Source organism: Mobula hypostoma, chromosome 2, assembly GCF_963921235.1.
Source record: "Mobula hypostoma chromosome 2, sMobHyp1.1, whole genome shotgun sequence".
Classification (NCBI taxonomy): domain Eukaryota; kingdom Metazoa; phylum Chordata; class Chondrichthyes; order Myliobatiformes; family Myliobatidae; genus Mobula; species Mobula hypostoma.
Genome location: NC_086098.1, coordinates 132,746,408 through 132,818,496, shown reverse-complemented (window position 1 = coordinate 132,818,496; position 72,089 = coordinate 132,746,408). Strand labels below are relative to the sequence as shown.

Genomic DNA, 72,089 nt, shown 5'->3' with positions numbered 1-72,089 from the left:
AATTTGGATTTCCGGCAGCTGTGGAATCTCGTGTTTATGATCTCACTGATGTATTTGCTTCTCTGCTCTGCTGTATAAATATATCTTCTAAAAGTTAATATAAAAGCAGGTTGTATTCATTCTTTGTGTCACGTATTATACTTTGCAACATTAAATATGAGAATTCATTCCCTGATTAAATATCATAATTTATATTACATTCCTTTTCGAGGTGGTGACAGTTTAAAGGCAAATGAGGTTTCTTGTTTTCAAGGTCACTTGGCTAACTCAGTTAGCAAGAGGCCCTCTTTATGGGTACAGTAGCTTGGCAGGGCTGAGGAGAGGGGTGTTATGTAGAGGGGTCAGTTTGTTCAGCAGTCCACTTTGTGCTCCAGATCACGCTTTCTCTTCCTCCTTTCCCTTTTATCTCTTTGTACCAACCTTACAGCTGTCTGCATGAACCACAGAACAAACAAAACCTTTCGCTTAACATTTATATTGCCAAGACTGTGGTGTGAAAAGGGTTACTTGAAGTTAATGATTAAATCCATGCCCTGTAAAGTAAGCCTGTCTCACCAAGGACTAAGTCAAGACTAAAACACAGCTATTCTAAGCTCTCTGCACAATTCTGTACATTTTTCTCCCCCCCACCCACCCATCCACTCATGAACACGGGTGTCCAGCCTCAGGACAGGCCATCTCTGGTGTTCTAGCCTCCGGCGGGCATGCAGACTTGCAGGCATTGGGCCTCTGACTTCCCCAGTGGGTTCGTGTACCCACAGACCCAGGGTTTCAGTCATTGGGCCGCAACACCCGGGCTCACCGGCTTTGGTCTTTGACTTTCGGGCTTCGATCTTCGGTATCAACCCCAGGACTCGCTGATGATGGGATCCTGAACTCCAGGCCTTGAACTGTGGACTCGCTGACTCTCCAACCTGGGGTTCCCCAGCCCTCATCCTCGCTGGTATTCATCCACAATTCCTGCGAGCCAACCTCCATCTGCAGGGACTGCTGGCCTTTGACTGCGCAGATGCCAAGATATGATTTAAAGAAGATGTGAGTAATCCCTTACTCACTCTTCCTTCAGTTATTCCTGACGAAGGGTCTCGGCCTGAAACGTCAACTGTACCTCTTCCTACAGATGCTGCTTGGCCTGCTGCGTTCACCAGCAACTTTGATGTGTGTTGCTTGAATTTCCAGCATCTGCAGAATTCCTGTTGTTTGCGTAATAATTGTTTCACAAGTTTGAGTATTTCTCCTACTTGTTAATTGCACTGTCCAGACCCAAGAACAGCAAGACTGGTTAATAAGTTGTCTCTCGGCAAGAGTAATCATACCACCTGCGTGACAGGTGATATCACTACATCAATTCACTGCACTTCTCTTTCAGCTAAAAGGATTACGAGCAACACGAGTAACTGTGAATTATTGACAAAAAAACTCTGCTACCTATACCACAGAGAAAACATAACCCTGAGAGGTATTTGCAAATGTTTCATCTGCCTCCAAATGGCTATTATTTTGTGAAGTTGGCATTGCTTGCCCAAGTGGAGAAATAAAGGATTGAAAGAGGCCATTTTGCCATAACTCTTTGAAAACCCATTCCAATTAGCCCTAGCTCTTTTCCCCAGTGCTTTGAAATTACTGTCCATTAATTCTCCAATTCCCATTGGGAAAAAAAGAATTACTAATGTGCTTGCAACTTCCTTCCAGTCAGTGTAGTCAGAATTGGAATCAGAACTAGATTTCTTAACACTGGCTCAGGTGATGTGAAATTGTTGTTTTGTGCAGCAATACAGTGACATAAAATTACAATAAATTACAAAACATAAATAGCATACGGGAAAAGCAAATAATGAGGTAGTATTTATGGATTCATGGACTGCTGAGATGGTTGTGGGGGTGTGAGGTGATGGCGGGATAGAAGCTGCTCCTAAATCATTGAACGTGGATCTTCAGATCCTCCTTGTTGACAAGAGTAATGTGATGAGGTCATGTCCTGGACAGTGAGGGGCCTCCTCAGGGTATCACCACCAACAGGAGTAGATTCATAGCAAAAAGAAGGTGCTATCTGATCCCTCAGGGAAAGTAACCCCGAGAAATGATATTGTATCTGCCTTCAGTTAGCTTTTATTTTGGGAAGTTGATAGTGGGTAGAGGTTGCCAACATGGGACCTACGGACTCCCCGGTTAATGGTAGGGATACACGGAATAAAAAAAGGTTTGGGAACCCTTGATAGTGTGGAATGTTGATGGTGGGAAGTTCTCGATGGTGAGGACAGCTGTGCCTGAGATGAAGTTGCTCCAAATCACAACTCTTCTTGTGAAAAAAAAGCTAGTCATTTGCCCTCTGCTTTGTTGAGTTAAATCTGACCATAGTTTACTAAATCTCCTGGCAACCACTCCTCACGGAGTCACACAGCCGATAAAAAGGCCCTTCATCCCACTAATCTGTTCTGGTCTTCAAGTATCTATTTACAAGACTGTTACACTCACCCCATTTTTAATTCTCCCCACATTGTCATCAACACCCCCCACCCAAAGATCCCACTACTTTAGAAATTTACAGAGGCCATCACAGGGAGAAATTGAAAATTACATACAGACAGCTCACAAGATCAGGATTATACCCAATTAAATGCTAGAGCTGAGAAGTCACAGGTCTTTGAGTTCCACTAATAGGCTGACAATTATCCTCACAACCCTTCAAAGTTCTGGAGAGAAGTTTGGTAACACTAGGCTTCAGCTGGAGTATCACCTCCAGCTCCAGGCATCACAGTGCAAACATTTATTTGCCTTGGTGCTTTTGGGATAATTCTCTGCACTGACTCCCAAACCTTGTTAAACTTGCAATGCCCAGAGTCAGTCAATACTCCAGCCAAGGCCAGGCCAGTGACATAATAAGCCGACAATGTTTGTTAGGCGAGAGACAGCTCGCAGCTGTTGTTGAATGGCAAGCAAGTTTGAAGGGATCATTAGCCTCTTCCATTCAAGTTCCTGAAAGATAAAAAATGTGTATTCAGGCAAAGCCACAAGCAGCAATGTGATAAAGGTCTGATAGCTAGTTTAGTTGAAGCCAGTTGAGAGACGTGTTTCAGGAAGAGCGATGGGAGAGTTCACCTGCACTTGTTTAAAAAGACAAATGGAAAAGTTTTCATCTACCTGAGAAAACTGGTAGGGCTTTGATTTCAGGCCTCTCTGGAGCTGCCCTTTACCTCTTGATGTCACACTAGGTAGCCAGACACGATGAGGCATTCTCTGCCTCCCTCGTGAAAAGATTGAAGTTGCAAAAAAAAGACTTAAAGTAGTAGTTGTGTACACACCTTCCGAGGTGGATAACATGGAAGCAGAGCAGCACAGCACAGGAATAGGCCCTTTGGCCTACAATGTCGTGGCCAAACCTGAAGCCAATTAATCCCTTTCGCATGCGCATCATCCATATGCTTCCATCCCGGCATTATTCATGTGCCTGGCCGAATGTCTCTTCAACACAACTATCCTATGCCTCCACGAGCAACTTTAGCAACTAGCTCAGGCACCTATCAGTCTCTGTGCAAAAACAGTTGCCCTGCACATCTTCCTAAATCTTTCCCCTTCTCACTTTAAAGCTCTACCCTCTATGATTTAACATTTCTACCCCGGGTAAAAAGATTTTCACTACTTATCTATCTATGCCTCTCAATCTTATACATTTCTGTCAGGTCTCCCCTCAGTATCTGATGCTCCAGAGAAAATAAATCGTTTTTTTTGTTCACAGTAAAATTATTTACAATAAACCATTCAATAATTCTAAACACATACTCCTGCAGCCTAGAAGGTGCCAGTGGGCAGCATTCTGCCACGGACATCTTGATGTGCTGGTAGACCATTAAGTTTCGGGCTGACCAAAGAGTGCCTTTCACTGAGCCGATAATCTGCCAGCAGCACTGGATTTTGGTCTCCGTGTGCGTCCCCGGGAACAGACCGTAGAGCAGAGAGTCTTCTGTTACGCAGCTGCTGGGGATGAAGCGTGACACCAGCCTTTTCATCCTCCTCCATACCTTCCCCGCAAACCCACAGTGTGGAAAGAGGTGGGTTACTGATTCGGCCCCACTGCATCCTCCCGTGGGCAGTGGGATGTGGAGATCATGTTCCCGGTGTACAGGAGGGATCTGACTGGGACGACCCCTTTCACCACCAGCCAGGCTAAGATTTGGTGCCTGTTGATGAGGTCTAGCGATGAAGCATTTTGCCAGGTGACTTGGACAGTCTGCTCAGGGAACCACCCCACTGTGTCCATCACATCCTTCTCCTGCAGTGTCTGCAGGACATTCCATGTTGCCTGATGTAAACTCAATTTGTCCAACTTCTCCTCCTGGCTACTGTTCTCTAATCCAGGCAGCATCCGGTAACCATTTCTTGAACCCTCTCCAAAGCCTCCACATCCTTCCTGTGATGGGTGACAAGAAATGCATGCAAGCAAGACTCCAAGTGCAGCCTTACGGAAGTTTTACATAGCTGCAACATGAGAGGATTAATAAATAGACACACAGTCAGTGGCCATCTTATTAGGGACACCTGTATACCTCCTTGTTAATGCAAATATCTAATTGGCCAATCACGTGGTAGCAACTCAATGCAGAAACACATGCAGACATGGTCAGGAGGTTCAGTTACTGTTCAGACCAAACATCAGAATGGGGAATAAATGTGACTTTGTGACTTTGACTGGGGAATGATTGTTGGTGCCAGATGGGGTGGTTTGAGTATCTCAGAAACCACTGGTCTCCTGGGATTTTCATTCACAAAAGTCTCTAAAATCTACAGAGAATGGTGCAGAAAACAACATCCAGTGAGCAGCAGTTCTGTGGGTGAAAACACCTTGTCCATGAACGAGGTCAGAGAAGAATGGCTAAATGAGTTCAAGCTGACAGAAAGGTGACAGTAACTCAAATAACCACACGTTACAACAGTGGTGTGCAGAAGAGCATCTCTGAATGCACAACATATTGAACCTTGATGGGCTACAGCAGTAGAAGACTGCTGTAGAAGTTTGGTGTCTGAAAAGAGGATGCTGTCCAAGTTGCATGCCATCTTGGACAATGCCTCCCATCCACTACATAATGTACTGGTTCGGCACAGGAGTACATTCAGCCAGAGACTCATTCTTCCGAGATGCAACACAGAGCATCATAGGAAGTCATTCCTGCCTGTGGCCATCAAACTTCACAACTCCTCCCTTGGAGGGTCAGACACCCTGAGCCAATAGGCTGGTCCTGGACTTATTTCCTGGCATAATTTACATATTACTATTTAACTATTTATGGCTTTATTACTATTTAATTATTTATAGTGCAACTGTAACGAAAACCAATTTCCCCGGGATCAATAAAGTATGACTATGATGACTAAGACCACACTGGGTTCCATTCCTGTACATAATAAAGTGGCCACTGAATATATGTCTTCTTGCAAAGTTCAAAGTAAATTTATTATCAAAGTATGTACATATTTCCGTAAACTACATGAGATTCATTTTTGCAGGCATTTACAGTTAGAAATTAAATATAGTAGAATTTTATGAAAAAATTGTCTACGAATATTGGATCTCCTATTAGGAAACGAGTTAGGACAAGTGACGGAAGTGTGTGCAGGGGAGCACTTTGGTTCCAGTGATCATAACACCATTAGTTTCAATTTGATCATGGACAAGGATAGATCTGGTCCTAGGGTTGAGGTTCTGAACTGGAAGAAGGCCAAATTTGAAGAAATGAGAAAGGATCTAAAAAGCGTGGATTGGGATAGGTTGTTCTCTGGCAAAGATGTGATTGGTAGGTGGGAAGCCTTCAAAGGGGAAATATTGAGAGTGCAGAGTTTGTATGTTCCTTTCAGGATTAAAGGCAAACTGAATAGGAATAAGGAACCTTGGTTCTCAAGGGATATTGCAACTCTGATAAAGAAGAAGAGGGAGTTGTATGAAATGTATAGGAAACAGAGAGTAAATCAGGTGCTTGAGGAGTATAAGAAGTGCAAGAAAATACTTAAGAAAGTAATCAGGAGGGCTAAAAGAAGACATGAGGTTGCCTTGGCAGTCAAAGTGAAGGATAATCCAAAGAGCTTTTACAGGTATATTAAGATCAAAAGGATTGTAAGGGATAAACTTGGTCCTCTTGAAGATCAGAGTGGTCGGCTATATGTGGAACCAAAGGAAATGAGGGAGATCTTAAATAGGTTTTTTGCGTCTGTATTTACTAAGGAAACTGGCATGAAGTCTATGGAATTGAGGGAATCAAGCAGTCAGATCATGGAAACTGTACAGATTGAAAAGGAGGAGGTGCTTGCTGTCTTGAGGAAAATTAAAGTGGATAAATCCCCGGGACCTGACAGAGTGTTCCCTCAGACCTTGAAGGAGACTAGTGTTGAAATTGCGGGGGCCCTGGCAGAAATATTTAAAATGTCGCTCTCTACGGGTGAGGTGCCGGAGGATTGGAGAATGGCTCATGTTGTTCCGTTGTTTAAAAAAGGATCGAAAAGTAATCCAGGAAATTATAGGCCGGTGAGTTTAATGTCGGTAGTGGGTAAGTTATTGGAGGGAGTACTAGGAGACAGAATCTACAAGCATTTGGATAGACAGGGACTTCTTAGGGAGAGTCAACATGGCTTTGTGAGTGGTAGGTCATGTTTGACCAATCTATTGGAATTTTTCCAGGAGGTTACCAGGAAAGTGGATGAAGGGAAGGCAGTGGATATTGTCTACATGGATGTCAGTAAGGCCTTTGACAAGGTCCCGCATGGGAGGTTAATTAGGAAAATTCAGTTGCTAGGTATACATGGAGAAGTGGTAAATTGGATTAGACATTGGCTCAATGGAAGAAGCCAAAGAGTGGTGGTAGAGAATTGCTTCTCTGAGTGGAGGCCTGTGACTAGTGGTGTGCCACAGGGATCAGTGCTAGGTCCATTGTTATTTGTCATCTATATCAATGATCTGGATGATAATGTGGTAAATTGGATCAGCAAGGTTGCTGATGATACAAAGATTGGAGGTGTAGTAGACAGTGAAGGAGGTTTTCAGAGCCTGCAGAGGGACTTGGACCAGCTGGAAAAATGGGCTGAAAAATGGCTGATGGAGTTTAATACAGACAAGTGTGAGGTATTGCACGTTGGAAGGACAAACCAAGGTAGAACATACAGGTTTAATGGTAAGGCACTGAGGAGTGCAGTAGAACAGAGGGATCTGGGAATACAGATACAAAATTCCCTAAAAGTGGCATCACAAGTAGATAGGGTCGTAAAGAGAGCTTTTGGTACATTGGCCTTTATTAATCAAAGTATTTAGTATAAGAGCTGGAATGTTATGATGGGGTTGTATAAGGCATTGGTGAGGCTGAATCTGGAGTATTGTGTTCAGTTTTGGTCACCAAATTACAGGAAGGATATAAATAAGGTTGAAAGAGTGCAGAGAAGGTTTACAAGGATGTTGCCAGGACTTGAGAAACTCAGTTACAGAGAAAGGTTGAATAGGTTAGGACTTTATTCCCTGGAGTGTAGAAGAATGAGGGGAGATTTGATAGAGGTATATAAAATTATGATGGGTATAGTTAGAGTGAATGCAAGCAGGCTTTTTCCATTGAGGCAAGGGGAGAAAAAAACCAGAGGACATGGGTTAAAGGTGAGGGGGGAAAAGTTTAAAGGAAACATTAGTGGGGGCTTCTTCACACAGAGAGTGGTGAGAGTATGGAATGAGCTGCCAGATGAGGTGGTAAATGCGGGTTCTTTTTTAACATTTAAGAATAAACTGGACAGATACATGGATAGGAGGTATATGGAGGGATATGGTCCGTGTGCAGATCAGTGGGACTAGGCAGAAAATGGTTCGGCACAGCCAAGAAGGGCCAAAGGGCCTGTTTCTGTGCTATAGTTTCTATGGTTTCTATGGAACGGACAAATATTGATAAACGCCAAGGTGCAAAAGAAGACAAACTGTGCAATAAAAATAACGTTGAGAGCATGCATTGTAAAGAGACCTTGAAAGTGAGTCTGTATATTGTAGAACTGGTTCCGAGTAGTAGAGAATGAAGGAGCATGAAAGCTGCAAGGTTATTTCTGTTCCTGAACCTGGTGGTGGCGTGATACCAACAGGCTCAATAAACAGATTAGAAAGGCTGGCTCTGTTATAGGAGTCAAACTGGACACACTGGAGGCCCTGGTGGAAGAAAGGACCCCACGGAGAATCCTGGCAATTCCGGATAATGTTTCTCACCCTCTGCATGCCACCTTGGCTGAACAGAGGAGCACTTTTAGTAATAGACTGAGACAACTGTGCTGCTCCAAAGAGCGCTATGTGAGGTCATTCTTACCCTCAGCCACTAGGCTCTATAATGAGTCAACCTATAGCTGGAGAAGTGATGACCTCCTCTTGTGAGACGGTTTGTGGTAACTTATTCTTTATTCTTTCTTACTTCTCTTCTAATATTCATACCTGTGCACTTGTAATACTACTGTGACACTGTAATTGCAATCAATAAAGTATCTATCTATCTATCTAAGGCTTCTGTACCTCCTACCCAATGGTAGTAGCAGAAGAGTCCATGGCCTAGATGGTGAAGGTCCTCGAAGATGGATCCTGCTTTCCTGTAGCAACGCTGCACATAAATGTACTCGGTGGTAGGAAGGGACTGGGCTGTATCCATCACTTCCTGTGGCCTTTTTTTGCGTCTGGGCATTAGTGTTTCCATACCAGACCTCTTGCACTAGCCAATTATTCCTTTATTAATTTATTTTGGCCACACTTCTTTTTGCGAGGACAGAGATACTTTAAATCCTCTTCCATCTGGTTTCATTCAGCCAGTTCGAACAGGAAGCTCTCTGGTTTATTTATTGAATAATCTGATTGAATTGAAGGAAAAAAAATCCAGAGATAATCAAATTAAATTCCAGAAGCCTATCACTGCAATCTGCATTTCTCAACCTGACCAGTCACATTCCAAGGCTGCAGTTTTCAAGGCCTATCAGTGCCATAGCCCAGTGCACCATGGGAATGTTTTATTGTCTAACAAAGTTTATTTTTTTTAATAGCTATCAACCATTTTTTTCACACAGTGCACATTATTTAAAACTAAAAAATGTTGTTTTTTGGTTGCATAGGCATTTTAAGACATGTTAAGTCATCTTTTATTTATGCATTTCACTGAGATACAGTGTGGACTAGGCCCTTCAAACCACATCGCCCAGCAATCCCCCGATTTAATCCCAGCCTAATCACAGGACAGTTTGCAATGTCCAACCGGTACGTCTTTGGATTGTGGGAGGAAATCGGAGCACCCGGAGGAAACCCACGCGGTTTTGTGTTATAATTACGAACAAACAGCAACAGGAATTGAACCCGGGTCCCTGATACTGTAAAGCGCCATGCATTTTTTTCCTGTTTGGTGGATACCTGTGACGAGTAAGGGTTTCAGGCTCTATACAGTATATATTCTCTGATATTAAATTGAGCCATTGAACCAGTGATGGAATCCTAAAGGGAGGTGCTGAGCAACTAACTTGTGGAGAAAGGGCTTGTTGATGGGGCTACCAGGCTGATGTACAGAGAGATCTTGGTGTCGAAGTTCATAGCTCCCTGAACATGGCTGCGCAAGTTGGTAGGCTTTTATTAGTTCAAGCATCAGTAAGTTATGTTGTAGCTTTATAAAATTCTGTTCAGGCCACAGCAGAAGAATTGAATGCAATTTTGTTGCTCCATTATTGGAAGGATGTGGATGGAGGCTTTGGAGAGGGTGCAGGTGAGGTTTACCAGGATGCAGCCTGGATCAGATGGTATGTGCTATAAGGAGATGTCGGACAAACTAGGGCTGTTTCCTTAGGAGCATTGGAGGCGGAGGGAGACCTGATTGAAGTTTATAAGATTATTAAAAGCATAGATAGGGTACATAATCTTTTGCCAGTACCACATACCTATTACTTGAGTGCAAACATTAATACGTGAGGGGGTAAGATCAACGGAGATGCGCAGGGCAAGTCTTTTTTTTACAATGAGTGGTGAGTACCTCAAATGGCTGTCAGGGGTGCCAGTGAAGGCAAATATGATATACATGTCTAAAGGCTCTTGTATAGACACCTGAATGTGCAGAGAGTTGGGGGGGGGGGGATATGGACCTTGTGTAGGCAGAAGGTATTAGTTTAATTAGGCGCTTAATTACTATTTAATTAGTTTGGCACATCATCATGGGCCAAAGGGCCTGTTCCTGTGTTGTACTGTTCTATGTTCTATAAGATTAAATTCCACCATGTACTAAATCCAATAAATCTAATTGCTTAACCAATGGGTGGGCAAAAAATGTAAAAACCCAGCTGCTTTTGTCCATATGCTGGATAGAAGGCCCAGCCTGGCTGGTTCTATTCAGACTAATTACAAGGTGAATGTCAAGCTGAGGTTATTGCAACTGCAAGTTGACTTTGCTTGCTTCTTTGGTAGTGATGTGCTACCATGTACAGCACTGTGCAAAAGTCTCAGGCATATATATATAGATATATAGCTAGGGTGCCTAAGACTTTTGCTCTGTACTGTAGTAATTTTATGTATTGCACTAGTCCGCTGCTGCAAACAAAAAAAAAACAACTTTCATGACATGTGAGTGATGATAAACCTGATTCTGATGTGGGTCTCTATTGCAGACTGAGTGGGAAGGGGGCAGGGAGAGGAAGAAATCTTTACATGGCCTGAAAACTGGGCGACACTTTAAATGCTCTTTTTTTGTAATAACATACAATGAATTTTAGAATGAAAATGGAAAAATCACATACTTTTGATTTTATTTATTAATTGAAAAGTATAATGAAATACAGTACAACAAAGAAATTATTTCATGTTTCATAAATCTTTTCTCATCTGTCTTTACTACAAATCTATTGTCCATAAACACTGTCCAGATTAATTTTGCATCCAGATGAAAGATGTGTCTTAATCAGAATCAGAATCAGGTTTGATATCACCGGCATATGCTGTGAAATTTGTTAACGCTAAAGTAGTAGTACAATGCAACAGGTAAATAAGTGCAGAGAAAAAAACTGAATTACAGTATATACAGTATATACATGTTTATTAAATAGTTAACTTAAAATAAGTAGTACAAAATAAAAGGAATAAAAAAGTAATGAGGTAGTGTTCATGGGTTCAATGTCCATTCAGAAACCGGATAGCAGAGGGGAAGAAGCTGTTCCTGAATCAATGAGTGTGTGCCAATGGTAACAATGAGAAAAGGGCATATCTTGGCTGGTGGGGGTCCTTAATGATGGACGCTGCCTTCCTAAGGCACAACTCCACTCCTCGAAGATGTCTTGGACACTACAGAGGCTAGAACACATGAGCTGACTAATTTTACAATTTGCTACAACTTTGATCTTGTGCAGTAGCTGCCCCACACCAGACGGCGATGCAACCAATCAGAATGCTGTCCACGGTACATTTGTAGAAGTTTTTGGGTGTTTTAGTTGACAAACCAAATCTCCTCAATTTATCAAACCAAACCTGAGGAAGGACATTCTAGCTATTGAGGGAGTGCAGTGTAGGTTCACGAGGTTAATTCCCGGGATGGAGGGACTGTCATATGTTGAAAGATTGGAGCGACTGGGCTTGTATACACTGGAATTTAGAAGGATGAGAGGGGATCTGATTGAAACATATAAGATTATTAAGGGATTGGACACGCGAGAGGCAGGAAACATGTTCCCGATGTTGAGAGAGTCCGGAACCAGAGGCCACAGTTTAAGAATAAGGAGTAGGCCATTTAGAACTGAGTTGAGGAAAAACTTTTCCACACAGAGTTGTGGATCTGTGGAATGCTCTGCCTCAGAAGGCAGTGGAGGCCAATTCTCTGGATTCTTTCAAGAAAGAGTTAGATAGAGCTCTTAAAGATAGCGGAGTGAAGGGATATGGGGAGAAGGCAGGAAAAGGGTACTGATTGTGGACGATCAGCCATGATCACAGTGAATGGTGGTGCTGGCTCGCAGGGCTGAATGGCCTACTCCTGCACCTATTGTCCATTGTCTATTGTCCTCAAACTCTAATGAAATATAGCCGCTCTCTTGCCTTCTTTATTGCTGCATCAATATGTTGCATTCTGGTTAGGACCTCAGAGATATTGACACCAAGAAACTTGAAACTGCTCACTCTCTCTGTTTCTGATCCCTCCACTACAATTGGTTTGTGTTCCCCCGTTGTACCCTTTCTGAAATCCACAATCAACTCTTTGGTCTTGATGTCATTGAGTGCCAGGTTGTTGCCGCGACATCACTCAACTAACTGGTATATCTTGCTCCTGTACACCCTTTTGTCACCCTCTGAGATTCTGCCAACAATGGATGTATCATCAGCAAATTTATAGATAGTATCTGAGCTACACCTAGCCACACTGTTATGGGTGTAGAGAGAGTAGAGCAACGGGCTAAACACACATCCCTGAGGTGCATCAGTGTTGATTGACAGCGAGGTGGAGATGCTAATTCCAATCTGCACAGATTGTGGTCTTCCGGTTAGGAAGTTGAGGATCCAATTACAGAGGGAGGTAGAGAGACCCAGGCTCTGTAGCTTTTCGATCCACATTAGATTATCCAAATGTTGCACTTCTAGTTTGTTTCTGGATTTACATTTGATTGATTTCATACGACTAAATCTACATTTACAGTCTGCACTAGAAGCTTGAAGTGTTCCAACGATGCCAACAAGAATTGACAGTTCTTCAAATTCTTCATTTCTAAACATATAGTTCAACATAACAGTGAAAATCTTAATTGAACCAGTCTTAACTTTCTCAGAAATAATAAATTTGAAATCACAGTATTGCTACATTATTGTTGAGGCAATGTTTTTGTTGTAGTTCGTAATAATGGCTGAGTATTTTTTTGTCGGTTTTGCAACACGCTTTTTTTCAAATTCAGAATTGGTCATGTTTGCAACAGCAACTGGGTCAAAAGCTTGCCATCCTCTTAATTCATTGTCAGGAAACCTATTATCCAGGTGATTACACACATGTTGAATGAATTGAATAATAGGTGCAGTGTCGATGACAGAACTTACGGATGTAAACAAATCTTTCACTTTGTCACTCGAATAAATGGTATCGCCAAGATACTGCAGCCATGACTTGTTAATTTTTGCTTTTGCATACTGCAGTACTTCAATTTTTGGAGGCATTTACAAAGATTTACCAGATCTTCTAAAACGTTGTTAAGAAGAGTTAATGCTACTCAATATCGTGGATTGGAAAAAATCTTCAGGCAGCAGTTGCTGATTGGACTGTTGCATTCACTAACTTGCTCTTTGCAATACTGGATTAAAACTTCCCAATTCCTCATTAAAGCAGTAACGGCAAAATGTCTTACTTTAACATTGACATTATATAAAATAAAATTCATGCCGTTTTGCAACAAGGGCTATATGCGCGGGAACATTACAGTTACTGCACAGCCGCGCACCAGTGTAGCTTAGAGGGGAGTGTGTAGGAGAGTTCCTTAATCAATACTTTGCTTGTTCACAAGGGAGAGGAACATCGATGAATATGTAGCCAACATAGAACAGGCGAATGTGCTGGAGCATCTTGTGATTAAGAAAAAGGTAGTCTTGAAGATTCTTGAAAACATAACGATAGATAAGTCTCCAGGCCGGATGGGATATACCCCGGGTTACTACGGGAAGCCAAGGAAAAGTTTCATGGGGCATTGATGATGATACTAGAGGTTTGGAGGGAGGCAAATGTTCCTTTGTTCAAGAAAGGTAATTGGGATCATTCTGGGAATTATAGATCACTGAGCATTTTCTCAGTGGAGGTCAAACTACTGAAGAGGATTCTTAGGGACAGGATTTATAAGTGTTTAGAAAAACAAACTCATAGTCTGCATGGCTTTGTGAGGGGCATATCATGCCAGACAAACCTAATTGAGGTTTAGAGGAGGTGACAATACAAAATGATGAAAGTAGAGCGGTGGATGTGACGTATATGGATGTTTGACAAGGTTAACTATGGTTAATTCATGTAGAAAGTCATGAGGCATGGGACCCATGAAAACTTGGTTATGTGGATTTGGAATTAGCTTGCTTACAGAAGGTACATGGTGATAGTATATGAAGCATATTCTACCCGGAGGTCAGTATCTAGTGGTTACCACAAGGATCGGTTCTGGGAATTTTATAAATGACTCAGATGGGGAAGTGGAGGATGGATTTGTAAGTTTATAGATGGTCGGAGGTGTTGCAGACATTGTGGAAGTTTGTCATAAGTTACAAAGAGATATAAACAGGATGTAGTGTTGGGTGAAGTGATACAATTTGGAAGACTGAACTTGACAACCGAGTACAAAGTCAAGGCTGGATTCTCAGTCGTGGAGAGGAACAGAAGGAACTCGGGGTCCAGGTCCATAGACCCTTCAGAGTTGCTGAGCAAGTTGATAGGGCGACTAAGAAGGCATATGGTGTGTTGGCCTTCATTAGTTGGGGGATCAAGAGGCACAAGATAATGCTGCAGATCTATCAAACTCTGGTTAGATCACACTTGGAACATTGTGTTCAGTTCTAGACACCTCATTATAGAAAGGATGTGGAATCTTTTGGGAGAGTGCAGAGGAGATTTACCAGGATGCTGCTGGGATTATAGAATGTGTAATGAGGAAAGGTTGTGCGAGCTAGGGCTTTTGTCCTTGGAGCAACAACGGATGAGAGCTGACTTCATGGAGGGGTTTAAGAATATGAGAGCCATAAAATGAGTGGACAGCCAGTGTCTTTTTCCAGGGTGGCAGTGGTCTATCCGTTTAGGGTGAGTGGAGGGAGGAGGTGCAGTTTTTACACAAGGAGGGGCACGTGTCTGAAATTCACTGTGGGAGGTGGTGGTAGAGGATGATGTAATAGGGACATTTAAAAAACTCTTCGATAGGCACGTGGATGTAAAAAAAATGGAGGGTTATGAGCTGTGTAGGAGGGAAGTTTAGATTGACATTGAAGCAGGTTTACGTAGGTCAGCACAGCATTGTGGGCTGAAGGGCCTGTACCATATTTTGTTCTATGAAAAGCAACAATAGATTACAGAAGAGAGTGTTACAGTTACAGAAAAAGTGCAGTGCAGATAGACAAATAAGGTGAAAGGGTCACGACAAGGTTGACCGAGAGAGCAAGATATTATGTTTATTATCCAAAAGTCAAATATTAGCAGGGCAGAAGATGTCCTTGCACCAGTGGTTTGTGATTTCAAGCTTTTGTATTTTTTTCCCAATAGAAGGGGGGCAGGGGGAGAAAAGAGAATGACATGGGTGGGGTGGGGAGGCAGGGAAGGGATGCTTGATTATGCTGGCTGCATTCCCAAGGCAGCAGGAAGTGTAGCAGGCTGGTTTCCTTGATGGGCTGGACTGTGTTCAGAGCTCTCTAGGAACATAGCAGATTGGAGTAGGCTCTCAGGACTTCATGGCATCAGGCCTCCCCCCCATGGGCTCTGTCAAGCTGCCTCACTGAAGTAGGCAGCATGATCAAGGATCCTACCCATTTGGACATTGTCTCTTCTTTCTCTCCCATGAGGCAGAAGATAAAAACAGCTTGAAAGTACTTTCTGCCAGGCTCAAGGACAGCTTTTATCCCACTGTTATAAGACTATTGAACAGTTCCCTAGTATGATAAGATGGACTCTTGACCTCACAATCTACGTCGTTATGATCTTGCACCTTATTGTTTACCTGCATACACTTTCTCTGTAGCTGTACACTTTATTCCGAATCCTGTTATTGTTTTACGTTTTTCTATCTCAATGCACTGTGCAATGATTTGATCTCTATGAATAATGCACAAGACAAGTTTGTCACTGTATCTGTGTACATGTGACAATAATAAACCAACTCCAATTCTAATTCCAGTTCCTTCCATTATGCAATAGCAGATGGAGCCTAGTGTGGAGTCCTTCCCTACGGAGCTTTTGTGTTGAATGCACCAAGATTCAATGTATCCTTCCGCACGTAGTCCTGCACCCTGGAATGTGCCGGTCAGAAGCATTCCCTTATGGACATCCTGCTGTGCTAGAAGATCACCAATTCTTGTGGATATAACGGACTAGGTAATCTTCCAGCAACACTTGGTGTCTGTCTTGGTATGTGCCCATGGGAACAACCCCAATGATCAGAGTTATCTGTTACACAGCAGCTTGGGATGAACCTATCACTTCTCATACAAGAACCCCACCATCCCTGGAATCAGAGTAGTTAATCTTCACAACACTCATTCCATGAAAAGTCCACCTTTTCTTAACTAAGGAGACCAGATCTTTATACAATACTTCTGGTGTGGTCTCACCAAGCAATTGTAATAGACTGTTTACCCACGTATTCAAATTCTCATGTAACAAAGGCTAAAGTTTTCCCTCTTAACCCTTTGCTTTACCTGCACTTTGGTTCCAAAGTTTGACTGGAAAGGGTGCAAAACAGATTTATGAGGATGTTACCAGGATTGGAGGATTTGAGTTCTATGGAGAGGCTGAAGTGGCCAGGACATTTTTTTCCCTAGAGTGCAGTATGCTGAGGTATGACCTTATGGATATTTACCAAATCATAAGAGGTATAGATAAGGGGAATGTCTACCATCTTTTCCTTAGGGTAGGAGTGTCTGAAACTGGAAGGCTTAGGTTTAAAGTGAGAAGGGAATTATTTAAAAGGCATCCAAGGAAAAAAATTTTCACATAGAGAGTAGTGGCTTTTTGGAATGAGCTGCCAGAGGAAGTGGTAGAGGTGGGTACAATTATGACATTTAGAAGACAGTTTGACAGGTAGATGGAAGGAAAATATTTGGAGGGATATGGGTCAAATGCAGGCAAAAGGAACTAGCTCAGTTCGGCAGTTTGGTCAACATGGACTGATTTCCATGCCGTATAGCTGTATGACTCTATGAGATGAACACACAGAATGTCAACTCCTCCCAGTCTCTCACTAGCTAACAAGAACTCTGCTTTTCTGTATCATGCACCAAAGTGGATAACCTCACATTTTCCATATTATATTCTGCATTATTTTGGATTTGAGCAGACAGTTTATACCACGGCGCTGAGGAAATGCTGTATTGCCAGAGGTGCCTCAAGAAGGCACAATCCACCATGTTACCTTCTCACAGCTACCACCTTGCAGGAGGAACAGAAGTCTGAAGTCCAATACCACCAAGGTCAAGAACTGCTACTTCTCTTCAACATTCAGTTCTTGAACCAACCTACACAAATCCTAATCACTACCTCAGTATCGCAACACTGTGACCAAGTTGACCTCCCTGCACTACAAGGGACTTTGTTTTTGTTCTCATGTTTTCTTTCTTGTACAAACTGAATATAATTAATGTTTTAAATTAGTTTATTTTAGCTGTGTATCTGGTTCTATATGCCTGTGAAGTAGCTGCAAGGAAAATTTTCATTTTCAATGCAACATTTAATGCATGCACTTACGCACGTGGCCATAAACTTGACTTTGACTTTCTGAAGGACACACTGCCAGATAGTTTGATTGCTTGCTTATTATAATGAGAGCAAGTTGTCTGGCCAATATTCCGACCAGTTTCCTTCCCTCTCTCATCAAACACTAAAACAGGCATCCCTGAAGCAACTGTCTACATAACAGCCAAACTTAAGCCCAAAATTAAAGCATATTGAAGTCCAACTGGTTTCCTTATCTCTCAGGGAAAAGAGGTCACCACCTCTACCCAGTCTGTTGACTTGATTACCTCTTAATGCCACAGAGTGTAGAATAATCACAACAAAGCTGCCAGTGAAGTGAAGGTTATTTGGAATATGCATGTGAGCATTGCCACTTACTGTGTCAGCCTAGTTCCTGTCGGGAAAGGCTGGCGTCTGCTATTATCAAAGCAGCTGTCAGACAGAAATGAATGTACAATATGCAGGCCTGAGCTGAGATGTGCCATGCAAGGACCTTATTCATGAAGAGTAATGTACTGGAATGACATTCTGATGGAGTAAATGTTTTCATAAATTCTTGATCTTCTGTGCTTTTCTGATGCTTCAGGTGACATTGGGGAGGAGAAGATGGCGGCACGATGCAGCATGCACGGCCACTCCGAAATGATATTGTATTTGTAAGTAGGTACCGTGCACAATCCTGATTTGATGGAAACAGACGTGAGAAGCACAGAGGAACTGGAGAAACTTCTGAAATGCCCACTTTGCTGCCGCTGCTACTGTGCGATCGAGAATCTCCAGAGGGGAAGGCCCCAAATCCTTGGCTTTGCCTATTGCCTGTTGCCGGGGCCGGGGTCGAAGCGCTCGGCAGAGATGGTGCTCGGTGCTCGGTGTCGGAGGGCTGGTCGGAGACTTGAAATTTTCGGACGGACTGTGCTTGGGTGCTGCATCGGCAAGTTTGTGGCGCTGGAAGCTCATGGCAGGGAGAGTTTTTCTTCCTTCTACCATCTGCATGAGATGATGGGACTTTCGAGAGACTTTGAGACTTTTTTTTACCGTGCCCATGGTCTGTTCTTATCAAATTATGGTATTGCTTTGCACTGTTGTAACTATATGATATAATTATGTGGTTTTTGTCAGTTTTTCGGTCTTGTTTGTCTTGTGTTTCTGTGGTATCATTCTGGAGGAACATTGTATCATTTCTTAATGCATGCATTACTAAATGACAATAAAAGAGGACTGCGTGTCCTCATAATCTAATCTAAATTTGTTTTGGAGGAATAAAAAAACATTGAAGTTTGTATTCTGAGTGATTGCCACCACTACTCAGTTTGAACTGTCTCAGGTCATGACCCCTGATGATGCCAGCTCCAGACAGGGGTTAAGAACCGTCCAACGTGAGATATCACATTATAACGCGGATGACTTTACTGCATCAAGCTGGCCAGAGGTACTTGGCTAACTTCTTACTCCACTGTCTGGTCAAGAAAGCAGAGCCCTGGATTTTGGCACCTTTATCTTGCTGAGCGCAAATTGATTTTATGAAACATTGTTTGTTCCCATCGGAAATATGCATGGAAATGTATCTTATGAGTTACATATGGCTCAAACATAAATTCATTCTCAGTCATCAAAATGAGTCATGGAAGTTGAAGGAAACAATTAAAATTTTACATGGAAGCATCATTAATATGGTGAAGGGAGCCACAAACTGCAGTCTGCACCCACCACTGCCCAAACTCAGACCCCACTCTGGGCACTTTAAAAACATTGGGCAAACATGGATCATTGGTAGGAGCCACAAAACAGAAAATCACTGTTATGAGATTCATCAGCAGAGCTGAATACTGGGGCAATGCATATAAAGGGCAGGTATCATAATCAGTTTCAAGTCATCTTCACATCCCATCACTAACACCATTGTGTTCTGTTTCCTTGTATCATCTACTCCTTTAATTCTGACAGTGCAGCTCAACTTTCATATGGGAGATTGTTAAAATTGTTTTGAATTTGCAAGTAGATACTAAGTGGAGTGTTAGGGGATAATCTCTGATAATTAAGCAACTCTTGGCATCCAGGCTGGTGAGATACTGCAGAGTGACACTGAACAGCAAGATTAGCATGTCAAAGCATCACCCGATCTGGGTCTCTAAACTAAACAGAACTGGCTTGGACTCTGGTTTATATATAAATGACATGACACTTGAAAACACAGATATTTTATTGCTTCAAGTGTTTACCAAAGAGTTTTATTTTAATCTTGATTTGATTAAATCCAATGAATCTTTTGTCTCAGGTTCCAGAGTCTTTTAATGACCAAATGGTTACTAACAGATGCTTAGCTTTCCCTGAAATCATAAAAAAAAATCTCAACAAATATGTTTTTGTAGGTGACCCTTATTGTTTGAAACATTCATGATGTGGATATGGGAGACAGGATCAGAAAGTTTGTGGATGACATGAAGACTGGAGATGTTGATGGGATGTAAGATAATTTTAGGTTGCAGAATGTTTTGATGTGTTGGTGAAAGGGGCTAAAAATGTTGGATGAATGTAATCTGGAGGAATATGAAGCACTAATGAGGCCAGGGCATGCACCGTGGACAGTAGGGTACTAGGGAATATTGAGTAACAGAAGGATTTGAATTACATCTATTGATCCTTGAAGATGACAACACAGGTAGACGCCATGGTTAGAAAGGCATAAAGGATAATGTGCTTTATCAGTTGGGGCACATACAGTAAGGATGTAAGTCTGGAGAGTAGTGCAGAGGAGATTCACCAGGAAGTCGCTTGGGCTGAAGCAAGTCAGTTATGAGGGGGGACTTGAGAAACCAGATCTCTTCACCTAGAGCAGAGGAGGTTAAGAGGGGATGTGACTGAGGCGGATAAAGTCATGAGGATTATAAGGTTGTGCCAACTGCAGGAACATTTTCCCATATCAGAGGTGGATAGGGTTAGAGGGGATACAGGTTTCTGGTAAGGGGGAGGGGGAGACATTTATGGGGACCACTTTCACCCACAGAGTGATAAGCCCCTGGAGTGCACTGTTGGAGAGAGTGGTGGAAGCATTTTTTCACAGCATTAATTAAGTGTTCAGGTGAGCACTTGAATTGCTTCAGCAGGGAAGGACAGGGATGGAATTAATATGGAAGGGTGGCCAGTGGTCAGAATGGATGAATTGGGCTGAATAGCCTGTTTCCCTGCCATACTGTTCAATGATTCGTATCTTTGGAATGTAGGAGGAAATTGTAGCAGCCAGGAAAATCCAACACGTTCACAGGGGTCAGGATTGAACTGGGTTTCTGACATTGTTAGGCTGCAACTCCATCACAGACACAGTGGTACAACTAGTGCAAAGTGCCTTTTCATTTGAAAAGATGCTAAAACAGTTAAAAACACTGTGTACATACATCTATTGATGCTTCTGGACACATCTTCAGTGATGTTCCTGGAATCATCGGGTGTTTCGGGTCTTTAAACATCATACAGCCTCCTCCAGGTGACCCAGCCGGGGCTGATCAGACCCCAGCTTGTGTCCAGATGGCTAGCTACTTATGACTCCATGGATCCCCTCTTTTGAGCCACAGCCATCTTGAGGCCCTCTCTGCCACATCGGTGGTACTGCGGATGGCTCTACTCTTCCTCTCTCTCTTAATGCCCAAAATGCTGAAGGCTCTAACTAAGGAACGGGCTGCAAATCCCCTACAACCAGCCTCCACTGGGAGACACCTCGCTCTCCGTCCAGCCTTCTGACAGTTGCTGAATAATTGTTGTCATGGCTTGCAGCTTCCTATCAACCCCTCCCTTCGCCATTGCCTCCAGAGTTTGGTTAACATCTTCATTAAGCTGCTTCCACAGTGAAGTCATGTTAGCTGCAGGCCATTTAATCCGCCTCCTGTTAGACTTCATGTTAGAGGGATTAGTTTGCAACACTTGGAGGTTCCGGGCACTATGGGGTGACTCTGGGCCTGGCCCCTTCTTCGTCTCACCAGGTTGGACACCTTTGCGTTGTGCTGCTCCTGCTCCCTCCAAACACTTCATCCTCGCTTGGTGGATCTTCAAGCCGCGATCGTTCTTGCTAAAGTACCTTCACAGCTGTGTGCCCAATTTCAGATTAGAGTTATCTTGTACAAATAAGAACAAATCCCCTTGTACGTTTGTCATTCTAATGCATTGAGATGGTCCATGTGACAGCGAACTATAACTTGGCCCATTCTTTCATACCAGGTTTAGGGTAAAATGATCTAAAACGATGAACTCTAGCTGAAACAGCCAAGTCTGCAAGAAAAAGTTCTTCATCATATGTGCTCTATAGTATTAAAGTTTCTTGTAATCCACTTGGCAAGCAGAACCTTGATTTTGCATCCTTTCTGAAACACAACCCTTTTAGCACTGGCGAGGCATCAGCTGAGGGTTTAGCTGAAACTTTGATCCAGATAATGTGCTCATGAGTCTGTAGTGGGCTCAGGCATTTTGTGTGTGTGTGTGTGTGTGTGTGTGTGTGTGTGTGTGTGTGTGTAGGACCGAACTACAGTTGACTCTGTCAAAAATATGAAAATAACTCTGTCAAAGCTGTGGGCAGAACACAGGGAAGGCTGAGCTAAACAAATATTGAGATAAGCAGGAGTGGGAGGAAGCAATGAAAAAGACAAGACATAAAAAAGCTCATTTATTTCACTGGCTTTTAATACTTTGATGTATGATAAGGCCATGAGACCATAATACATTGGAGCAAACTTAGGTCACTCAACCCACCGAATGCGCTGCTATTCCAGCATGGCTGATTTAATAACCCTCTCAAACCCATTCCCTTGCCTTCTCCCCTTAACCTTTGATGCTCAGACTTACCCGGAACCAATCAACCTCCATTTTAAATGTACTCAATAGCTTGGCCTCCATGGTCATTCATGACAATGAATTCCACAGATTCACCATCCTCTGGTGAATAAAATTCCTTCTCATCTCTGTTCTAAATGGACACCTTCTATTTTGAGGCTGTACCCTAGACACTGGTCTTCTGGTCTTAGACTCACCCACTATAGGAAAATCCTCTCCATGTCCACTCTATCCAGCCCTTTCAATATTCAATAGGTTTCAATGAAATACTTCCCCCACCCATTCTTCTAAACTCCAGTGAGTACCGACCCAAAGCCATCAAACACTCCTCATATGTTAATGCCCAGAATGCCCTTTAATGCCCAGAATCATTCTCGTGAACCTCCTCTGGACCCTCTCCGAAGCCAGCACTCCTCTTCTTAGATAAGGGGCCCAAAACTGCTCACAGTACTCCAAGTGTGGCCTTACCAATGCATTACAAAGCCTCACTAACACATCCTTGCTCTTATATTCTAGTCCTCTCGAAATGAATGCTGACTTTCCATTTGTCTTCCTTATCACCAACTCAAACAGCAATTTAAATTTTCTCCCCATTTATAAAACAGTCTACACTTTTATTCCTTCTACCAAAGTACATGACCATACACTTCCCGACACTATATTCCATCTGCCACCTCTTAGCACGTTCTCCCAATCTGTCCAAGTCCTTCTACAGATTTCTGTTTCCTCAACAAGTCCTGCCCTTCACCTGTCTTTGTAGTGGTTTCAGACTTGGGCACAAAGCCATCAATTCCATCATCCAAATTGTTAACATATAATGTGAAAAGAAGCGGTCCCAATACCAACCCTTGGAAACACCACTTGTCACTGCCAGCCAACCAGAATAGGCCCTCTCTATTCTGACACTTTGCCTTCTGCCAGTCAACCAATCTTCTATCCATGCTGGTATCTTTTCTGTAATACCACAGGCTCTTAGCTTGTTAAGCAGCCTCATGTGTGGCATCTTGTCAAAGGCCTTCTGAAAATCCAAATAAACAACATCCACTGACTCTCCTTTCTCTAGCTTGCTTGTTATTTCCTCAAAAAATTCAAATAGATTTGTCAGGCAATATTTCCCATTAAGGAAACCATGGTGACTTTGGCCTATTTTATCATGTACCTCCAAGAATCCCAAAACCTCATCCTTAATAATGGACTCCAACATCTTACCAACCACTGAAGTCAGGATAATTGGTCTATAATTTCCTTTCTTCTACCTCCCTCCCTTCTTAAAGAATGGAATGACATTTGCAATTTTCTAATCTTCCAGAACCATTCCAGAATCTAGTGATTCTTGAAAGATCACTACTAATGCCTCCATAGTCTCCTCAGCTACTTCCTTCAGAACCCTCGGGTGTAGTCCATCTGGTCCAGTTGACTTATCTATTTTCAGGCCTTTCAGCTTCCCAAGCACCTTCTCTTTAACTACAATCCCAAATTTCTGGTATACTCCTAGTGTCTTCCAAAGAGAAGAGTGACGCAAAATACTTATTAAGTTCTCCCATCAGTTCTTTGTCCCCCATTACTACCTCTCCAACATCATTTTTCGGCAGTCCAGTATCCACGCTCATCTCTCTTTTACTCTTTATATACTTGAAAAAATCTTTTGGTATCCTCTTTGATATTATTGGTTAACTTACCTTCATATTTCATCTTTTCTCTCCTCATGGTCTTTTTAGTTGCCCTCTGTTGCTTTTTTAAATCATCAATCCTCCAGCTTCCAACTAATTTTTGCTATATTATATACCCTTCCTTTTGCTTTTATTCTGTCTTTGACTTCCCTTGTCAGCCATGGCCGCCTCATCCTCCCTTTAGAATATTTCTTCATCTTGGGATGTATCAATCCTGCGCCTTCTGAATTGCCCCCAGAAATTTTAGTTATTGCTGTTTTGCCATTACCCCTGTTAGTGTTCCCTTCCAATGAACTTTGGCCAGCTCCTCTCTCATGCCTCTGTAAATCCCTTTCCTCCACTGTAATACTGATACATCTGACTTTATCTTCTCCCTCTCGAATTACAAAATGAATTCTATTATATTATGATCAATCTCTCTCAACGGTTCCTTTACCTTAAGCTCCCGAATCAAATCTGGTTCATTGCACAGCATCCAATCCAGAATAACTGGATCCCCTAGTGGACTCAATCACAAGCTGCTCTAAAAAGACACCTCATAGGCATTCCACAAATTCCAAACAAGAGAAGGGTCTCGGCCTGAAACATCGACTATTTATTCTTTTCCACAGATGCTGCTTGGCCTGTTGAGTTCCTTCAGCATTTTGTGTGAATTACTTTTCTACAAATTCCCTGTCTTGGGATCCAGCACCAACCTGACTTTCCCATCTACTGTACCTGCATATTGAAATCCCCCATGACTATTATTACATGCCATTATCACAACGGTCCAGTAGCTTCCTGCACAATAACACTGATGTGACTTCCTTAATTCTGTTTCATTTATTTGACTATACTAAAAATCCCCAGCTATCATAATGAGATTTGAACTAAATTCCCAGGATCATGATTCTTAATTTTTATACATAGAAAGTGTTCTATCTGGGTATATCATAGGTTGCTATGGCACCTGCTCTCTCTGAGACCACATGAAATTGTGGAATTGTAAACGTGGTCCAGTCCATCGCGCAGACAAGCCACCACCCCTTGGCCCATGTCTACACCTCCCATTGCCTCAAGAAAGCAGCCAACATAATCAAGGACCCATCCTGTTCTCTCTACTCCCCTCTCTTGACATTCTCTTTTCTCCTCTGTCCCGCCAGGCAGAATAGAACAAAACTTGAGATCGAGATCCACCAGACTCAACTGTTTTTACTCATTGTCATGAGATTCTTCAACAGCTAAAAGATGAACTCCTGATCTCTTGATCTTTCAGTTTACCTTGACATGGCCCTTGCAATGTACTTGTCCACTTGCACTTTCTCTCTAACTCTAACTTTACATTCAACACTGTTTTCTTGTTACCACTTTGATGTATAGGCTGTGCAAAAGACAGGCACATATATATAGCTCGGGTGCCTACGACCTTTGCCAGGTAATGTATTTGTCAATGTGGAGCAGACAGCAAATGTGCAAACCTGGCGGGAGTAAAGGATATTGGGAATGGTGAGGGTGGAGCTCTGCGGGAAGGACTTGGAACAGGGGTTAGAGAAGGAGGGCCGGGGTGGGGGAGGTTGCTCAGGTGCAGACAGACCCAGCCCTGAGATTCCAGGCAAGGTCATTTAATTTCAAACAATTGGTTTAATGATCATTACAGAATGTCTCTCTGGTGCTTCCTGCTCTCTCCCCTCTCCCTTCCCCTTTACCCAATCATGATTCCCCTCTCCTTGCCCCCTTTCCACTCTCAGTCCACAATAGAGACTCATATCAGAATCAGCTTTATCATCACTTACATATGTCATGAGATTTGCTTTTTTCACAGCAACAGCACAGTGCGAAACATAAAATTACTACGGTATTGTGCAAAAGCCTCAGACACCCTGGTCTCTCTAGCTCTCTCTCTCTCTCTCTCCATCTCTCTCTCTCTCTCTCTCTGTGTGTGTGTGTGTGTGTGTGTGTGTGTGTGTGTCTGTGCGCGCACGTGCATAAGACTTTTGCACAGTACTGAACTTATGTAGGGAATGATCTGTCTAGATATACAAAACTAAAGATTTTCACCATACTTGTGACAATAATAGACCAATACCAATACCCTTACATTACCAACAGGGTGCACAAACTAATATACCTTCTTGGGCTACAGTTGCTTATTATGAAAATATTATGGCAATGGAAGCTACTACAATATTATTGTTAAAAATGTCGTATTATGTTCCTTCTATCCCATCCCTCACCTTATCAGAGGATCTCAAACCAAAGCTGCAATACCCAAAGCTGTTGAAGAAGCTTTGGACTTCCATTCTCTGCTTCATACATTAAAACATGTTATAAAATATATCCAGAATTGTTTCAACCATACAAAAGGAAATGTTTAATGGTGTTTTCTTCGTCTGATTTTATTGTTTCTGAAACCCGGCTTCCCTGTCCCCAAACTCGAATAAGAAATCACCAATACCTGGGCTGCAGTTGGCAAATGATGGACTTTATCAGCTTGACAGCAGAGCAGACTTTATCCTCCAAAGAGATTAGGACTAATCTTCTTAAAAGATAATGAGATGAAATGTTCTCTCCCAGGAGGTTGTCAGTCTTTGGAACTCTTCCTCAAAGGACAGTGGAAACCTTAAACTTTTAAGGCAGAAGCAGATAGATTTCTGTCAAGCAAATGGTGAAAGGTCACCATGGACAGACAGGAATGTAGAGCTGAATCATAGATTTATATATGATGCATGTGTTTGCACTCATTTGTCACCTTATTGTACCCCCTGTACCTAATAGAGTGGCCACTGAGGGTGTGTTTATGGTCTTCTGCTGCCGTAGCCCATCCACTTCAAGGTTTGATGTGCTGTGCGTTCAAAGATGCTCTTCTGCACACTACTGTTGCAATGCCTGGTTATTTCGGTTCCTGAGGATCTAACCTGGTCCCAACATATCGATGTAGTCATAAAGAAGGCAAGACAGTGACTATACTTTATTAGGAGTTTGAAGAGATTTGGCATGTCAACAAATACACTCAAAAACTTCTATAGTTGTACCATGAAGAGCATTCTGACAGGCTGCATCACTGTCTGGTATTGGGGGTGGGGGGCTACTGCACAGGACCGAAAGAAGCTGCAGAAGGTTGTAAATCTAGTCAGCTCCATCTTGGGCACTAGCCTACAAAATACCCAGGACATCTTTAGGGAGCGGTGTCTCAGAAAGGTAGTGTCCATTATTAAGGACCTCCAGCACCCAGGGCATGCCCTTTTCTCACTGTTATCATCAAGTAGGAGATACAGAAGCCTGAAGGCACACACTCAGCGATTCAGGAACAGCTTCTTCCCATCCGTCATCCGATTCTTAAATGGACATTGACACTTTGGACATGACCTCATTTTTTTAATATACAGTATTTCTGTTTTTGCACATTTTAAAAAATCTATTCAATATACGTAATTGATTTACTTGTTTATTTATTATTGTTTTATTTTATTTATTATTATTATTTTTCTCTCTCTGCTAGATTTTGTATTGCATTGAACTGCTGCTGCTAAGTTAACAACTGACCATTCTCCTCTGCCCTCAAGATGGTTTTGCTCAGAGAAGTGCCTCCGACTGAAGTTTTTTTTGTTTTTCATACCGTTCTCTGTAAACTTTAAAGACTGTTCAGGATCAGGTTGTGTGTGAGTAAATCCCAGGAGATCAGTAGTTTCTGAGGTGCTCAAACCATCCTGTCTGGCACCAACAACATTCACCATCAGAATCGCTTAGATCACTGTTCTTCCCCATTCTGACGTTTGGTCTTGACCATGGAGGCACACTTTTATGCATTGAGTTGCTGACACATGACTGGCTGATTGGATATTTGTGTTAATGAGCAGGTGTACAGGTGTACCTAATAAAACAGGCACTGAGTGTATATGAACTTCAATTCTAATCAAGCATCTCTTATCAACATCCACTGACATCTTCACTCCACAAAATATTATTAAGCTCAGCTTTGAGAGTTTCAATTAACCAACCGGTGTTTTGATGAGGTTTGAGGTAGAGTGTTCACAATACATCTGACCCCACCACAGTCTCGTGGGCAGACGGGGTTTAACACTTTGTGCAAAAATCAGTGCTTCTGACTGTACTGCTTGACCCCGGGGGTGGATTTCAGCTTTACATTTTGTGCTCAGCCTCAGGAAGCCTTCTGACCTGAAGGCAGAAATGCAGCAAAGTAAATTCAGCTGGCTGTCCGTCGGAAGAGATGGTCAAAGTTCCAACTTTGATCACTGCAGAGAACTTGACATACATCAAAAAAGCAAAGTTCTGCAAATGCCAAAAAATTTGAAATTAAAACATTTTCTGATTTAACTGATGATATACTAGGGCAGATTCATAGTTATAAGTTACAAAAGAGCTTTAGACTCTGGGTTTCAGTATTATTTTATTGTAGGAATGAGTCATTCCTATAGCAAAAGAGGGCATAATTTCACTCAACTTTATTTCCCCTATCACTGGACTCACTTGTAGGCTCACCGTCAAGGACTGTTCATCTCATGTTCTCAATATTTATTGCTTATTTATTTATTGTTATTAATTATTTATCTTTCTTTCTTTTTGAATTTACACAGTTAGTTGTGTTTTACACACTGGTTGTCTGCTCTGTTGGTGCAGTCTTTCATTGACTCTGTAATGGTTATTGGATTTATTGAATATACCTGCAAGAAAATTAACCTCACGGTTGTATATGGTGTTACGAGAATACACATAAAATTAAGATGTTTGCTGGCCTGGGTTAGCATCAGTGGCATCAGCAGTTGGTCTGCCACCTGCCCTCAGGGGAAGGAGAGATAAGGAACAATGGAGCAGCGTCTGGAGATGTGTAATGAAGGGATGTGGGAGGGAGAGCTGTCTGGAGCGGCTCCCCCCTTTGAACCCTGAACTGTTTGAAGTGATGGACAGGCGATACCCCAGCAGGGGGATAAAAAGGGATAGGTTCGCTAAGGCAGACACACACGCCACCCGAGGTAACGAGACCCTGGAAGCGGTGCGCCTCTCACGAGTGGATGAGAAGTACCAGACAACGACAAGGGTGGAAAGGTACGATCAGCGGGAACCCGGTGTGTGTCCGCCCTTGCCTGGGTGCCGGGTTCACTGCAGAGGATCGACCGCATCTGGAGGAGGGGTCACAGTCGGTGACCTCAGGTGACATCACCAAGGACCCGCCCAAAAGCTGTTTGTGAGCCATCTCGCTGGTCTGTGAGCCATCTTGCTGGTCTGTGAGTGAAGCAGTGTTCTGAATGATCAGTTGTTCCTATTCTATCTCTCTCTTCCCCCACGTTGTCCACCGCCATGGCAACGATTACTGCGAACTGAACTACTAACTGGACTGAACTTTGAGTCATTTTGAAATTGGTCATTTACCCCTAGACAACGATAGAGCTTGATTGATGCTGTTATCTTAATGCTGTGCACATGTGTGTTTATCATCACTGAACTGTTGCATTTATTATCCTTTCGATTAATGTGTTGCTTGTTTCTTTAATAAAACTTTCTTAGTTCTAGTACTCCAGACTCCAACTGAGTGATCCATTTCTGCTGGTTTGGCAACCCAGTTACGGGGTACGTAACAATGGTAACATACATGTACTTTAATAATAAATTTACTTTGAACTTTGTAAGCTTTATCTTTATCTGGTTTATAAGTTACTATCTAAGGTCCAGAGTTATGGTTGTTAGCTGTTCAAAGTTAGCCGAAGATCACTGCCATTGGTTTACGCAATACCAAGCACAGATCAATAAAAGCAAAGGCTTAGCTGTGCAAACGACTTATGGTTTGTTGTCTTAACAAATCCCTCTGATTTCAGTCAGTGGAAGTAAAGTGATAAAGGGTAAAATAAAATTGGGTTGAAGGAAGAAAGATGCATGAAAATAAGAAAGAAAGGATGCAGGGGAGTTATGATGAGAGAAGGAAGCCAGAAAGAGAGCTGAATGTGCCAATGGTTCAGTGTTCTCAAAGGCACAAAGTCCCGATGAAAAATCTCGGCCCAAAATGTCGACTGTTTATTCTCCTCCATAGATGCTGCCTGACGTGCTAAGTTCCTTCAGTATTTTGTGAGTGTTGTCCATAAGACCATGAAATATAGGAGCAGAATTTGGTCATTTGGTTGAATTTGGTCAAAGTCTGCTCTGCCATTTCATCATGGCCGATCAATTTCCCTCTCAGCCCCAATCTCTTGCCTTCTCCCCAAAGGAATAGTTTAGAGCAGGGTTTCCCAGCCTGGGGTCCACCAACTCCTTGGTTAATGGTAGGGGTCCATGGCATAAAAAAAGGTTGGGAACCCCTGGCTTAGAGGGATATGGGCAAAACACAGGCAGTGGGACTCACTGTGACAGTAGGTTGAATGAGTTGGGCCAAGGGACCTGCTTCCAGCCTGTATTTATTTGGTAGAACTATAGCCCACTGATGTAATATACTTCTCCTTAGGTAGTCCCTTGGAACTGGAAGCAACAAACAACCTGCAGGAGGAATTCAGCCTGCCAAGCAGCATCCGTGGAAGGAAAGAATTGCCAACATTTTGGGTCGAAACCTTGCACCACTCCTGACTGGTGATGGGCTAGGTCTGTCAGTGCTGATTATGTTGGTCTGAGAGAGGGTGGTGTCACTGGTTTATATATCCAAACAGTGGATGAGGAGAATTTTGCAGGAACAGTACATGGAAGGCATATGAACAGTTTACAGGACAAACTGCATCTCCACACATGTGACAATGATAAACTAATACCAGTACTAATGGAGGGTCTCGGCCTGAAATATCAACTGTTCACTCTTTTCCATTGATGCTGCCCGGCTTGTTGAGCTCCTCCAGCATTTTGTGTGTATTAGTACCAGTGTTGTTGTGCTCGTTACTGAGGGAGGGTGCAGAGCACCCACCAGCGTGCAGGATACAGGATATTCAGCTGAAATATATCAATAACTCTGCTTGTACAGTATGTGAACTCCTCCTATGTGAGAGTGGTTAACCCAATGGCATAGGAAATATACAACTAACTACCACAACAAACACAAATCATAATAAATCCCCAAGAATGGCCATTGGTATAGTGAAGTTCTGATAATTTGGCACATGATTGCCCATGAGTCCCGGTCGTTTGGTAGCTGGCTCTCTCATTAGCGTGGAATATGAGCCAGGGTCGCAGGGGTTTAGATCCAGAAGGTGGGTGCAGTTGGTGTCTGGGCATTCAGCCAGAGCCAGGTTGGGGTCCGCACACCAGAGATCTGGGAAACGGTGAGGTCTGCAGCCAGAGAATTTTTTTTTTGTATATTTCCCTCTCCCTTTACACTCAGCAGGTCCACTGGAAAATTCATTCTATTGCTAAGTAACATGGGAAAAATGTATAATAAACTGCGTTGGGGATTAAGGGATGTGCCATCCAATAGAACAGAAAATCTGCTGGTCCAGCACCACCAAAATGCTGTGGGTGCCGGATTAGCAGAGTTCCATTCCCTTTTCAATAACTAATCCTTCAGGACAATACATGAGCATAAAGCCCAGCCAGTGTCCATGGCTAAAATCCAAGTGAGTGCCCAATGGAAAAAAAAACCTGTAGCAGTGAGATAACAAGGCCCCTACAGGGTTGATACCAGGCAGTGAAAGTCTGTAACAGGCTCAGCTGGCCTGAGTCACAAACTATAGCCTAAAGTGAACTATAGAGAACTCTTAAGCAAGAGAAAATCTGCAGATGCTGGAAATTTGAGCAACACACACAAAATGCTGCAGGAACTCAGCAGGCCAGGCAGCATCTATGGAAAAAAGCACAGTCGACGTTTTGGCCCTTTGACCCCCTGACTAATGAAGAACCTCTCAGACGCCACCTCAAATATACTTAATGACTTGGTGACCACAGCTGTCTGTGGCAAAGAATTCCTCAGATTCACCAGCCTCTAGCTAATGAAATTCTTCCTCATCTCCTTTTTAAATGAACATCCCTCTATTCTGAGGCTGTGCCCTCTGGTCCTAGACTCACCCACAGTAGGAAACATTCTCTCCACATCCACTCTATCTAGGCCTTTCAATATTCAATAGATTTCAAAGAGATCTCCCTTCCTTCATCTAAACTGCAGTGTGTACAGGCTTAGAGCAACCAAGCACTCCTCATACGTTAACTCTTTCATTCCTGGCATCAATTTTGTAAACCTCCTCTGGACCCTCTCCAAAGCCAGCACATCTTTTTTTCAGATATGAGGCCCAAAGCTGCTCACAATATTTCAAGTGTGGTCAGGTCAGTGCCTTATAAAGCTGCAGCATCACATCCTTCCTCTTATATTCTGGTCCTCTCAAAGTAAATGTTAACGTTGCATTTGCCTTCCTCACCACTGACTCGACTTGCAATTTAGCCTTTGGGGAATCCTGCACAAGGACGCTCAAGTCCTTCTTTGCCATTGTACTAGAAGTTAAAAGCAGAACTACATACAACTCACACAGAACATACAATAAGTCCTGAAGCTTGACACTGCAAAAAGCTTACCTCACAGGCATGTGGGGTGGGGGGAGGCAGTAGATCCGAAGTAATATGAGAATAATGAAAACTTCGCATCGATGAGGATTCATTCTAGAATGAGCGATTGCCCTGTTGGAATCAACTTATAATAATTCACATTATTATAATAATGTGAATTATTTCAGTCTATAATGCCTAAGGTCATAGTCCTGAGAAATAGGCTATGCACATAATCTCCAGGCTCACTCACCAGGTACAATGAATGGATACAATCTTCCAGGGGAAGGCATGAGTGCAATCCCTAGATATACCCCTCTTGCACAATCACTGGTCTAATTTCCACTGGAGTCTGTGTTAATAATCCCCAAACTCATTCCATGGTCATAATTCCCACACAGTTCAAGGGTATTATCCTATCAGTAATCCATGGGAATAATCCCCAGGATCGTTTTATGGGTATAATTCCCTATGGAAGTCCATGGATATAACTTCTAGTAACAGTATAGGGTTATCATCCCTGATGTAGCATATAGGTATCAGCTTCAGGTGATGTCTTTTGTTTAATCTTCAATGATGTGGAAAACAAGGCAATCTGCTTTAATGACTACCGCCCAGTGGCTCTGACAGCCACCATCATGGAGTGCTTCTAGAAGCAGGTCATAACATGCATTAACTAACTCCAGCCTCCCAGACAACCTCGACCCACTGCAATTTGCTTAAGGCCAGAACAGGTCTACGCCTATGTTAGACTATTGTTTATTGACTACAGGTCTGCCTTCAATACTATAATTTTAAGCAAACCCATTTCCAAAGTCCAAAACCTGAGACTCAACTCCTCCCTCTGTAAGTGGATCTTTGACTTCCTGACCAACAGACTACTATCAGTAGGATAGGCAGCAACACCTCTGCCATGATTATTCTCAACTGTGACTTCAGCCCCCTATTCTATTCCCTGTACACTCACGCCTACATGGCCACCTTGGATAGGTTAGGTGAGTGGGCAAATTCATGGCAGATGCAATTTAATGTGGATAAATGTGAGGTTATCCACTTTGGTGGCAAAAACAGGAAAACAGATTATTATCTGAATGGTGGCCGATTAGGAAAAGAGGAGGTGCAACGAGACCTGGGTGTCATTATACACCAGTCATTGAAAGTGGGCATGCAGGTACAGCAGGCGGTGAAAAAGGCGAATTGTATGCTGGCATTTATAGCAAGAGGATTCAAGTACAGGAGCAGGGAGGTACTACTGCAGTTGTACAAGGCCTTGGTGAGACCACACCTGGAGTATTGTGCGCAGTTTTGGTCCCCTAATCTGAGGAAAGACATCCTTGCCATAGAGAGAGTACGAAGAAGGTTCACCAGATTGATTCCTGGGATGGCAGGACTTTCATATGAAGAAAGACTGGATCAACTAGGCTTATACTCGTTGGAATTTAGAAGATTGAGGGGGGATCTTATTGAAACGTATAAAATCCTAAAGGGATTGAACAGGCTAGATGCAGGAAGATTGTTCCCGATGTTGGGCAAGTCCAGAACGAGGGGCCACAGTTTGAGGATAAAGGGGAAGCCTTTTAGGACTGAGATCTTCTTCACACAGAGAGTGGTGAATCTGTGGAATTCTCTGCCACAGGAAACAGTTGAGGCCAGTTCATTGGCTATATTTAAGAGGGAGTTAGATATGGCCCTTGTGGCAATGGGGGTCAGGGGTATGGAGGGAAGGCTGGTACAGGGTCCTGAGTTGGATGATCAGCCATGATCATACTGAATGGCAGTGCGGGCTCGAAGGGCCGAATGGCCTACTCCTGCACCTATTTTCTATGCTTCTATTCCATTTATAAATTTGCAGACAATAGTGGGCTCAAATAATGATAAATTGGAGTACAGGAAGGAGATAAAGAGCCTATTGACATGGTGTCATGACAACAACCTTTCCCTTGGTGTCAGCAAAGCAGAACAATTGGTCATTAACTTCTGGAAGGGGATGGTGCTGAAGTCAAGAGGGTTCTTAGGACCAAGTTCCTATCACCAAAAGCCTGTCTGGGTCTAACCATTTTGACACCACAACCAAGGAAGTTCACCAGTACCTAAAACATAGGAGCAGAATTGGACCATTTGGCCTATCGGGTGTGCTTCGCCATTCCATCATGGCTGATTTATTATCCTTCTCAATCCCATTCTCCTGCCTTCTCCCCAAAACCTTTGATGCCCTGATTAATCAAGAACCTGTCAACCTCCACCTTAAATATACGCAATGAACTATCAAATGCTCCTTATATGTTAACCCTTTCACTTCTGGAGTCATTCTTGTGAACCTCCTTTGGACTCTGTGTAATGCCAGCACAATGCTAGGACCCTTAACGGGCCCAAAACTGCTCAGGAATCTAAAGAAATTCGGCACATTCCCCTTTGACCCCCACCAATCTTTATCAGTGCACCATCGAAAGCATCATCTTCAGATACATCATGGCTTGGTCTGGCAACTGCTCTGCCTGTAATTGAAAGAAACTGTAGAGTACGGTGGACGCAGCTCAGTGCATCATGGAAATTAGACGCCCCTCCATGAATTCTATCTAGACTTCTCACTGTGTCAGTGAAGCAGACAGCATAATCAAAGATCCCACCCACCCAGGATGTTCTCGTTTCTTTTCCCTCGTACCGGGCAGAGGTACAAAGGCCAGCCTCACAAACAGTGCCTACCTCACTGCTATAAGATTATTGAATGTTTCCCTACTACAGTAAGAAAGACTCTTGACCTCATCATCTACCTTGCACCTTACTGTTTGCCCGCACTGCACTGTACAGTGACACTCTACACGGTTTGCCCGCACTGCACTGTACAGTGACACTCTACACGGTTTGCCCGCACTGCACTGTACAGTGACACTCTACACGGTTTGCCCGCACCGCACTGTACAGTGACACTTTATACTGTTTGCCCGCACTGCACTGTACAGTGACACTCTACACGGTTTGCCCGCACTGCACTGTACAGTGACACTTTATACTGTTTGCCCGCACTGCACTGTACAGTGACACTCTACACGGTTTGCCCGCACTGCACTGTACAGTGACACTTTATACTGTTTGCCCGCACTGCACTGTACAGTGACACTCTACACGGTTTGCCCGCACTGCACTGTACAGTGACACTTTATACTGTTTGCCCGCACTGCACTGTACAGTGACACTTTATACTGTTTGCCCGCACTGCACTGTACAGTGACACTCTACACGGTTTGCCCGCACTGCACTGTACAGTGACACTCTACACGGTTTGCCCGCACTGCACTGTACAGTGACACTCTACACGGTTTGCCCGCACTGCACTGTACAGTGACACTTTATACTGTTTGCCCGCACTGCACTGTACAGTGACACTTTATACTGTTTGCCCGCACTGCACTGTACAGTGACACTTTATACTGTTTGCCCGCACTGCACTGTACAGTGACACTTTATACTGTTTGCCCGCACTGCACTGTACAGTGACACTTTATACTGTTTGCCCGCACTGCACTGTACAGTGACACTCTACACGTTTCACCCGCACTGCACTGTACAGTGACACTTTATACTGTTTGCCCGCACTGCACTGTACAGTGACACTCTACACGTTTCACCCGCACTGCACTGTACAGTGACACTTTATACTGTTTGCCTGTACTGCACTGTACAGTGAGACTTTATACTGTACTTTGTCACTGTTTTACCTCTGTGCACTTTGTAATGAATTGAACTACACGGACAGTAACCAAGACACGTTTTTCACTATGCCTCCTTGTAAATGACAATAATAAACTAATTTAATCCCCACATAGAATCCTCTATGCTTTATCTGTTTGGAGTGGTCTCTGGGGCACAACCTTCTCTTCACAATCTGGTGGAACAATACTTAAGCCCGGTGTGTTGATCAGAATCCCTGGTGTTTTGATACCATTTGCTGATGTCCTGATGAAGGGTCTCGGCCCGAAACGTCGACTGTACCTCTTTCCTACAGATGCTGCCTGGCCTGCTGCGTTCATCAGCATTTTTTTGTGTGTTGCTTGAATTTCCAGCATCTGCAGAATTCTTCGTGTTTGCGCATATATTTGGTTGAGCAGCTGTCTGCAGAAGTGTTGGAGTCCGCGGCCACGTCGGTGCATATACTTAGCTGAGCACCTGTCTGTTTGCTGCAGTGTGTGAGGGTGCGCATGTTTGAATATTAGTGCCAGTACACAACCGTGTGTGTACTACTCCATGGTTGTGTTTGTCGATGGGAGATGTGTATTTACATACCTGCGCGTTTGAGAGTGTACTTGAGTGCCTATCCACCTGTGTGTTTATATGTCCCCATGAAGACGTGTTTCAATGCCCGTCTGTATGACTGCTCTGTGTGTGTGTGTGTGTGTGTGTGTGTGTGTGTGTGTGTGTGTGTGTGTGTGTACGAGTATACGCACTTGTCAGCCGGTGTGAATGCCGGCTGCATGAGAATGATAGTTTGTCTTTAGCTGGAATGCGACCGAAACCGCACCGCCCAAGGTTGGGTCGTCAGCCATGCTTGTATTAAGCTTCTTCCTCGTAGCCCTGCACCCGCTGGTCGATGTACTGAGGGATGGTGTGCGAATCCTTCGCTTTGGGCACTGATGGGTTTGGTGAGAAGTAACACATTTCACTCCCCGCCCGGGTTCCTTTCAATTGCTTCGACAGACCAAACCAGATTTAAAAAAACATTTTTTGAATAAATGTCAGCGGATCTAAGAGTTGCAATGTTCCCATGACGAAAGGTCTGTCATTCACACCTTCCACAGAAAAAAAAGGTCAGTGTTAGGTAATCATCCAAAATTGAATTCAAATGAATTCCGTGTAATTGGCGATTAGCACAGCTTCCTGTTGCAATGCAGAGCAAGTAAACTCATGTATAGGATTCTGTAACAAAACAATAGACAATAGGTGCAGGAGTAGGCCATTCAGCCCTTCGAGCCAGCACCACCATTCACTGTGATCATGGCTGATCATCCACAATCAGTACCCTTTTCCTGCCTTCTCCCCATATCCCTTCACTCCGCTATCTTTAAGAGCTCTATCTAACTCTTTTTGAAAGAATCCAGAGAATTGGCCTCCACTGCCTTCTGAGGCAGAGCATTCCACAGAACCACAACCCTCGTGTGAAAAAGTTTTTCCTCAACTCGGTTCGAAATTGTTTACCCCTTATTCTTAAACTATGGCCTCTGGTTCTGGACTCCCCCAACATCCGGAACATGTTTCCTGCTTCTAGCGTGTCCAATCCCTGAATAATCTTATATGTTTCAATCAGATCCCCTCTCATCCTTCTAAATTCCAGTGTATACAAGCCCAGTCCCTCCAATCTTTCAACATATGACAGTCCCGCCATCCCGGGAATTAACCTTGTGAACCTACGCTGCACTCCCTCAATAGCTAGAATGTCCTTCCTCAAATTTGGAGACCAAAACTGCACACAGTACTCCAGGTGTGGTCCCACCAGGGCCCTGTACAGCTGCAGAAGGACCTCTTTGCTCCTATACTCAACTCCCCTTGTTATGAAGGCCAACATGCCATTAGCTTTCTTCACTGCCTGCTGTACTTGCATGCTTACTTTCAGTGACTGATGAACAAGGACACCTAGATCTCATTGTACTTCCCCTTTTCCTAACTTGACACCATTCAGATAGTAATCTGCCTTCCTGTTCTTGCCACCAAAGTGGATAACCTCACATTTATCCACATTAAATTGTATCTGCCCACTCACTCAACCTGTCCAAGTCACCCTGCATTCTCATAACATCCTCCTCACATTTCACATTGCCACCCAGCTTTGTGTCATCTGCAAATTTGCTAATGTTACTTTTAATCCCTTCATCTAAATCATTAATGTATATTGTAAATAGCTGCAGTCCCAGCACCAAGCCTTGCGGTACCCCACTAGTCACTGCCTGCCATTCTGAAAAGGACCCATTAATCCCTACTCTTTGTTTCCTGTCTGCCAGCCAATTTTCTATCCATGTCAGTACCCTACCCCCAATACCATTTGCTCTAATTTTGCATACTAACCTCCAATGCGGGACCTTATCAAAGGCTTTCTGAAAGTCCAGGTACACTACATCCACTGGCTTTCCCATGCCCATTTTCATAGTCACATTCTCAAAAAATTCTAGAAGATTAGTCAAACATGATTTCCCCTTCGTAAAGCCATTCTGACTCGGACCTATCCTGCCAATGCTATCCAAATATGCCGCTATTACATCTTTTATAATTGATTCCAGCATCTTCCCCACCACTGATGTCAGACTAACTGGTCTATAATTGCCTGTTTTCTCTCTCCTTCCTTTCTTAAAAAGTGGGATAACATTAGCTACCCTCCAATCCACAGGAACTGATCCTGAATCTATAGAACATTGGAAAATGATTACCAATGCGTCCGTGATTTCTAGAACCACCTCCTTAAGTACCCTGGGATGAAGACCACCAGGCCCTGGGGATTTATCAACCTTCAGTCCCATCAGTTTACCCGACACCACTTTGTGCCTGATGTGAATTTCCTTCAGTTCCTCTGTTACCCTAGGTCCTCTGGCCACTAGTACATCTGGGAGATTGTTTGTGTCCTCCCTAGTGAAGTAGATCCAAAGCACCTGTTCAGCTCGTCTGCCATCTCCTTGTTCCCCGTAATAATTTCACCCATTTCTGTCTTCAAGGGCAGAAAAGGAACTTGAAAAGAAACTCAATGCCGACTTTGTCTTTCCGTATTCAAAAAGAAAAACTGCAGGATCTGGAAAACAGTAGATCCGGCAGTTCGTGGAGACTGCTGCATTCATGGGTGGAGGAATTTAACTCATTTAGTGTAACCTTGGTTAGTTAAAGCAGGACAGGATTTTAAAAATAGTCGGGCCCTGGAGAGTGTTGTGGAACAGAGACACCTAAGGGTACACGGCATAGAGTGATGGAGAAGTCATTTGACATACTTGCCTTCAACCATCTTTGACTGCAAGGGTTGGGGCATTGTTACAACTGTACAGATTTCTGGTGACACCACACTTGGAGTATTGTGAAAGGTTGGTTACCCATCTTACAGGAAGAATGTCATTAAGCTGGAAAGAGAGCAGAAAAAGATTCATGAAGATGTTATCAAGACTAGAAGTCTTAAGTTAGGAGGAGAGTCTGGGACTTTTCCCCTGGAGCTTAGGAGGTTGATCGCTCTCAGAGTCCAACCCTACATCTGTGTCATGAGAGGTGAAAATGGGTAAGACCAGTCATGGGCACTGGTGAAGCTGTGTAGGCCAATCCGTTGTAGAGTGAATACAATGGATTACAGAAACATTGATGAACTCCAACCATACCATCGACTTTGGACAATGGAGATGGGAGGTCATCAGTGGCCTCTGCTCCAATAGGACCTAAGGGCCCAAGAAGAAGAAGAAGATAGGTTGAAGGGTGAGAGGTTAATAAAATAAGGGGTATTCAAATTGTGAATGGTCCTTTTACCCAGTGTGTGGGGAATCTAAAACTAGAGGACAAATGTGTAAGATGAGAGTGGAAAGAATTAAAAGAAATCACGTAGGCAATACTTTTGCTTAGATGGTGGTGGGTATATGGAACACGCTGCCAGGGGAAGTTATAGAGGTGGGTACAATTACATTATTTCAAAGATATTTAAACGAGGATAAGGGATAGGAAAGGTTTAGAGGAACATGGCCAGGTGGAACTAGTTCAGATAGACATCTCAGTTGGCATGGACAAATTGGGCCAAAGGGCCTTTCTCTGTGTTGTATAAATCTATGAATCTATAACTGTATGACGCCATATTAGTGAAGCTTAGAAACAAAGATTGGAATAGTTACTTTTTGGAAGTGTACTGCAGACATATAGAGTGGGTAGTGGTTCCATATGTCACTACAACAGGGCGTGACGACATTGCCTTACACGAGTCCCGGGCTCAGCTGGCTCTGGCTGACAGTACCCGGTATAGGCCCCTATCCAGGGTTACGGATCCCACTGCCTTGTGGGTATCTTCGGGAGAAGAGAAGGCTAAGGAGTAAACCCTACACAAATCCAGAGTGGAGCCCCTAAGGCGGTTGGATGACATATCACATCACCTCCCGGCAGCTCCTGCAGCCAAGCTGATACCAAATGTGCTGCTTCGCATTCCTTTGGACCACATCTGCGAGGCCGAGAGGGGGATCTTGAGGTCTGGGCAGCCCAGGATCTCCATATTCATCACCCTGGTCTGCGCCCCAGAACCGGGCACATCCGTTGTCTACTTAGACAGACGGAGCCATGATGATGACTGTAGACCTCCAATCAGACAGCAAGAAGTAGAGGAGCAAAGATCTAAGCAAATCACAGAGATATGTAAAAACAACAGTGAGATTTCAACTGCCCAACATTAACTTTAGTGTAAAACGATAAGAGGGGGTGGGAATTTTAAAGTGCATCCAGGAGAGTTTTTGGACTAGTATATTGGTAATCCAAATATGATCATGCACTTTGGAAGGACTAATAAGGCTGGAGTCTTCTGAATAAGGAATGTAGCTGGGCAAGTGGGGGGACTTTTCATGGGACAGCACTTTGGAGATGGTGGCTGTAGCTCTGTAAAATTGTTAAGGATGGACCAGAATAAAGTCCTGATAGAGGGAAGGGTGATTTCAATAGGGTAAGACAAGGATTGACAAGCGTGGATGGAGGTTCCTGCAGGCAAGTCTGTAGATGACCAGTGGGAAGGTTGCAGGATTGAAATAGCCAGAACTCAGGGCCAATGTGGTCCCATATAGTGAAGGGTGGGATCAACAAGTTTCAAAAACCCCGGATTCAAGATTCAACAAGGGCTGGATAAAGAAGAAAAAGGAATTATATGACAGATTAGGAGAAGTGAAAGTAGGTAAGATCCTACAGGAATATAGAATGTCATTGATGCACGTGTCTTATAGCACAGAAAAAGGCTCTTTGGTCCATTGTGTCCTCATTGACAACCAAATACTCATCAGTATTATCCCATTACAAGCCTTTTGTCTGTAGCCTTCTATGGCTCAGTAATTCAAGTGCTCAACTAGCTAGATACATTTAACAGGAATCTTTGCCTCCACTTCACATTCAAGTCATGTGTTCCTGATTCCAACATCCTCTGAGTAAAAAAAAAACACTTCTTCAGATCCTTTCCAAACCCCTTACCCTAAATTTATAATTTCTTGTAGCTTTAGACATCTCCCTGTCTGTGCACTTCATAAACCTCAATCAGGACCTCACCCCTTCCTCAGCCACCTCTACTCCAAGGGGGAAAGAGGATTCATCTACACTCTGAAAAGCAGGCATTAACCAAAGAGAGTCAAAGATTGTTAGAGGGAGATTGTTTGAGTTAATTGAATATTTATTTTCAAAAAAGTCACGATGAGTATCTATGAGGGATGTGTAGTCAATTCCACATATATTTCAGCAAAATTTTGACATGGTTCCACAAGGAACAGTGATCCAAAAGATTAGAATCATGTAATCCAGGACTAGTGAGTAAACTGGATCTAAAACTGGCTTGGTATGAGGAGGCAGAAGATCATAGTGGGGGATTGCTTTTGTGATTAGAAGCCTGTGACCAGTGTTGTGCCGCAGAGATCAATGTTGGGATCTTTACTGCTTGTTATAAACATTTACAATCTGGATATGAATGCACGAGATATGATTAGAAGGTTGTAGATGACTCAATTTTTTTTGTATTGTTGATCGTAAGGAGGATAGCTGAGATGACAGGGTGATATTAATCTTTTCGTAATGACCATACTGAGCGGTGGCAGTTTAAATTTAATATTGATAAGTGCACAATCATGCATTTTGGCAGGACTAATAAGGCTAGGGCCTTCTGAATATGTAATAGAGTTCCAGGAAATATTCAGGAACAGAGGACTTTGGTGCATGAGTCTAATTATCCAAGTCAGAGGCTGCAGAGAGGGTGCAGAAGAGGTTTACCAGGATGTTGCCTGAATTAGAGGGTACAAACTATAAGAAGAGGTCGGAAAACTAGAGTCGTTTTCTCTGAAGTGATGGGAGACCGAGAGTCATAAAGTCATAGAGTCATTAACCAAATTTCTCTTAAATAGTGAAATTAACTCTGCATCCACCACTTGCACTGGTAACTCATTCCATACCCTCACCATCCTCTGAGTGAAGAAGATACCCATCCTGTTCCCTTAAACATTTCACCTTTCATCCTTAACCTATGACCTCTAGTTGTCATCTCACCCAACCTCATTGGAAAAAGCCTGCTTGCATTTACTCTATCTATACCCCTCAGAATTTTGTAAATCTCTATCAAATCTCTCTTCACTTTTCAATGGTCTATGGAATAAAGACCTAGCCTATTCAACTTTTCCCCATAACTCAGGTCCTCAAGTCTTGCCAGCATCCTTGTAAACTTTCTCTGTGTTCTTTCAATCTTATTTACATCTTTCTGGTAGGTAAATGACCAAAACTACACACAATACTCCAAATTAGGCCTCTCCAATGTCTTATACAATTTCAACATAACATCCCAACTCCAGTACTCAATACATGGATTTATGAAGGTCAACGTGGCAAACGCTTTCTTTACAACTCTATCTACCTGTATTGCCACTTTCAAGGAATTATGGATAGTATTTCCAATCCCTCTGTCCTACCGGATTCCTCAGCACCCAACTGCTCACCATGTAAGGCCTACCCTGATTGGTCCTCACGATGGTCTGCATTAGATTCTATCTGCCATTTCTCAGCCCATTTTTCCAGCTGGTCCAGATCCCGCATCAAGTTTCGATAGTCTTCCTGGCTGCCTACTACACCACCGCTTCTGGTGTCATCCACAAATTTGCTGATCCAGTTTACCACATTATCATCCAGATTTTTAATGTAGATGGTAAAGAACAATAGATCCAGCACTGATCACTGTGGCATACCACTAGTCACAGGCCTCCAGTCTGAGAGGCAACCGTCTGCAACATTGTCCGGCCACTTCTGCAAAGCCAATGTCTAATCCAATGTACTACTTCATCTTGAATGCCAAGCCACTGAATCTTCTTGACCAACCCCCAATGTGGGACCTTGTCAAAGTATTTGCTAAAGTTCATGTAGGCAATATCCACTGCCTTGCCTTTATCAAATTTGCTGGTAATTTCCTCGAAAAACTATAAGATTAATTAGACATGATTTAGCATGCATAAAGCTATGTTGTCTATTACTGAACAGTCCCTGTCTATCCAATATGTATATATCTGGTCCCTTAGAATACCTGCCAATAACTTTCCCACTACTGTTGTCAGGCTCTCTGGCCTATAATTTCCTGGCTTATCCTTCGAAATTTTGTTAAACAACAGAACAACGTTAGCTATCCTCAAATTTTCCAACACCTCCCCCGAGGCTAATGTTGTTTTAAACATCTCTGCCGTGGCCCCTGCAATTTCTGCACTAGCCTCCCACAAGGTCCGAGGGAACACCTTGTCAGACTCTGAGGATTTATCCACCCTAACTTACCCCAAGACGGCAACCACTTCCTCCTCTGTAATCTGTATAGGGTCTATGACTTCACTGTTGCAATGCCTCACATTTATAGACTCCTGAGTAAATACAGATGCAAAAAATCCATTTAAGATCTCTTGCATCTCTTTCAGTCCCATGCAAAGATTACCACTCTGATCTGCCAGAAGACCAATTCTGTCCTTTGCTTGCCTTTAGCTCTTAATATATTTGAAGAAGCCCTTAGAATTCTCCTTCACCTTGTCTCCTAAAGCAACCTCATGTCTTCTTTTAGCCCTCATGATGTCCTTCTTAAGTTTTCTCTTGCATTTCTTATATTCTTCAAGAATCTCATGTGTTCCTGCCTGCCTATACCTGTTCTATACCTTCATCTTTTTCTTAACCAGAGCCACAATATGTATTATTCTTGCCTTTAATTCTGACAAGAGCATACAGACTCTATACTCTCAAAAGTTCACTTTTGAAGGCCTCCCACTTATCAAGTATATCTTTGCCAGAAAACAATCTGATCCAACCCATACTTACCTAATCATTTCTGATAACATCAAAGCTGGCACTTCTCCAATTTAGAATCTAAACTTGAGGACCAGACCTATCCTTTCCCATAATTATCTTGAAACTAAATTCATTATGTTCACTAGATACAAAGTGTTCCCCTACACACAGTTCTGTCACATGCCCTGTCTCATTCTGTAATAGGAGATCCAGTGTCTCGCTCTCTCTGGTGGGACTTCTATGTACTGCTTAAGGAAACTTCCTTAAAAACATTTAACAAACTCTTTCCCATCCAGCCCTCTTACAGCATGGGTGTCCCAGTCCAAATGTGCAAATTTAAAAATCACTTACTATCACAACCTAATGTTTCTTGTGTTACGTACCCCGTAACTGGGTTGCCAAACCAGCAGAAATGGACCACTTAGTTGGAGTCTGGATTACTGGAACTAAGAAAGTTTTATTAAAGAAATAAGTAACACAGTACTCTAATTGTAAGGATATAAATGCAACAGGTTAGCAATGATAAAACACACATGTACACAGAACTAGGATAATAGGAATCAATCAAGCTCTATCGCAGCCTAGGGGTAAAATGATCAGTCTCAAGTGACGCAGAGTTCAGTTCAGCTTAGTACAGTTTGCAGTAATCGCTGTTGTGCCGTTGGAGAGAGAGAGAGGATGATATGCAAATTCTGATTCAAACAGACCTTTGTTCCTCGCAGTTAGCTTTTCGGACAAACCCTTTTATGTCTTCTGTGGTCACCGACTGTGACCCCGCCGTTCCAGACACGACCGTTCTTCCGTGGTGAACCCGGCACCCAGGCAAGGGCAGACACACACACACCAGGTTCCCGCCGATCGTACCTTTTCACCCTGTGTGTCTATGGTCGGTTCCCGCGACCAGACCTCCAAACTCGCACCAACTTGTGGGGGCACACCGCACTTCCAGGGTCTCGTTATCTCGTGATCTTGTGGTGTGTCGCGCCTTAGCGAACCTGTTCCTTTTATCCCCCTGCTGGGGTATCGCCTGTTCATCAAACTTCAAACAGTTCAGGTTCAAAGCAACCGGTCTGTCAATACTCGGAACTGCGTCTCTTTTCGTTATCTCTCTCCTCTCTCATTAACACTTTGAACGTTTCTCCATTTGTCTCTCTTATCTCTCTTATCAGCATCAATCTTCTGATAACTTGGCTTTTCATCACACTTGCAACAATCTGTGATTTCTCTACAAATTTGCTCCTCCACTGTAAGTCCCTTGGACTGTTGGGTGGTCTGTGGTACAATCCCATTAATGTGGTCATACCATTCTTATTCCTCAGTTCTACCCAAGTTCTAGACAAGCTTTCCTCTCTATCCTGACTGAGCATTGCTGTGACATTTTCCCTGACTAGTAATGCCACTCCTTCCCCTTTAATCCCTATCAATCTATCACATCTAAAACAACGGAACCACAGAACATTGAGCTGTCAATCTTGTCCCTCCTGTAACCAACTTTCACTAATGGCTACAATGTCATAATTCCATGTGCTGATCCTTGCCCTAAGCTCATCCACCTTTCCTACAATAGTCCTTGCATTGAAGTATACACATCTCAGAACATAGTCCCACCATGCTCAATCTTTCAATTCCTGACTTTGTATGTATGCTTAACAACATCTTTCTCCTCAGCCACTCCACTCTCTGGTGCTTTGGTTCCCATCACCCCTGCAGCTCTAGTGTAAACCCTCCCATGCAGCACTAGCAAACCTTCCTACTAGGATAATAGTCCCCTTCTAGTTCGTGCAAACCATCCTTTCCGTATGGGTCCTCACTTCCCTGGAAGAGAGCCCAATGCTCCAAAAATCTGAACCCCTCCCTCCTGCACTAACTCTTGAGCTAAGTGTTAAATTGTAATATGTTCCTGTTTCTGGCCTCACTAGCACATGGAAAGTTTAGCAAGACTGATACCACAACCTTGGAGCTCCTGTCCATTAACTTAGCACTTAACTCTCTGAACTCACTTTGCAGGACCTCATCACCCCTCCTACCCATGTCATTGGTACCGACACAGACCACGACTTCTAGCTGCTCACCCTCCCTCTTAAGAATGCTGTGGGCTTGATCCAAGATGTCCCCTCACCCTGGCATCTGGGAGGCAATAAACCATCTGGAAATCTGGAAATCTCATTCTCAGCACAGAACTTCCTTTCTGTTCTCCTGGCCAAAGAATCCCTGGTCACCATAACTCACCTTTTCTCCCCCTTACCTTCTGATCGACAGAGCCAGAGAACTGGCCACTGTGGCTTTCCTCTGCTGTATTCCCATTGTTTTGAGGGGAACAGCAACAAGGGCACTCTGATAGGATTTATGAGAGGCAATGGTAATGTAGACAATCAGTATCTTTCTCCCAGGACCAAAAGATCTAATGCTGGAGGACCTTAAACATTTAAAATGAGACAGAGACATTTCAAGGGAAATATGCAAGGCAAGTATTTTTACATAGATTGGTGGGTGCTTGGAATGCACTGCTAGGAACTGTGGAGCGGACACATATGAGGCATGTAAGAGGATCTTAGATAGACACACAGATAAGCAGGGAATGGAAGGATATAAACCATTTCCAGGTATAAACAATTCATTTAATTATATTTGCGAATTGGTAAATTGGCTCATTATTGTTGCATATACTGAGGTACAGTAAAAAAAACTTTGTTTAGTGTAGCATCCATACAGTTCATTTCATTCCAGCAAAATGCAGAGTAGAGTTACAGAGAAAGTGCAGTGTAGGCAGAATGAAGGAGATTGTGATGTCAGGAGTACATCATATTGCACTGGGGAACTGTTGGCACAGAAGTTGTCCTTGAGCTGGTGAGATGGTCTTTAAGGCTTTTGTGTTTTCAGCCCGATGGGAGGAGCGAGAAGAGACACAATCCAGCTTTTTGATTATGCTTGCTTCTTTATCAAGGCAGCAAGAAGTGTAGACTGAGTCTATGGAAGGGAGGCTAGCTTCTGTGATGTGCTGAGCTGTGTCCATAACTCTGCAGTTTCTTGCATTCTTGGGAAGAGCTGCTGCAATACCAAGCTGTAATAGGATAGGATAGTTTCTGTGGTGTATTGATAAAAATTGTGTTTCCAAACATGTGTGATGAATATTCACTGTCCAGGGCCCTGGGGGCCTTTTCACCAAGTGAAGCTTTCAAACATAACAGCTGACATTTCCATGGGTCAAAGGTTTGTTCTTGAGCAAGATAAACTCACAAACAATGTTCATTGCTCAGTTTCTTGTCCCAAACAAGAACCAGTCTCAACTCTTGATGTAAATGGCAAGCAATAATTACTCTGAAGTTAAAAGGACAGCTTTGAAAACAAACAGCGCTGTCTATGTAAGACAATAGGGTTATGTTAATTGGGCCTGCATCAAACCTGACAACACTAAGTTATTTTGTCCAAGGAAGCTTGCAGAACAGACCAATACTATCAGTTAGCTCATTAACTGACCTATCCATAGGAGATTTGTGTGCTCAGGGAGCACAGTCCTCACAGCATTAATTTTCAGTGTCTGGGATCTCTGTTTCCAGAAGCTTCTAGACCATTGGCATGAATTTCTAAGTTATTTCCCATGAAAAATATCACGTACATGTGAAGTCACCAAGTAGCACAAAAACCAGTATAAATATTAGAGAACTATCACGCTTGTTAGGAATGGTCAAGTAGCGATAAGAAGAAAGGCAGAAATATGGGGTGACCGTAATCCATTCCCCTGCCTTCAATTGCTGTGACAACTATCTTGTTCATCTGCATCATTGGTATGCCTTTCTAGTTTGTAGGAATTATACCTCTGTTTTGGAAATCTTTAGTGTTTTAAAGAAATCGTTTGTAATTTGCAAATCGTTTATAAATAAGCAATCCTCTAAGTTTTAAATGGGTTTTAAGAGGGAACTGTGTTTAAACTGCTCATTATCTGTGGGTATCTCCTCTTTGGTAAGGGAAGGGGACACGGCTCAAATTGTGGATATTGGCAGCTAAACTGGCCGTGGAGTTTAACCAGGTTAGTGATCTCGCCTTCGAAAAACAACCTCACTTTAGTAAGGGTACCTGTAGTTATCTATATCGCATAAGACTGAAGATCTCTGATTGAGTTTAGAACTTCAGGGATGGTAAAACCAATATCATCACAACTGTGTGTGTGTGTGTGTGTGTGCACGCACGCGATTTTCCGTGTATCTTTAGTGTATCTCTATGTGTCAGGATGTGTGGGAATGTCTGTTTGGGTAAAGCGGTGGACTGAATTCAGTGTGACTTCTGGCTTTCAGTTGAAGGAATCTGAAACCACACTGTCCCAGATTGAGAAACTGTCCGGGAAAGCTGCACAGCTTCTAGCAGCTTTGCACCGGCTTTACTCTGGGCTGATGTGTGGGGCAATATTCCCCCCTGGGGCGCTGATCGGTTTGATGAGAAATAACAGGTCCGCCCATGTTTCACTAACCGTCTGGATTGCATTCGATTACGTGTTTGGCTAGATTTATTTTCTCTCTGAATAAATGTCGTAAGACCTAAGACCTGCAGTATTCCCAGTACTTGACATCTACACCTTCAGTTGCAAAAGATTGATGTTAGGAAGCCATCCTATCAGGAGATCACGAATATCGTGTGAGAGAAGAGGTCATGACGAGGTAATGATGAATGGAAACGCGGGCTTTCTTCCAAATATGTTCTGCGTGTGCGTAAGAACTATTTGACAGATTTCCTTACAGAGGTCCACAGAATCTGTCGCAACTCCGAGAGCAATTAACCCACTAAATTGTCCTGTTAGGTGTACCCACATCCAATCTCTCCTCTCCAGCGGCAATTTACACGACCAATTAACACGTTTTATTGTTGGTAGGCACCCGCGCGGTCAGAAGGCGAACAGTCGGCAGCCGAGGTGAAGGACCCGGGTCCCCGCAGCTGTCAAGGGCAGCTTTACCAGCGGCGCCACTGGAGCTCTCGGGGTCTTTCCAGAGTTTGCCGAACCTTCACATCCAGCGACGTCGCTTTCAATTGTAATCCCTGGAGTAGTGAACGAACCAGGGCAAGTACACCGATCAAGTTTAAATTCCCGCCACGCATAGTCAACGTCTTCCAATTGAGACTTCTGAGCAGCGGAAATCTCTTTTTATTTCTAAAATACACAAAAGAAGAAACGATGCTAAAGCTTTATATTCTTGGTCAATGTTAACTTACTTTTTTTAAACCACTTAAGTAGCCGGCTGAGGTGATACACCCTTTCAAAGTTTGAGGGGCTTCCTATCATACTCGGCCCCTCCATGTACAGTAGCGGCTGGAGCCTAAACTGTGGCCCTTCCCCACAGAACAGCCAGTACTACAAAACATTAGTATTTGCTGCTCTGATGTACCCAGTGCATCCCACAACACGTACTCTAGCAGCTTGGAATGTTCCCTTACAGATATCTCGCGGTACTGGAAGACCAACATGGTTCGGGCAAACCAACGGGCGTCTTTCACCCAACACACATCAAAGTTGCTGGTGAACACAGCAGGCCAGGCAGCATCTGTAGGAAGAGGCGCAGTCGACGTTTCAGGCCGAGACCCTTCGTCAGGACTAACTGAAGGAAGAGTTAGTAAGAGATTTGAAAGCTGGAGGGGGAGGGGGAGATGCAAAATGATAGGAGAAGACAGGAGGGGGAGGGATAGAGCCAAGAGCTGGACAGGTGATAGGCAAAAGGGGATACGAGAGGATCATGGGACAGGAGGTCCGGGGAGAAAGACGGGGGGGGGGACCCAGAGGATGGGCAAGGGGTATATTCATAGGGACAGAGGGAGAAAAAGGAGAGTGAGAGAAAGAATGTGTGTATAAAAATAAATAACGGATGGGGTACGAGGGGGAGGTGGGGCATTAGCGGAGGTTAGAGAAGTCAATGTTCATGCCATCAGGTTGGAGGCTACCCAGACGGAATATAAGGTGTTGTTCCTCCAACCTGAGTGTGGCTTCATCTTTACAGTAGAGGAGGCCGTGGATAGACATGTCAGAATGGGAATGGGATGTGGAATTAGAATGTGTGGCCACTGGGAGATCCTACTTTCTCTGGCGGACAGAGCGTAGGTGTTCAGGAAAGCGGTCTCTCAGTCTGTGTCGGATCTCGCCAATATATAGAAGGCCACATCGGGAGCACCGGACGTCTTTCACCGATGGTTAATACTTGTTCTAAAAAGTTGGTCAGGAATAACTTAGAGACTATTCAGTTTAACTGCTGGCACGATACGCTGATTGTGGCCAACACAGTTTTTAAAAATGTTCGTCATGACCTCCTTGCACCTGTTCTCTAAGCCTTTAAATAGTATAAAGGTAAATATTAGCTTTATTTGTTACAAGCACACCGAAACAAAGAAACATAGTGTAATTACAATACTATGGTTCTTAACTACTTCCAAGAAACTGGGCCCATATAAGCCAAATCACTCTGATGGTGCCGACGAGAGAATTGCCTCAACTCATGACAGCGACCTACGACGCATTTACACTAATCCTACCCTAAATCATGCTATTCTAACCATATTCCCATCAATTCGCCCCAGATTCTACCCCTCAATTTGCAGCCAATTAATATACCAATCTCGCGTCTCCCATGAGTAACTCTACAACAGTACCCAAACTTCGAACTGAACTCGGACCAGTGGAGCTACTCTACGAGCTGGGGCACCTCGTCACCCTTGTACCCCCTCTGGAATTAAGCCCTGCTATTAAAATTGCATCTTCTCCTTTTATCGACCAAAGTGTAACACACCACATCTCTCAGCGTCAATTATCACCTGCCACTAGCCTGTCTCTATCTGCATGGTGTCTATTAACTATTCCCCTCACCGTTCATGATATTCCCAAATTTTGCCTCATCAACCAACTTTTTAAAAAACGGTCTCTCTTGGTTTTAAACTTTTCCAAGGGGTGAGAAATGTTGGGTTTTACTCATCGGGAGACTTCCCGTGTGTTGCAACCCTGACTTTTGGATCTGAAGACAAAATAGTTCGACAGGATCCGGAGCGAGAAACCAGCTGCCGCGCGTAGAACAGGCGAATGGTCAGGACGCAAGTAGCGACAACTCCCCCCCCCCCCATACTGCTCCACCCGCTGAACTCCTCTCGACTCCCCCCCCCCATACTGCTCCACCCGCTGAACTCCTCTCGACTCCCCCCCACCCCATACTGCTCGACCCGCTGAACTCCTCTCGACTCCCCCCCCATACTGCTCGACCCGCTGAACTCCTCTCGACTCCCCCCCACCCCATACTGCTCGACCCGCTGAACTCCTCTCGACTCCCCCCCATACTGCTCGACCCGCTGAACTCCTCTCGACTCCCCCCCATACTGCTCGACCCGCTGAACTCTCGACTCCCCCCCCATACTGCTCGACCCACTGAACTCCTCTCGACTCCCCCCCACCCCATACTGCTCGACCCGCTGAACTCTCGCAGGAGACTTTTGCTCGCGGATCCGGAAGTTCATCCCACCATAGCTGGAAGGAGACAGGTGAAGCCCTCGTACTGTTCTCCACCGCCGTTTTATTCCGGCGGCTTCGCCCTTCCTTTTTGAGTGCCGAAGAAGGGTCTCGGCCCCAAACGTCATTTCCGTAGATGCTGCCTGGCCTGTTGAGTTCCTCCATCATTTTGCCTGGATTTCCAGCATCTACAGAATTTCTCGCGTAAATAAAACCGTTTTCGACGGATTAATAACAGGTAGCCACCCTAATGGTTCTATTTACTAATCAATAGTATACGTGTTTCACAGTATCCACGGGTAACTAATTAGTACAGAAGTTTTATCTAATAGAGGAAAGACATACCATGAATAGAAGGTCACGCGTTTTTATTTTCAAAAGTAATAAATTTTATTCGTAACATTGTAACAAAAGAATAAACTGCGAAAAGTCCTTTACATTCTTAGCGTCACTTGGTAAATGCATTAACTAATGTTAGAAAATGTTTACTTAGCATAGCACCTTTGTCACTCTACCCTCCCCTCACCCCCGGAGTGAACTAATGTCCCCGACTCGGCCTCTCAACCTCTCCAAGTTAAGCAGCGGAAAGCCCCTGAACTGTTTTCCTTCCCCACGGAAGCTTTACACTGCATACACAAACGCACGGAGGAAATAAATTCAACAAATTATCTCGCACGAACTGTGCCAAGGGCAATTTGCTGAAAATAAACCCTTCTCGTGCATCTCCCTGCCTTTTCCACTTCTGATATCTAATCAGCAGCTTGGAATTGATATGACCGACAAATTGAATGGTACGGCGGTTCAGAGTTATTTTATCATTAAGCTGAACATTACTCGGGGGCATAGTTTATACAAAATCGAATTGTAATTACTTTGCGCCACGAAATATTTTGAAGAGAATCGCCAACCAATAATTCCCGCAAATTCCTGAGGTGCTGGGGTAGATATTAATATTCGGCCTTGAGTAAAATGGTCAGGAGACTCGGGCTGCTCTCTGGTTACAGGTTAAGGTCGGGACACATCGAGTTAACAAAATATCAGTGAACAAAATAGCTTTCCTGCCTTTCATCAGCTTTACGTTGTCCATGGCTTGGTGGTAATCACTGACCACTGTTTCTGAAATTCCAGCTTGTACTGAGGTTAGCAAATAACCATCCTTTCTCCACCAACTCCTCCCCAGTACTCTGCTCGTTATATTAACATACCCGCAATACTCAACGCATATAGCATGGGAAACAGCAGTAGAGAGGGTCATAGCAACCAAATGTTCACGAGATGGGTCAACATTTACGAAACGTTTGTTTATTTCAAGTTTAGAAGACTTTTGAGGAAGGGTTGGAGGGTGTACCGCTTCGACGTTCAAGGCCACAGCTGACTGTGAATGTGGTGAGCGTGTCCTATAGAACACTCTCAGTCAGGACGCGGTAACGATACTGGGGCGGAGAGCCATGTAATTGTTTAACCGTCCGCCACATTTCCAGTAAGATTCACCTGAACGGCATCGCAAAACTAGTTGTAAACTATATATTTTATTAATTTTAATAAAGGCTGCTCTCACTCTCACTTCCGTTTTAAATCTTCTCCCAGTGTAAACTACATTGGTTGCAATTTATTAACAGCCCAGCAGCCTGGTTGCGAAATAACGTGAGGACGAGGACTTTGAGCGTCTGAATGAACGGCGGCGCTGCTGCCTAATCTAATCTCTTGATGGTTATATCGTTTTAAAAGGGATCATCCATCAGCGAGAGCACGGAATGGAATTTGATCGAGATTTCAATGTTCATTCTCGTTCTGTTGCTGCTGTCCCCAACGCTTCCTTACAGCTTTTTTTTTAACAGCGGTACATTCTGCCGTCACCTGAACTAATGGACACAATTTACGGGCATGTGTTTACACATTTATATCTTCATACACTGATTTACCTGGTTATTCACCAAATGTTATTTTTGCTGCCTATTGAATGTTCATTGCAATTTAAACACACATCATCATCATCCGAGAATCTTGCATCTGCAATCCCTTACATCGTCATTGTGTTGATGGTAGAACTATGTCCAGATGAAAGGTCACAGGTGACTTGATCCTGGTGCGTATCCTTGCAAGCAGAGCAAGTGCCGCACCTGCCCCTCACTACCTCACTCACTACCACTCGGGGCTCCAAACAGCCCTTTCAGCTGAGGCGGCACTCCTCTGCTGTCGCGATGAGGTCACGCTCAGGCTAGAGGAGCAACGCCTTATATTCCGGCTGGGTAGCCGCTAAACTGATGGCATGAACATCGATTTCTCAAACTTTCGGTCATGTCCCCTCCCTCGCCATTCCCCATCCCCATTTCCCTCTCTCACTCTCTCTCCTTACCTGCCCATCACCTCCCTCGGGTGCTCCTCCCCTCTCCCTTTCTCCCATGGTCTTCCTCCTTCTCCAGACCTTTCTCTTACGCCAATCGACTTCCCAGCTCTTCACTCCTTCCCCCTCCCGGTTTCACCTGTCACCTACCACCTTGTACTTCTTCCTCCCCTGCCCCCGCCTTCTTACTCTGACTCCCCATCTTTTCTTCTCCAGTTCTGATGCACGGCCTCGGCCGCATACGTCGACCGTTCACTCTTCTCCATAGATGCAGCCTGGCCTGGGTTCCTCCGCCATTTTGCGTGTGCTGCTCTGTGCAGCCGAGTGTCTTCAGTCCCGAAAGTACTTGTCAGCAGCTGTTAATGACGGGGATACAACGGCCATCTTGCGCACAGCAAGCCCAAAGATATAGCAGCAGAATTACGGAGAAATAATCTGGTTTATTGATGTTCTTATACACTTCTCGGGCATACAGATGCAGAGCGACACTTCATATATCCACACCTAAACTTTAACACACGGGCATACACACATCTACAGTCGCATTTGAAATAAAATGCTGGAGGTACTTAGCGGGTCAGATAGAATTGATGACGGGAGAAACTGTTAATATTTCATCTCAGTGACCTTTCATCAGAACGCTTCCATTATTAGCATCCAGCATGACAGGAAACACACATACGCAGATTTCTATTCGAAAGTAATTTGATTTTCGCTAGGCTCGTTTTCTTCAGACAAATCGCGTCAGCCGTGAGGGCTGCTTCCGATTGTACAATTCAACCCTCTGACGATTTCGAGGAACTGCATGAATGATCTCTAGCTTCTCTCAGCAGCGCCTCGGTTTCGGAGGCGACGCCTCTCAGTGGGATGTGGAACGCCACGAGTTGGAAGGTGACACGGTTTAACTTTACCGCCTCCTTGTGATGACCAGGCGCCGGCATGAAAGATCGCTGTCAGTTCTAGACGCTCGGTCACTAATGCACGTTCCCAGGGAAGAATTAAAGTGTGTGTGTGTGTGTTGGGTGGGGGGGGGGGGGTGCTGTTTACAGGAGATGCTTTGGGAAGTATATTTTTAACACAGAGGGTGGTAAATGCCCGGGATGCCGGGGGTGGAAGCAGATAAGATGGTAATGTTTAAGAGGCATTTAGATAGGCACAAAGAACATGCAAAGGAGGGAGGAGTATATATTATATTCAGGTAGATAGGTTTACTTGACTTGGCATTGTATTCGGACCGAACGGGATGCTCCTGTGCTGTACTCTTCTATGTCTAAATTCCAGTAATTGAACGAGAAAGAGACTCATTGACCACCGCGGACCAAGGGGAGCTAGTAAAATAATGTATTTGATTCGATGTTGCATCCAAACGTGCAGTGGAATGTGTCGATGCCACAGCCCCGGACTGTGCTGGGGCCAGTCCGCACGTGTTGCCACGCTCCCGGCATCCCACGATTCACTAACCCCTAACCATACTGCCTTGGAATGTGGGAGGAAACCGGGGCATGGCGGTCACGGCGACAGCGTGCAAACCCCTTACAGACAGCGGCGGCGGGAATCGGTGATCGCTGACGCTGTAAACTGATGGCGTTAGCTGCTACGCTACGGCGCCGCCCCCTGCCAGAAAAAGTCTTCAGTAGGTCATGTAGTATCTGTGGAGAGAGAAGGGCATTTCAGATGGAAGATCCTTGGCCGGTGGGGAGCATGGCACCGGTTTCAGTGACCCATGGAACAGGTGGCGAGGAGGGGGACATGCAGGAACTGGGAGACTGGTTCACAACCACAGGACAACATTTGTGCTGGTTCTGTGCAAGAATAAAACATGCGCTGCAGAACGGGGACACGAGAGTGAAGATTGTGGAATCTGAAGCAACAAAGAGCGGAGCTGGAATACTCCTCTGAGCTCTCCTAGCCTCTTGTTTGTTGCTCAGAACTCCGCAGACTCTGAAATAAAACCGAAAAGTGCTGGAATACTGGCGGGAAGATGCTGCCTTACCTAATGAGTACCTGCAACACTAATTTGATTTCTGTGTAAAACTAGTTTGAGTTAGTCACATTCCCTATGTCCCTATCCAGGCCCCTTCCTGCATAGCTCTGTAAATCTTTCCAGAAAGGTATTTAACTACCTCTTTTCTGAGTACTACGGTTAAATCTATCTCCACTGCTTCCTCTAAGACCCAACCTCTCACTGGTTGAAAATGTCTTCTCTTTCTGTCGAAGGTAGTTCTTCTCCATTTCAAAGTTCAAAATTCAAAGTCTACTTATTATCGAAGTACATATGTGTCATTATATACAACCCTGAGGTCAATTTTCTTGCGGACATTCACAGTATACAAAGAAACACAATAAAGTCAGTGAAAAAAACACACATAAGCCAAAAAATGTGCAAAAGACAACAAACTGCAAATACAATAAGAAAAAATTCAATAATAATAATAATAATATCAGTATCGGGTTTATTATCACTGGCATGTGTCCTGAAATTTGTTAACTTATTAGCAGCAGCTCAATGCAATACATAATATAGAAGTAAAATAAATAAATTACTGTATTTATATATTGAATAGATTAAAAATCGTGCAAAAACAGAAATGATATATATTAAAAACAGGTTCACAGGTTCAATGCCTATTTAGGAATCAGATGGCAGAGGGGAAGAAGCTGTTCCTGAATCGCTGAGTGTGTGCCTTCAGGCTTCTGTACCTCCTACCTGATGGCAACAGTGAGAAAAGGGCATGCCCTGGGTGCTGGGGGTCCTTAATAATGGATACTGTATTTCTGAGACACTGATCTTTGAAGATGTCCTGGGTACTTTGTAGGCTAGTACCCAAGATGGAGCTGACTAGATTTACAACCTGTGCAGGTTCTTTTGGTTCTGTGCAGTAGCTCCCCACCCCGCAATACCAGACAGTGATGCAGCCTGTCAGAATGCTCTTCACAGTACATCTATAGAATTTTTTGAGTGTTTTTGTTGACATACCAAATCTCTTCAAACTCCTAATGAAATATAGTTGCTGTTAGGTCCCAACATATCTTGACGCCCAGCAATTTGAAACTGCTCACTCTCTCCACTTCTGATCCCTCTGTGAGGATTGGTATGTGTTCCTTCGTCTTACCCTACCTGAAGTCCACAATTGGCTCTTTCATCTTACTGACATTGAGTGCAAGGTTGTTGCTTCAACACCACTCCACTAGTTGGCATATCTTGCTCCTTTATGCTTTCTCATCTTCATCTGAGATTCTACCAACAATGGTTGTATCATCAGCTAATTTATAGATGGTTTCTGAGCTCTGCCTAGCCACACAGTCAAGAGTATAGCGAGAGTAGAGCAGTGGGCTAAGCACACACCCCTGAGGTGCACCAATGTTGATCATCAGTGAGGAGGAGATATTATCACCAATCCACACAGATTGTGGTCTTCCGGTTAGGAAGTCGAGGATCCAATTGCAGAGGGAGGTACAGAGGCCTAGGTTCTGTAGCTTCTCAATCAGGATTGTGGGAATGATAGTGTTAGATGCTGAGCTATAGTTGATGAACAGCATCCTGACATTGGTGTTTGTGTTGTCCAGGTGGTCTAAGGCCACGTGAAGAGCCATTGAGATTGCATCTGCAGTTGACCTATTGTGGCAATAGGCAAATTGCGGTAGGTCCAGGTCCTTGCTGAGGCAGGAGTTCAGTTTAGTCATGACCAACCTTTCAAATCATTTCATTACTGTAGATATGAATGCTACTGGGTGATAGTCATTAAGGCAGCCCACATTCTTCTTCAAAGGTATGATTGTTGTATTTTTGAAGCAAATGGGAACTTCCGCCTGTAGCAGTGAGAAGTTAAAAATGCCCTTGAACACTCCCATCAGTTGATTGGCACAGGTTTTCAGAGCCTTACCAGGTACTCTGTCAGGACCTTCTGCTCCCTTAGTTCTTGACTATTCAATCAAAGAAAAATGTTTTTTTTTCTCTCCTTTCACTCTATTAATCTTATTTATCAGATCTCCTCCCTCTTCCAAAGAGAATATATCAACCTTCTCCCATCTATGCACTTAACCAAAGTCCCTAATCCATGGAATCACCATGGGAAATCTTGTCTTCACCCTCTCCAAATCCTCCACAGTCTGGCTAAACTGTAGAGCCCAGAGCTGGAATAGTCTTTCAGTTGCAACTGAACTTACAGATATAAAAAAAATCACCATGACTCCCTTGCTTTTGTTTGTCCCAGCTTAGTTCACAATCCCAGATTCCTTATTACAACTTTGTAAGCTTCCCCTGCCACTTTAGATTGGTTTTGTTTGTCACATGTGCATTGAACCATCAAAACGTACAGTGTTTTTAATGTCAACATTGTCTGAGGATGTGCTGGGAGCTGACCTCAAGAGTCGCTGTGCTTCCAGCACCAATACAGCATACCCACAACCTACTAATCCTTACTAACCTGTATACCTTTGAAGTTTGGGAAGAAACTGGAGCACCAGATCTCCCACAGAGTCACAGAGAGTATGAACAAACCCCTCATAGGAGTGCCCCATTGCCCCATTTGCTGGCACTGTAAACCATTACTCTAGCCACTAGAGTACAGTGCTTCCAACAAACTATGCCCATACAGTTGCTATGTGTGCTGCTTGGGTTTCCAGATTCCCTCTTTTTTATGCCTCCATATCTTCAGATGTATCAGTTCCTGCAGAGAAGGTGGTGCTGAAGCCAAGATTGTCTCTGCCGTTATACTGTATTGAATAGTGCAGAAGGCCGAGCTCTCTACTCCAGCTCACCTTTTATTTTCTCCTCTAACATACCTGCTCCTGTGTCCTATGATCTTATACCACATTGTATTCTTTGATAAGGGGGACTCTTAACCTCTCAAGCTAGCTCACGATGGCTTTGCACCTCATTGTCTGTCTGCACTGCATTGTGTTATTGCCTCCTCTTGTGCTACCCAGGTGCAATGTTGTAATGCAGTGATCTGTATGGCTGGCATGTAAAACAAATGCATTCACTGTAACTCAGAAGTGAATGACATGAATAAACCAGTTTACCAGGGAAAACAAATCCCGCCTATCACATCTCTCTCCATAACTGTAATGCTGCATCTCAGATGCACCCTGAGACTCTCCAGCGTAATTGTGTCTTTCCAATAGTATGGTGACCAGAACTTCACATAGTTCTATGGTTGCTGCTAAACCTATGTTTAATGCAATCACCTCTCGGCTCATGTATTCTATAGCCTGGCTATTGAAGACCAGTTTCCTGTTTGCCTCTTCACTGGTTTATATACCTTAAGGATAGAACTTCAAGAGTACGGCACAGGAACAGGGACCTCCACCAACAATGTTGTGCCAACTATTTAAGCAAACAGTGGCTAATTAAAGTATCCCTTCTGTCTGCACATGGTCTGTGTCCCCTCATTCTCTGCTTATTCCTGTGTCTGTCTAACAGCCTCTTAAATATCTTTATCTACTACCACTTCCAGCAGCACATTCCAATTGGAATTTATCAATTTCCCAATTTCCCAAATGCAGCACTTCATACTTCCCATATTAATTTTCATCTGCCACCGGTCAGTCCCATTAGCTTGTCTACATCTCCTTGACATATTTTACTGTCCTTTGAGTTCCATGTTATTTGCACATTTGGTAAACGTGATATACACATCATTTTAAATGTGTAGTGATGGTCGAACACCTTCCCAAACACTTCGTCTCCCAGTTTCCTTGAACTCTGCCACTTTTCCATGCAAGCTGCTCTTTTATTCCACTTGCTTCGACCTTGATCACTTGCGTGTTACGCCGCACTTTATCGCCCCCCCATTTAGAAGTCTATATATGCCACGACCGTTTTTTCTTCTCCAGAAGCTCTGCCTCGTTCGTGTGAGGGGGATTGGTTGGCGCCATTCTGGCGAATTATTCCATACCTAAAGTAGTAAAATCGAAACGGAACGTAGGGTTGCAGCTACAGAGAAAGAACCAGAACATGCAAAGGCCGTGGTTAGGTAGATAGGGTGAGTGGTTGGGGAATTTGGAGAAATTATCTTCAGCGTCTGGGAGATCCGTTCAAAAGTCTGTTAACAGCGGGATCGAAATTGTCCTTGAGCCTGGCGTGCGTGCCATCAGGCTTCTATATCCTTTACCGGAAGGGAGAGGGGAAAAGAAAGAATGTCTGGGGTGGAAGGGGTCCTTAAGCGCGGTCGGAGTCGATGGAGGGAAGACAGGTTTGTGTGATGGAGCCGGGCAACTTGGATAGAACAGTTGACTAACCAATCTACGCAAACACGGGGAAATCTGCAGATGCTGGAATTTCAAGCAACACATATAAAAGTTGCTGGTGAACGCAGCAGGCCAGGCAGCATCTCTAGGAAGAGGTACAGTCGACGTTTCGGGCCGAGACTCTTCGTCCTGACTAACCAATCTATCTGTGTTGGCTTCCCCTAATCAATTCACACTTCCAATTGACTGCAAACCCTGCCTCTCTGTTTCTAGGACTTGTCTCGGTGCCGAGGTTAGACCAGCGGTGGCCGGAAAAATATAAACATGAGCATTAAACAAATTTGTCCCGACAACGGGTCAGCCGCTGAAAAGTGATTCCTCCGTGTACTGCTCTCTCCAAACATCTTCCTAAACTGTACCCGCCTGTTTTTTTTCGGGTCGCCCTCTTGGCGTTTGGCCAGAGTAGTTTTAAAATTTGAAAAAGGTCGGCTCACCCAATTCCTCCTATACTGCCACCTCGGAGGTGCACGTTACGGTCGGATATTTCAAGTGCAAGTAAAGTGCGATAATCAAACAAGCGCATGCTAAGTGTGGGAGGGGAAGATTCCTGTCGGAATCGGTCTCAGATCTGTCCAGTGTTTGCCGATTAGAAACTCCGCCGCTGGTGTCGGCTTCTCACATTGTTCTGAGTTGGGATTATATTTAACGAGCCCTCTCGGTCGCCGCACGCAAATGCAAGGAAGCAGGCTGCAGAGCTGGAAGTGTTCCGTCCGAGACCCTCATAAACCCGCAGAAGAGGGAGACCAAGCTACCCTCCCTTTAAATGCGGGGTTCACTCTTTCTCATGCGAAATCAACATCGGCTGTCGAGACCGATGATCTCAGAGGGGCTGTTAAGAGTTGCACTTTAACAAAAGCACCTTCCATATCCTTTTCTCTGTCCGTCGATGAGTTAGCCCTATCAACTGATGACTTAATAAACCCTTTGAAAAATCCCTTGGCTGCTACGCCATGTGACAGGAGGCGGACAGATACTCAGTATATATACGGGTTGAGGTGCCAGCAGTCCGCAAGAAACTCTTTTTGTCTGCAGAGTCGATAAGACAGCCGACTTTAATGAAGTGCATTCGCCGGGATATATATTACGTTTTCCCTCGGTGTCAGAGAGCGGGACAAATTGGTTTCATTTAAACACCGTAGGTGATTGCCTCTCACAAAGACCGAACCAGGACCTTCTACATATAAACATGAATATATTTTGTACCACGTTTAACGTGTGTTAGGAGGGAGGAGGAGGAACATTTTTCAACTTGGTGACTTTTACACGCTGAGGACTTCTCCTGTTGACCCAAAACCCGAAACAAAAAACAACGGAATGCTTTCTAACCGGACTTACACGCTGGGACGAGTGCTGGAGAAGGAAGTGGCGGCTGTGAAGGAACTGAGCAAGCCGGGAGTGCAACTGGTGTTGGCCCTGGTACTGTCGGCGGTGCTCGGACTGCTGGTTTGGAAGTGGCTGCAGCACCAGTTGCGGGAGTGGGACCGCCCAAGCCCTCCCGGCCCTTTCCCCTGGCCCGTGATCGGCAACGCGGCTCAGCTCGGCGACCTTCCCCACATCACCTTCAGCGGGATGGCCCGGAGGTACGGTAACGTCTTCCGCCTGAAGCTCGGTAGCCGCACGGTGGTGGTGCTGAACGGCGAAGATGTCATCCGCCAGGCGTTGATCCGGCAAGGCGGCGACTTTGCGGGACGTCCCAATTTTACCTCCTTCAAGGTGGTGAGTGGCGGCCGGAGTTTAGCTTTTCGGAGCAACGGCCAGCTCTGGAAGTCGCACCGCAAGGTCGCCCACTCCACCGTCAGGGCTTTCTCTACCTTCAACTTAAACACCAAGACGATGTTCGAGGGACACGTGGTGTGCGAGATGCACCAGCTGATCCGCCTTTTCCTCAACAGGAGCGGAGAGGGAGCTTTCTTTGACCCGTGGAGCGACCTGACCGTGGCCGTGGCCAATATCATGAGTGCCGTTTGCTTCGGCAAGAGGTACAGCCACAGCGACGTTGAATTCCGGGAGTTGCTGTCCAACAACGACCGCTTCGGGAAAACGGTAGGAGCGGGCAGCCTGGTGGATGTCATGCCCTGGCTCCAGTACTTCCCCAACCCGATCCGCACCATCTACAACGATTTCAAGCAGATTAACCGGGAGTTCTACCACTTCATCCTGGAGAAGGCGAAAGAGCACCGTCTCACCTTCCGCCCGCAGCGGATCCGCGACATGCTGGACGCCTTTATCCGGACAATCGATCACCAGCAGGGCACTGGGCTCAGCCCGCAGTACGTCGAGGCCAGTCTTACCGACATCTTCGGGGCCAGTCAGGACACCCTGTCCACAGCCCTGCACTGGCTGATCCTGCTCATGGTATCGAAGCCCGAGGTGCAGAGGAAGATCCAAGAGGAGGTGGACCGGGTGGTGGGGAGGGAGCGCATCCCTACCATCCAGGACGAGCCACGTCTGCCCTACCTGGTGGCTTTTCTGTACGAGTCCCTGCGCTTCAGCAGTTTCGTGGCGCTCACCATCCCTCACTCCACCACCAAGGACACGCTGCTCCACGGATACCACATCCCCAAGGACACGGTAGTTTTCGTCAACCAGTGGTCCGTCAACCATGACCCCCAGAAGTGGCCGGAGCCGGAGCTCTTCGATCCCACCAGGTTCCTGAACGAGGATGGGAGCGTGAACAAGGACCTGACAAGCAGGGTGATGATCTTCTCCCTGGGCAAGAGAAGGTGCATCGGCGAGGAGCTGTCGAAGATGCATCTCTTCCTCAGTATCGCCTTGCTGACCCATCAGTGCACCTTCAGCGCCAACCCCAAAGAGAAGCTGATGCTGGACTTTACGTACGGCTTGACCTTAAAACCCAAGCCCTTCACCATCAACGTGACCCTGCGGGACACAATGGAACATCTACAGGCGGCCGTGCAGAGAATGGAACAAGCGGAGGACAAGCAATGGCGAGTCACAACTAACCCTTTATTTTGAAAACATAACGTGATTCTAAAGTAAGAAATCTTGTCCGCGGTACTTGACACCTCTTCCGGTCGCTGGTTTTGGATACTGGAGCGAATCCAACCCACGGCGGAGATCAGGCTGAAATTCAGTTATTTCTTTCCAGCCGGGTGTACGACGGAACTGACAGAAGCATTCTGAGTGCAGGTTTAAAAATGGAAATTATGTAGAAATTAGTTTTGATAAGTGTGTATGTCACTGGCCCACTCTCAATCCGATTGACAATACACTCTTTCCCAGCCTAACCGGGTGTTACCGATATTGGCTTGCCTGCCCCAGAGTTATTAATTTGAAAAAAAAGGCTCTGAACTTTCGAACGGCAGTGTTTGAGACTTGATCAGATAATAACAGGCGCTGGACTCGGCAAATGATTGTGCAGGGGAACGTACTGCGGTACCTGTGTTGACAGGTAACTGGGTCTTTTTTTTGGGGGGGGGCAATATGACAAATGGAGTGGTTACTACAAATATTCGTGGAGAGCAATCTACACTGCCAGGACTGGAACATTTCGCCTTCCTTCGTTACCCACAGCCGGTCTAACTCAATTATATCGCTCCCGTGCTCCCTGGAAACGGTAGAGGAGCTAGACGCTGAAATTGTATCTGGCGTTGTGATTGGGTTAATTAGTGCCTCGGGGACATCCCGTATTTGTGCTGAGACGAGCCATTTATCTCGCACTGGCCTTACAGCAACTGGCTGGAGAGATCCCGTCTTCACTTTCCAGAAGTTCTGCACTTTATTTCAGGTTAAAAAAACCAGGATTTCCATAAGTTAAACAATGATTCCGATATATCACTATATTTAGTCTCGAAAGTATGTGATTAATCCTGTTCTGTGAGCCTGTAACGGCAGAGACAAAAGGGCAGGAAGAAGTCGGCTGGTGGTTCTGACAAGAGTATCTGCGGAAACCTGTCACGCAGTCTCTCTAGCTGCAAGCACGCCATAAGCTTTATACTGTAGCTGGAAAAGGGAACTCTGTTGATCTTCTATAGACCTGTAAGCTCTAATCGTTCGAAATCAGTGTTATAGAACTCTCTAAAGTTTTAGCGGAGAACTTGCCTCTAAGTTATAATTCATTTGATTACACACAGGCTTTAAATGGTCAATAATCTGACCGGAAAATACATCTTAAGGCGTTACCTCTCGCTCTCTCTCTCTGCCTCTCTGTGTGTGTGTGTCTCTCTCTCTCTCTCTCTGTCTCTCTCTCTCTGTCTCTGAATTTAATCCAATTCATATTGTTATAAATTCAACAATTAAGCAAAACCTGTGGACTTGGATTAGTGGTAAACAAATGCCACATGGTTATCTTCACTAGAATCACTGATTGATGTCATCTCAGCTATCCAGAGTTCATGACAACTAATACAAATAGTTTTTAATCAATTTTTTTTATGTCATTTGGTATATGTTAGTAAGATGTCAATTGTCAGTCAGGAAACTGGAAGCATTGAATAGGATAATGATGACGGCATCCTGAATTTTATGAAACAAAATCACTAATTAAAGTAAAATTGCATCAGAATAGCTGAGGACAAAACCACAAACTTTATTTTATTTGGCCTATTAGAAGCCTGTTTGGTTGATCAGAATCAACAAAAATCTTTGACCTAATCAAACTTAATACTGTATGCCATCTGAAATATAGTCATATTAAAATGGAATAAATTTGCTGGCACAGTCAAGGTACAGTACAACACTCTAAGGGGTTCCCTCTCCATCTCCCTCTCTTTTTCTGTCTGTCTGATCTGCAAAAAGGAGAGAAAGACCAAGTTGCTTGTTGTCCTGACAGACAAACTGTAGTGATGCAGTCATCAGCCTCCACCTAATTTTGATGGGGGCAGTGGGATGGGGAAATATTCAGTGTTGATTAGAATCTATTGGCTTATCAGAAAGTACATGCACGTGGATGTCAGACGATGTTGGGGGGAGGATTGCCGACCATGTCTTCCCTATTCCCAACCACCCACCCCACCAGTTTGAATGACTGAAAATCCCAAATTAGCCTCAAAGACAAGAAAGGGTAAGTTTGTTCCACCTACTGTGAAACAGTTCTTCAGATATGAATTCATTACCCTCCAATAGTCAGTGGATTTGGAAGAAAAAAAGGAAAGGGGTGGGTTTCTGGACTGTATGTACATGTGTAAGAAGGGCACTGGTTAGTGTGTTAGAATCCATATTAATTATGCTTAGAGGAAGGAGTGAACATTAAGCCTTTATTGCACAGGTAAGCAAAAACAAATTGCAAACCTTTTCCCAACAACATTTACAGATTGCAGTTAAATAAATTCCACTCAGTAAAATAATCCACTTTTAGGAAACACTATATTATGCACATACTGTGTAAACATCATTAATAACTTTCTCCATGTACCTTGTTTAATTAATGCACATTAATTTCTGTTCTGAGAGAAATGGCTTAGCTGCAAGAAGCTAGATCTAGTTGCAGATTAAACTTTATAAGTGAATTTTGACAGTGTCGTTTTTTTGACATGCCTTTCCCTGTCATATAAAGCTCTATTGCTTCATGTCTAGATGTGTGCCTCACCAGTCACCACTTACACTTGCATTGTTGGAAGGATCAATGATTACAGATTATTGTTCGTTTGCTTCACCCCTAAATATCATATTTGCAGATGCCATATTTATTAGCATAAGTAAAGCAGAAAATGAAAATAATATTAAGGTTGAATTAGTAAATATTACTTTTGAAGTGTTAAAAATCAGGTAGCTTGTCAAGTGATTGCTACATGGTCTCTGCAGTTATTGAACAACCTTTTCTAATTGATTATTCTCATAATTTCAGAATATTCGCATGTCAAAGCAACAGCAACATAGCTACTTGCAGATGTGTGATTATAATATCTGTCGTAACAAGTTTCCTGTATGTCAAATAAGAGATATTAAAATGATAATTTATCTTTGGGAAACTAGGCAGTTCATGAGAGATTAGAGGAGGTGCAAGTGTTTGCAGTGTGTGCACAAGCAGCTCAGGGCAAGCACACGGTTTGATGAAAATTCTTGCCAAATGACCTTTCAGAACCTTTCAAACCATTACTGCCTGTCAAACCACACTGCTGACAACTATACCCTGAAGATGAGTACTGTTATTTCCCTGAACATACAGAAATCTCAGGTGTCTGCCATTTCTGTGGACTCCTCAGACTTAGTCTGTATCTGTGAATTGATGTCAGATAGGGATAAGTTATTTTCTTACATATGTGTTGATCAAAACAAGTTTATACTCCATTCTTTTGTCCCTACTGATTTTAAATCTGATTGATCTTTCAGACAAAATAGGAAATATAATTATATATTTATGTATGAGAAAACACATATAATAAATCATATTTAAGATATGTATTTTCATATTGTCTTATAAGCTTTAACACATTTAGAAGGATGCTATTCCTTTTATTTTCAATATCAACAATTTAACTTGCATTATCAGCATTTTTGTCCCTTGATTATATGTGTATATCATAAAATACCTATTGTAATCAAAGCCTGTGATTGTTAAAAACACTGTAAAAGATAAAGAATTTTATAAATTGAAACTTTCCTGTTCCTACTTTAAATTTTAACCAATTTATGCATATTTCAAATGTATTCAGTATACCTGCAAATTATGAATTGTGTATTTTGAAAAACCAGACTAGTGCACTTTGAATATGTTGTAATTAAAGTAGCAAATCAGTACTGAAATCTATTCAATGGTTTGTGTTTCTCATAAAAAGAAAGTTATAATCAAACAATGAAACGTCATTTAACATTGTTTCATGCCATCAAACTGATTCAGTAAAGAGATCTCTTAGTACCCACACAAAATGCTGGAGCAGCTCAGCGGGTCAGGCAGCGTTACAACATTAGGTTGGGTGCTGTACTGGGTTCCATGCAATATTGCTTTTGGTGACAACATCTAGAAACATGTCAGACTGAACATTTTTACTGACACCACCCACCTCTACTCAAACATCACTCTGCTTGATTATTCTCATGAATTGATACGTTAGTCTATTATTATTACATTGACCAAGGTACTGTGCACTGAAGAACTTCACCTTGCATGCCACCCATGTGGATAATTTTATCACATCAGTTCTTAGAGGCAGTAGGAGGGAAAAACAATAAAAGAATGCAGAATAAAGTGTTACAATGACAGAAAAATACACTACAGGCAGACAATAAAGTGTAAGGCCAAGACAAGGTATATTGTGAAGTCAAGAGTCCATCTTATCACACAGTGCTACCATTCAGTGGTCTTATTGCGGCAGAATAGGGACAGTACTTGAGCCTGATGGTATGTGCTTTCATGCTTTTGTATCTTCTGCTTGACGGGAGGGGGAGAGCGGAGAATGTCTGGGGTGGGTAGGGTCCTTCATTTTGCTGGCTGCTTTACTGAGGCAGTGAGAAGTGTGGTCAGAGTGGGTGGAGGGGAGGCCGGTTTTGTTAACGTGCTCAGTGGTGTTCACAACTTGCTACAGTCCCAGGCAGAGCATTTGCCATTCCAAGCTGTGATGCATCTGGATGGGATGCTTTCTACAGTGCTTCTCTATTGAGAGCCAAAGAGGACATGCAAAATCTCTTTCACCTCCCAAGGAAGTGGAGGTGCTGGTGCACTCTCCTAGCCATGGCATCTACATGGTAGCGCCAGAACAGGCTATTGATGATGTTCGCTCCCAGCAACTGGAAGTTCTCAATCCTCTGAACCTCAGCACCATTGATGCATACAGATAGGTGTCTAGTAATCTGATAGCACTTTAACAACACGTTATGACCAATTATTTCACTTCCATAACAGTTATTCCAATTATTTCTACTCCTTAGCTTAACAGCTGCTTAACAACATCTTACCTTTAGGTTGACGATTTCAACACATCCCTGCCTCGTTTTCAGATTCCAACCTCTATAAATTTGAGCTCATTCTGAACTCCATTGGCTCTATTCCAAATCCCTCTCTGGTCAGATTAGTAAATAAAATTGAATTCAGAAATAGTTTTCATATAATCTCATGTATCAAGGGACAGTGAAAAACTTGATTTGCCAATTTATTCATACAGATCAATTCAATATGACAGTGCATTGTATTAGTACAAGAATAAACAATAAATGAGTGTTACAGTTACAGAGAAAGTGGAGTGCAGGTAGGTAATAAAGTGCAAGGCCATGACAAGGTAGATTGTGAGGTCAAGAATCCACCTTATTGTACTAGAGAAACGTTCAATAGTGTTATAACAGTTGGATAGACGCTGTCCTTGAGCCTGGTGGTACGTGCTTTCTGCCAGATGAGTGGGTGGGGAAGAAAAGAGAAGGAGAGAAGGTCCGAGGGGAGGTCTTTGAATGTGTTAGCTGCTTTACTGAGGCAATGAGAAGTATGGACTGATACAATGGAGGGGAGGCTGTGTCCACAACTCTCTTCACAAACAGAGAAATTGCCATACTATGCAGTGACGATTCCAGACAGAATGTTTTCTATAGTACATCAGTAAAAATTGCTGAGGGTCAATGGGGACATGTCAAATTTCTTTAGCCTCCTGAGGAAGTAGAAGCACTGGTGTGCTTTCTTTGTTATGACATCAGTATAGTGGGACCAGACAGGCTATTGGTGATGTTTACTCCTATGAACCTGAAGATCTCAACCTTCTCGACCTTAGCACCCTTGGTGTAAATAGGACCTTATGAACCTACATCCCCAACCTTTCTGAAGTTAATGATCAGCTTGTTTGTTCTGCTGATGTTGAGGGAAAGTTTGATGTCATGGTACCATGTCACTAGACTCTCTGTCCCCTTCCTGTGCTCTGATTAATCATTATTTAAGCTGCGGTCCATTACAGTGGCATCATTTGCAAACTTGTGGATGGAGTTTGAGCATAATCTGGCCATGCAGTCATGAGGGAATGAAGATGCAGTCTTGTGGAGCATCAGTGCAGAGGATCATCGAACGCACTTGAAGTATTGTGTGCATTTCTGGTTGCAGCATTATGGAAAGGACATGGTTGGCCTGGAGAGAGGGCAAACAAGATTCATCAGGATGTTGAGGTTCACTTATGGGGAGAGATTGAATTGGCTGAGTTTGTTCTCTCTCTGGAGTGAAGCAGGTCAGCAGGTGACTAGACAGGCATTAATAGAATAGGTAGCTAGAATCCTTTTACAATGACAGTGGTATCAAAAAAATGAGGACATCAATTAATCATCATTAAGGTGAGAGTAAAGGGTTTTAGAGGGGACTTGAGAAGGTTTTTTACACAATGAGTGGTTGATATCTGGAACTTGCTGTCAAAGGAGGAGCTGGAATTGGATACAATCGCTACATTTCAGAGACATTTAAACTAATGCTGAAATAGGCAAATCGTAGGATACAAATCTAGTGCAGACAGATGGTCTCACGTAGATCAGGGCTTCCCAGCCTGGGCTCTATAGACCCCCTGCTTAACGGTATTGGTCTATGGCATAAAAAAGATTGGAAACCAGTCATCTAGATAGACATAAAGATCAGCATGGACATGATGGATTGAAGAATCCATTTCTGTCTCTGTGACTCTGTGACACATGCTATTCATGATGTGGGTCAAGTGTCAAACTTCACTGTTATTTTTTATGAATGTAAGTATCAAGACCTGCATTTATTATCAACCCCTAATATATTTTGGTGCAGCTAGCCACCTTCTTGAAACTTGCAGTTCCTCTGGTGAAGATAGTGTACTTCCTCTGTATTGTTGGGAAAAATTGCAGAATTTATGCCCCTTGAAGGAGAGGCAACAATTTTTTTTAAAAGTTAGGAATGTGACCTGGACAAGATGGTGTGCCGATTGTGGCCATTGATCTATTGATCTTTCTGGTGGATTTGTCAGCGTAGCCAAGACAAGAAACCGCAGTCTGGGTGTAGAGTTTCTGGAGGTTTGTTTTGGTTGAACCCATCCAGAGGAGCGGAGAGTGTTCCACTGCACATCACATGGGTGGTGGAAAAGCATTAGGGTGAAAAGAAATGATTCACATCCCACGGAATACTCAACCTCTGACCTCCTCTTGTGACCACAGGATCCATTTAAAGTCAAAGTTTGTTTGATTATTGCCCTGCAGAGTGCTCTGAGATGTACTATTAAAGTTGAATAAGCCGTGCATTCTGTAGTTAAGAGCATCAAATGCAGAGAACATAAGAACATACGTTTAAAACACAGTTATTGTTCCCCCACCATATCCACAGTTCATTAACAGCATGGCTGATCCAGTCTTGGCTCCAACACAACTTTCCCACTCCCTCTGACAAGCTTGGTCTTGAATACATTCAATGATTCTGTCTCCAGATGTCTCTGAGGTTGAGAATTTCATAATTACGCAGCCACGTGTGGAAGAAACTCCCTCTGAAGTGGCCTGAAATACCTAACCTTTATTTTGTAACTCTGGTCCCTGGCTCTGGAGAGTTATCTCAGATTCCAACAGGATGAAGTGGGGAAGTAGACCAAAGAAGGCAAATTGGATTTAAGCTGGACAGGTGTAAGGTGTCGCACTTTGGTAAATTAGACCACGACAATACAGCTGTAGAGGTCATTGGTTGGACCATGTCTGCAACACTGTGTGCAGTTCTGGTAGCTCAGCTAGAGGAAGCATGTCATTAATTTGGAAATGGACAGGATGCAGGAAAGACCCACGGATTGGAGGGTCAGTCGATTAAACAACCTAAAACTACTGAAGACTCTCAATATGGGAGTATGAAAGAGGGAGTGTCACCAAGTACAGAAACAAGCCACTCAGCCTAGTGTATCCATGACAACATCAATTACACATCGGTACTATCCTCATTTTCCAACACTTGGATCCCAGCCTTCTATGCCTTGACATTTCAGGTGCTCATCACTTGATCCTACATGCTGGAGGTATTCAATTTGTGCAAATTCATAGTTGCATTCAGTAAATATTAGCTTAGAAATTACTAGATGCCATTAGCTAATGTATAATCATTGAGTTAGTATGGGAAGCTGGAGGATTGAGAAACTTTTAAAGAGCAACAGAAGGTAACTAAAAAGGCAATACGTGGAGAAAAAATGAGGTACGAAGGTAAACTAGCCAAGAATATAAAGGAGGATAGTAAAAGCTTCTTTAGGTATGTGAAAAGGAAAAAAGTAGTTAAGACCAAAATTGGGCCCTTGAAGGCAGAAGCGGGTGAATTTATTATGGGGAACAAGGAAATGGCAGACGAATCGAACAGCTACTTTGGATCTGTCTTCACTAGGGAAGACACAAACAATCTCCCAGATGTAATAGTGGCCAAAGGATCTAGGGTAATGGATGAACTGAAGGAAATTTATATTAGGCAGGAAATGGTGTTGGATAGACTGTTGGGTCTGAAGGCTGATAAGTCCCCGGGACCTGATGGTCTGCATCCCAGGGTACTTAAGGAGGTGGCTTTAGAAATCATGGACGCATTGGTAATCATTTTCCAATGTTCTATAGATTCAGGATCAGTTCCTGTGGATTGGAGGGTGGCTAATGTTGTCCCTCTCTCTAAGAAGGGAGGAAGAGAGAAAACAGGGAATTATAGACCGGTTAGCCTGACGTTGGTGGTGGGAAAGATGCTGGAGTCAATTATAAAAAATGAAATTACGACATATTGGATAACAGTAACAGGATGGGTCTGAGTCAGCATGGATTTATGAAGGGGAAATCATGCTTGACTAATCTTCTGGAGTTTTTTGAGGATGTAACTA

At 43.7% G+C, this 72,089-nt stretch overlaps 1 protein-coding gene across 1 annotated transcript; it reads left to right on the top strand.

Moving 5' to 3' along the window:
• The first annotated feature begins 56,583 nt into the window (after nt 1-56,583).
• Nucleotides 56,584-67,087, top strand: LOC134342489 (cytochrome P450 1B1). The gene has a single exon (XM_063040687.1). The coding sequence runs from the start codon at nt 61,699-61,701 to the stop codon at nt 63,358-63,360; it is 1,662 nt and encodes a 553-aa protein (XP_062896757.1). The 5' UTR covers nt 56,584-61,698; the 3' UTR covers nt 63,361-67,087.
• Nucleotides 67,088-72,089: the final 5,002 nt, after the last annotated feature.

Coding starts and splice junctions, on each gene's coding strand:
- LOC134342489 (XM_063040687.1), top strand. CDS start 61,699: ATGCTTTCTAACCGGACTTACACGCTGGGACGAGTGCTGGAGAAGGAA.